The sequence below is a fragment of the Megalobrama amblycephala genome, linkage group LG4, assembly GCF_018812025.1.
Source record: "Megalobrama amblycephala isolate DHTTF-2021 linkage group LG4, ASM1881202v1, whole genome shotgun sequence".
Lineage (NCBI taxonomy): Eukaryota > Metazoa > Chordata > Actinopteri > Cypriniformes > Xenocyprididae > Megalobrama > Megalobrama amblycephala.
Window position 1 is genome coordinate 33714556 of NC_063047.1, and position 72089 is coordinate 33786644.

A 72089-nucleotide genomic window follows, 5' to 3' on the forward strand; every position below is an offset into this window, starting at 1 on the left:
TACAATTGTACACATTAAATGTTTCTTGAGCAGCAGATCAGCATATTACAATGATTTCTGAAGGATCATGTGACACTGAAGACTGGAGTAATGATGCTGAAAATTCAGCTTTGCCATCACAGGAATAAATTACTTTGTCAAATATATTCAAATAGAAAACAGTTATTTTAAATTGTAATAATATTTCACAATATTACTGTTTTTTACTGTATTTTTAATTAAATAAATGTAGCCTTGGTGAGCAGATGAAACTTCTTTTAAAAACATTCAAAATCTTAGTGGTTCCAAACTTTTGGACTGTACTGTATATCAATATATCACACTACTATAAAATTGAGAACTAATTACCATGAAAACAATGTGCAAAAGAAACTAGTTTTCCTTACGCAAAATTTTTTTTTTTCCTTTTGATTTTGGGTTAAAATACGATCCAGATATGCCCCTTACACAAATTAGCAGTCATCTTACGTATCATGGCTAAACTGGTGTTAACAAAGATCACACATGCACCATTCAGTATAAATTTAGAGTAACACTCATGCATCCTAAAACAGACAGGGCTTAGATTAAGCCTTAGTTCAATTAGGACATTTAAGTAGCTTTTATAAACATAGCCTAGAAAAAACATTACTGGTGTGCATCTTGAGACAATAGCACAATAGCAAAACAATAGCCCTGACATATTTTAAGATATGTTAGTACAAGTTGCTTTCAGTTAAAACAGCTCAAACATGCAGTCTGGGACTAATTGTATTTGATACCAGGGGACAGTGTTTCAGGAAACCTGGTCCTGACTACTAAAACATTTATAGACATAGCAAAGTTTGTATTCCTTACTCTCAAATCCAAAAAGAGGTTCAATATCTGCTTCTACATAGTATGCAACCAACAGATGATCATATCAGAAATAATTTAAACAAGTTAAAATACTCAAGAATAATGAAACACCATTTAGCATGTATACTATTATTATTATTGTTACAATAAATATGCACATAGCTGTTGTGTTGAGTATGTGACTGTAAAGTCATTGTAGTGCAAAGTAGTAATGTTTGAGACGCAACATGAATGTGAAAAGAAGGGAAAGAATGAGGTAGAAAGAAATAAGCGAGAGAGAGAAAACGAATGTATGTAATGTATGAATGTATGAACGTGTAAAGCGTGAGGTTTTCAGTCCAGAGGCACCTCTTTCAGATTTGCTGGGTCAGCTGTAACTGTGGCCTGTTTGGATTCTCTCATCTTATCTAGGCCAAACAGCAGGTCCAGTTGAGTCACGGGCCTCAGCTGCGTGCTGTCCACATGCCTGAGGACACACCAGAGGACACCAGGGACAAAATCAGTGACATGAGGGTTGCTAGATTTTAGTGAGTAATATGCTTTTAAATTCACTCCTACATACAGTATTTACACAGCATTTTAAAACTATCAAGAATATCTTGAATTGTTTTTCTTCAAACAAAACATCAAGATGAACCAGCTGAGCAACTACTTGAGATTAATGGGATATATTTCTCCAGATATTGTAGACCTCTTTAGTTAAGACATGTTATGAGAGCTGCATTTTGTGCACACAAATAAAATGCTAACATTGTGTGTGTGTGTGTGTGTGTGTGTGTGTGTGTGTGTGTGTGTTATACAAAGCATTTTAGACATACTCTTCCTCTTCATCCAGCTGGAACTGTTGTGCAATCTGTTTCATCTGCTGTTTGCGGACATAGTCTCTGACGCGGTACATGGCGGCGTCCCTGCACAGCTCTTTCAGATCACTGCCAGAGTAGCCCTCTGTTTGCCCCGCTATTTCCTTCAGGTTAATCGCGTTACTTAACTGATGAAAAATAAAGATTCAAATAAAATATTATGTATATATATATATATATATATATATATATATATATATATATATACCTTCAAAAGATTTGTGGCCAGTTTTTTTTTTATTAAGCAAGCATTAAATTGATCAAAATTGACAGTAAAGACATTTAACAACTTTTTTTTTCATAAACGAATCCTGAAAAAATGTGTCAGTTTTCACAAAAATGTTTAGCAGCACAACTGTTTTCAACATTGATAATGACAGTAAATCCGTCCTGAGCACCAAATCAGCATATTAGAATGATTTCTGAAGGATCATGTAACATTTTGATGAAATAATTGCAACATTGGTCAGCATAAGAGACTTTTGTAACACATTACAATAAGGTCTCATTTTTAACATTAGTTAATGCCTTAACTACTATGAACTAACAATGAAAAAACATGTTTACAGCATTTATTAAACTTTTTTAATGTTACTTACTAAAAATGCTCAAAATGTTCACAGTGCATTAAAGGGTTAGTTCACCCAAAAATTACAATTCTGTCATTTATTACTTACTTTCATGCCGTTCCACACCTGTAAGACCTTCGTTCATCTTCGGAACACAAATTAAGATATTTTAGTTGAAATCCGATAGCTCCGTGAGTGAGGCCTCCATAGGGAGCAATGACACTTCCTCTCTCAAGATCCATAAAGGTACGAAAAACATATTTAAATCAGTTCATGTGAGTACAGTGGTTCAATATTAATATTATAAAGCAACGAGAATATTTTTGGAGCGCCAAAAAAAACAAAATAACGACTCATTTAGTGATGGCCGATTTCAAAACACTGCTTCAGGAAGATTCGGAGCACAAATGAATCAGCGTATCGAATCATGATTCAGATCGCGTGTCAAACTGCCAACGGCTGAAATCACGTGACTTTGGCACTCCGAACAGCAGATTCGACACGCTGATTCATTTATGATCCGATGCTTCCTGAAGCAGTGTTTTGAAATCGCCATCACTAAATAAGTCGTTATTTTGGTTTTTTTTGGCGCTCCAAAAATATTCTCATCGCTTTATAATATTAATATTGAACCGCTGTACTCACATGAACCGATTTAAATATGTTTTTAGTACCTTTATGGATCTTGAGAGAGGAAGTGTCATTGCTCCCTATGGAGGCCTCACGGAGCCATCGGATTTCAACTAAAATATCTTAATTTGTGTTCTGAAGATTAACGAAGGTCTTATGGGTGTGGAACGGCATGAGGGTAAGCAATAAATGACATTATTTTCATTTTTGGGTGAACTAACCCTTTAACTTATGTTAACAGATATAATTTTTTATCAAAATGTATTAGTAAACATTAACATTAATAAAGAGTTATAAATGTTGTATAAGTATTGTTAATAGTTAATTCATGTAAACTAATGTACACTCCTGGGCGGCAACAACAACAACAAAAAGGACTAAGCCAAAAACAGCAAAATATTTAGTGGTCTTTGTAGTTGAAAAATGTCTCTCAGTTAGTTTGGATTTAGTGGGAGACCAAAACTAGGCCAAAACACGAGCCTGATGGAGTTGTTCTCAAGCCACTTCTTGGCCGTCTTTGGAATTTGGGCAGGAGACAGGAGTGGGAAGCAAGCCATTCTGCAATATTCTCCTGTACTCCAAAGCATTAAGTGACTTTTCACAGTAAAGTAGTTCATCAATACCAGAAGGCTCCCCACACAATGACACCTCTTCCTCTATGCTTCACTGTAGTAGAGATGCACTTATTATTATATTTCTCAGCAGATTTTTGAAGACACCACTCTGGAGCATCACCATGCAACTCGTGTTTCATTGTGATTCATCGCTTCACACTCCACAAACTTCCCATATTCTGCCAAAAACTTCATTCTGCCTGAAGTTTTTCTGAGACATCAATGGATTTTTAAGTAGTGCATTTGCTAAAATGTAGCCAAGTTCCTGACCAATAATTTGTGGTTAGGACAATCAAAACTTAGTGTTTAGTTATTTTGGGCTTGGCAGATTTTTTTTGCCCAGGAGTGTAGTTAACTAATGAAATCTTATTGTAAAGTGTTACCAAGATTTCTATCAAAAAAATCTTACAGACCACAAACATTTGAACGGTAGTGTAAATATAGGCCACTTTACCTTTAACATAAGCAATATATTTAAACAGACAAAATATTTTGATGAGATGAGAAGAGCTGTCTTACGTTTTCACCAGACAGAATTAGTCTAAGGATTTCTTCTCTTTGAGCTGCATTCTGAAAATGGACCAAAAATAATTCAGTTTTGTCCAGATTAGGATGGGCAATCAACAAAAACACAATGTAAAGGTGTGTGTGTGTTCATCAGACTCACGGGCAGGCCTACATGGAAGGCAGTAGGCATTCTGCGCAATATTGCTGCATCCACATCCTGTGGTCTGTTAGTAGCCCCCATCACCATTACCTGAACATTGACATACACTTTTACTTCCTATCATATTTTATATTCCTAAGACTTTTGAAGAAATACAATGACCTATGAAACTAATATGTGTGCATGTTACCTGACTGTCTGCTGCTGTGTCTAGTCCATCCCACAGACTCATGAACTGGGCCTTCATCATAGCGGTGGCCTCATGGTCCATACTGGAACGATTCCTCAGAAATGAATCTGAGACAAGAGACAGATTTTATGTAGATATACATTTCATAACTGCACACTATGAAATCAACCCAAAATAAAACCCAAAATTTAAATTATATTTAGTATGAGGATAATTAAATGTAGTACTACATTTACACGGTCATTCAAAAGTTTGGGGTCAATAAGACTTTTGAATGTTTTTTTAAAAAAAAAAGACCTTTAATGCTCACCAAGACTGCATTTTTTTTTTTAAATACAAAAAAAAAAAGTTATATTGTTATATTATTACAATTTTAAACAACAGCTTTCTATTTTAATACAGTATATTTTAAAATGCAATATATTCCTTTGATGGCAACACTGAATTTTCAGTGCCATTACTTTCAGTGTCACATGCTCCTTCAGAAATCCTTCTAATATCATAATTTGGTGCTCAAGAAAAATTTCTTGTTATTATACATGATATATTGAATTTCATCTTTTTTCAGGATGTATTGATGAACAGAAAATTCAAAAGCACTTTCAAAAGAACAGCATTTATTTGAAATAGTAATCTTATGTAACATTACATTCAGTTTAATGCAATTTAAAATCATTAATTTCTTTTTTTAAAAATCCAACCGGTAGTGTATATAAAATATTTAATTAATATATTATTTAAAAAATATTTATATTTTACAGTTATGTCAAATTATATACAGTGCAACTATATAGTATTTGTATAGTTTTTTTTTATATTTTAAATAAGAAATTAAAGCAACTACTTTTTTGCAGTCATATTTTTTCTACAATTTTGCATTTTCAGCATCTGTAATTTAACATGCGGTACCAGCTTTAAAAGAAGCATAACTAATTAATATAATTAACTTTTACAGCTAGTACACTATAATAAAACGCCTGAGAGACCCTGTGTGCAGCGTCCACATTCTTCAGTTTCACAGATGATGGGCCACAGTACAGTATTATTCAAATGTCATCAGCATTGAAAATACAGTGCTTAGACAGAGCATCGAAAACACTGCAGTCATTATGCAAATGTACATGTACCACGTTTTCCATAAAACCCATGAATATAAAACACCTGCATATCCATAGTGATTACAGAAGTTTATCACTCTAGTATTGCGGAGTGAATTTATTTGGCACGTTTAACAAGCTGGCATTGTAATCTGTCTGGAATCTGTCCAATTTTTTTAGAGCATATTCAGTGGTTACCTATTTCATCAATGAAAATGATGCAGGGCTGAATCTTGACCGCCAATGAGAATACAGCAGCAGTCAGCTTTTGCGATTCACCGTACCACTTGTCCGTCAAAGTGGAGGCCTGTAGATTAATAAAGCGGCATCCAGATGCTTTCGCTGTTGCTTTGGCAATTAAAGTCTTTCCACATCCCGGTGGCCCATATAACAGTACACCTGAGAATCAGAAAAATAAAAAAAAATATATGAATAATCTTCAGTTTGACATTTCACACATAAGACTTTTTAAAGCCCATACACTTTTTCCATGACTCACCTTTGGGAGGCTGCAAGAGTTTGGAACCATAGAAGAGATGACGTTTCTGGAAAGGCAAAATGACAGTGTCTTGCAGCTCGGAGATGACCTCATCTAGCCCAGCAACATCTCTCCAGGTCACCTTACAAAGAAAGGAAGAAGATATTTAAAGCAATGGTTAGCGATCTCTAGAAGACATGCTGTTAGTTCCTAGTTCCTTTTCTTCTTTATATGAATTTGTGGCCTAAAGGTGTACAGAGAGCGCCCTCCGGCTGCAAGTATGAATTGAAAATACCATTCCTGAAATGTCCTCTTCTTCTTTAGAATAATTTGTGGACTAAAGGTGTACAGAGCGCCCTCTGGGTGCAAATATGAATTGAAAAAACAGTATCCAGCACTCATAGTGATGACAATAAATATTACTTCTCAGTATAGAAAATTGACATAAATATATAAGAATCCATCAATATTTCTCCAAATGTGCATGCTTTTAAGCTAAAAGCCTATATGAAATGCCATAGAGGTAACATAATTGTTCAGACACTTTGCATTACAGAAATACATTTTATTTTAAAGAATATAATAGAATATCATTATTTTAAATTGTAATAATATTTCACAGTATTGCTGTTTATGATGAGCTGAGACATTATTACAGAGGGTTTTTTTTCACAGCCTACCTGACTGAAAGGCCCCATTAATATGCAAGTCATTTCAGGTCATTATTATGTGATTCTTTTGTCTTCTCATGTGTAAATGGCCCATTATTCATGCAGATTCACGCCTCCAAGCATACTGTGTTTCTTGACAAAAAGTGTCTTACAAAAACTAAATCAATATATTGTTTTATATGAAGGAGTAGGCAGCATAATTTTTTACATAATTCTGAAGCAAAAACTCTAGTGTACATCCTCCAATACCCAAAAGTCTTGTGAACACAGATTTAATATACTTTTTTTGGCCTTATTTCAGTGACTTCAGTTTTTTGTTTTTTCAATAACCACGCATAAACATTATTCCTTCAAAAATACAAACATGTACATACATGTTCCTCACATATTATTGTAGCCTAGTTTGTGCTGAATACAGTGTAATGACACTTTTGTCATTTATATGTTTATGAATAACTGAAAAAAGCACAAATGTCAGGGCATGTCAAAACTTCTCCAAGCCCCAAATCAGCCTCAGACTCCAGAGGGTTAATCATATAGGCTAATAATGACTTGAAGGGGTGTTGTGGGGCCAATAGACCCAGGTTAGATGTCATATTGAATTTAATGCTGATAAAAATGTGGCTGTGAGGGAAAGACTTATAGTCTTTACAATGGCACGTATAAAGGTTCCGGAAAGATGTTTTGTCAGCTGAACAATTGGTATGTTGTTAAACAACAGTACAATTTATTGAAAATTCCGGTCAAAAATTAAATATGGTACTACCCTGACTAAGGTCGATGGCATGGGTTCTCAACTCTGGCCTACAAGGTCCACTTTCCTGCAGAGTTTAGCTCCAACCTTGATCAAACTCACCTGCCTGAAACTTTCTAGAGGTGCTTTTCAAACGAAAGGCTGTGTCCTAGTAAGACTGCATATCTCCTGACTGCCACGTCATCAAGCGCCAACAAAGACAAATATAATGTCTTTAGAGATGATGGCATACATGTTAACTTTCGTTTTGGTTTAATTAATCACTTAAAGGGTTAGTTCATCCAAAAATAAAAATTCCATCATTTACTCAGTCTCATATCGTTCCAAACTCGTAAGAGTTTCGTTCATCTTCTAAACACAATTTAAGATATTTGAATGAAATACAAGATTTCTGTCCCTTCATTGACAGTGTACGCAACTACCAGTTTGATGCTTCAAAAAGTTAATAAAAACATATGGATTCATATGGATTAGTTGTAAAACTAATCCATATGAATCGAGCAGTTTAGTCCAAATTTTCTGAAAAGATACGATCACTTCATATGTTGAACAGGTATAATTTAGGCTTTTATTCACATATAAACATTCATCAACAGAAACATCAGATATGGTAAACGGAAGCTCATGCTTGCTTGACGTATGAGAACCAATTCCAGGTTAATTCTCGCGTGTCGCGCAGCACGTTTGAGCTTCTGGAAGAACCAGTGTTGTTTGTTCTCGTGCGTCAAGCAAGTTCAGCTGAGATTCTGTTAATGTTTATGTGAATAAAAGCCTACAATCTGTTCATCATATAAAGCAATCGATTCTCTTCAGAAAATTTGGACTAAACTGCTCGATTCATATGGATTAGTTTTACGATCTCCTTATGAGCATTTTAGTGCTGTCAAACAATTAATCGCATCCAAAATAAAAGTTTGTGTTTACATAATATGTGTGTGTACTGTGTATATTTATTATGTATATATATAAGTACACACACATGCATGTATATATTTAACAAAAATATACTTATATATAAAATATTTATATATAATATAAAATTATATATATACCCTATATACATGTAAATATTTCTTAAATATATACGTGTATGTTTGTATGTACATATACATAAATATACACTGTACACACACATTATGTAAACACAAACTTTTATTTTGGATGCAAATAATTGTGATTAATCGTTTGACAGCATTAGAATATTCTGAAACTACAAAGTGGTAGTTGTGTGGACTGTTAAAATACCTTCATTTGTGTTTCGAAGGTGAATGAAAGTCTTACGGGTTGGGAACATGAGGGTGAGTAACTGATGACCTTTTTTTTTCCTTTTCGTTTTCGGGTGAAAATAAACCTTTAACTCTAAACTGACAATAATGTAAGCCACTGGGAGACCACAGACGGTTGTCGTTCACTGTATTGCATTAATAGAGTTACAGTTAATATAATGATTTTTATTATAAATTGGTTAGTTCCTGTCCTTGATTCTGATTGGTCAATAGCTGTGTTTTCACGATAAAACACAGCTATGACCGCTTCACCCAATGGTTCTGTGTATCACTACACGCCCTTAGCAATCACTCTTAGCAATGTAAACTGTATGTTCTCAACTGATATTGTTCATTAAAGCTTACTGTATTATGTAGAGGAGTGTTGTGAGCAAAAGACAGAGTAAACGAGTTTATTACCTGCATTTAGATTTAGCATTTTCCTTCAGGTCAGTCCTATGTTCATAATAAAAAATAAGTTTAAATGTCCAATGTATTATCTTGTCCTTTTAACAGTTAAAGGGTTTTCCTGTGACTGACAGCGCTAGTCAAAGCATTTGTCAGTTGCGTCTTGTTCCGTGTTCACAACAATTCAGTCTTCAGTCTTAATAGACCATCTCATTGTAGTGTTCAATGCTGAGGAGGAGTCTAGCCTAGAAACCTCTGAAGAACTGGTATAGAAAGATCGCAGCCTCACTAGGATGAAGGCCTTCATTAGCTTGTTCAGGTGTGTTTGATCAGGGTTGGAGCTAAACTCTACAGTAAAGTGGATCTTGAGGGCCAGAATTGGGAACCCCTGGCCTATGGTAACGATAGCCGCTTTTCCACTGTCGGGCCAGTGTAAGCCAGGGCTAACAGCGTGCCAGGCTGGGCCTATGGCCACAGACCTTAAGCACCGAGGCCAAAATCAAGTTGCGTTTCCACTGTCGGTCCGCTAGCTCCGCAGCGCTGATCTAAAAACCGCCCTTAAACACACCTCCCTTGATCAAACGTCACACAACCCAACCCATTTCAGTGTGTAGACCATCACCTGACTACGATTAGCTCCGCCTTTCATCTCGACCGCGCCTCTCAAGCCCCAGCTGGCCCGCTTTGGACCAAGGTTTTCGGCGGGCTGAAAAACTCGTGCCTTTGGCACTGAGGAAGCACCGAAGAGGCACAAAGCCCCGGAAGTGACAGTGGAAACGCGACCGGCCCTGGCACGCACTAGCACGCCCGCCTTTGGCCCGGCAGTGGAAAAGCGGCTATTGATTACAGGTTTGCACATTCATGGGTGTGAACAGGGAAGCAATTTCCAATTCCAATCTGTCAACACAATTCACATGTATTGGTGTTTACTTTGATGCTGCGAGGATCAACAAGATGAGTGGCGACGTTCATCTCATACTCCGTCAGACTGACACCCTCTACGCCTATCTGCTTCATCAACTGCTCTGCCTGGGGAGAGTGTGGGAACATGATAAATGCATAAAATTAATGGACAAATATCAGAGTCAGTAAATACACAATATAATAATTCACAAAACATAACAATCAAGCCATTATCACTATTATGAGTAAAAGTGTCTTTTTGGTGAACAGAATTAAATGATTTGAATCACTGGGATGAATCAATATTCTGACTACTAGATGTTAAAGCCATTATGGAAAAAAATCCCTATGTTTTTATAAGTGCTTTGAGCTACAGCCTCGCATGAAATATGATCTGTAAATTAAGTTTAGTATTCACTGGAACGACATTTACCGTCACACTTATTATCACAATCAGTACACAAGCCCAGTAGCAGAGATATATTTACCCTTTTCTTGGCTTGGGATTTTTGTTTTTGTGTTGGGTCCAAAGCGTCCACCACCCATTTGATGCTGTAATATGTTGCAGCCCCAAAGATGGTCAGTCTCACCAACATCCCCACCACCTCATTCCGGGTGAGTGGGCGGAGGAGGGCGTCCCGAGGAATGTCACTCAACATCTTGGTCCGCCCCCGCTGTCAGCCCATTGGGCAAGAAGAACAAACTGGTTGTGCTGATCTAGAATACAGCAGGCAGAAATAATCACAGTGCACCTGGTACATGTCATTAAACCTCTGTCTTGTTTCTTATTATATAACGTTACTTATGGATCAATAAGAGATGGATTGACTATATTTCACAAATTGTAGACTTCAAATATATTTATGTGTGAAAGACATTTAGACTAGAATAGTATTAATATTACTATAGAATATTAATATTACTAACAGATTCAATTAATTAAATAACGACGCCAGAAAATAATAACGTCTTCTTTAAAAATAAACAATTTAATAGCATTGCATGAGTAAGCCATATCTTCCTGAGAGACAAAAGGTGCGGTTTAGCGATAATTTCAGGGACCGTAATCACAGAAACAACAGTCGAGTGCTAAGCACAGTCTCATAAGACATATAAACTTCATAACACAAGTATATTTCATAAAACTCACATTTCACTGCATCACTGAAATCCTTGACCGTCGACTTGTGCAGCCACACTAAACTCGCCGTCAGGAAAGGATTACTATTAACACAGGTTCCTACGTCTTCTCTGATTTTCTATTTATTTTTAATTTTTTTCACTTATTGAATACAAAATGGCACAAATAGTCCATTTACAACAAGAAACTGACATGGAAGGCTCACCACCAAATAAAATCCAAGACAAATAAACAAATAAATAAATAAATACACAGAACATTGGCATAGCCTATCAAAATATCTAAAAAGACATATAGTTATAGACATATATACACTTAAACAACATTTAAGCTTTCATGAATTCCATTGCATTACATTGGTTGGCCTCTTGGTTTAACTGGCCTGACCAGCTAAACTGGCCACACAGCTGTAGCCTAGACTATAAATTCCGCTTGATTTGATAGATATATTTTTGTCTGTCTGTCTGTCTGTCTATTTTCTAAACTTAACATGTATGTATTTATTACGTTAGGTAGGTTGGTAGATAGGTAGATAGGTAGAACTGGCTGATCTGTACACTCGGATGTGAATGTGTTCTATACAGATAGTGTCTGCTTATTATAATATAGGCAACTTAATCACTGTCACAAATGGTAGAACGGAATGGTTTGTTTTATTGGCGTCCAGTACCCTCCAGTTGGCTCAGATGAACAGCAATTAACAATCTTTTTTTTTTTTTTTTTAATCATCAGTTTACCAATCCAGCCATCAGTTCCTTGACAGGCCACATGAGGGCAGACTTGGCATATTCAAATGAACTTAGTGCCAGAAAAAAAAAGACTGAACACCTTTGATCGGATCAGCCTCCACAATAAGCCAGAAACATGGATGCATGTAATATATTGAAGGTTAATTAAACTGGAGAATGGATGTTTGCTGGCATCAAAGAGTCATTATCTTCAAGCACAGGGACTGGTTTTGGCTGCAAGCCAGTGACAAAGCTAAGAATTGCTGTTTGATTTAGTTGCCATGGAGCTCCATCTCCTTGTGATGGATGTAAACTGGGAGATACATTCATCTAATTTCTTCAATCTTTCAATTAGCGGAGGAAACAATGTGCACTTAGATAGCACAGCAAATGAGAATTATGTGACTCTCACACATAAGCAACATTTTTATTAATCTGTTCATCTTATCTTTTTAGACATTCCTGCAAGCACTCTGTTGGCTGCTATTCAGAAATATCATATTTGAAATTATTCTCTTTTAATTTTTTATTCCAGTGTGATTGAGCTAAAGAAGGGAGAGGATAGGCTATATTAACAGTTCAAAATTTATTTGTAAGAATGGAACAGTGTTTTTTAATGCATTTTTAATGTAAAGTCACCATAAAATCAGTTATAGAATATTGCAGAATTTATTAGAAATGATTTATCCACGCACATCATATTTTATTTATTTTTTTAAATCCAAGTGCCCTTGTAATCTTTTATTAAAATGTAATGATGTTTTGTTTTATACATTTTTGCAGTATTACTTGAAACTGTCTTTACTAACTGATAAAAGACTATTAGGTGCACTGAAAGGAATAATATTAATATACATCATCTGTGCACGAGGTAGGGCCTTAAAAACATCAGCCAATCGTTTACGCGATCATCACCTCTGGCTTGTCAATCACTGCCATGACGTTCCTTGTGAGAGATGTGCGCGGCTGCGCTCTCCAGTAACTTTCCACACTCCACAGGTGCCGCATGCAATGTTTTTGTCAGGAGACAGGAATAACAACTGCAGATTATGAGTTACCTGCGGTGAGTCCGACATAATGAATCCACTAACACGACACAGCGAATGCCGGTGGTAAACACTCGTGTTCCAATACTCGTGCACGAGTTTTGGGAGGCGTTCTCTTGAAATGAGCTGTGAAGGAGGGGGGTTGTTCTTACGCATGCGCTCATTTCAAAAACTCAGTAACAGTCTTTGGTTTCTCAGTCGACGAAAAGATCCTCTTTAGCACCTTTAAAGGCGTGACTCACATGACATCACAGCAATACCAAACGATCCAATCAATTCCTGATGGACAAAATCAAGTCCCGCCCAACATTTTTTCTTGTTTGAGAAGCCATTTCACTTGGATATTAGCTACTGTACATCACAAAAGAGAAAAAAAGACTATCGCAACTTTCGTTTCATGCCAGCTTCAAAGAAAAATTGTAATGTAATTGTAATTGTAATGTTTACAGTTGATTCAGAAACACAGCAACTTTCGTATCACATAATGATGTGTCTGGCGGTGAAGTGCAGTACCACTAAAAGTCCAACAAGAGACCTGCTCAGCAACCTCTATCATCTTAGCTCGACACCCCTCACTCCTCCGAGACTAAAAGTCTCTCTCCTTCCCCAACTTCAAGTCACCATTGTATTGTATGTGACTTAAAAGGATCGAGTAGTTCCTGTGGGAAATTGTTATGGTGATTGTTCCTGTCACCTCTTTCCCCTTTGTTGATAGCAAACACAAGCTTTGACGGCAGTGTACACTTTAGAGGGAACTGGATTCCCAGAGCACCCAATATCTAATCTTTTATTATGCTGCAGGAATGAGGCCAACTTTTTTTTTTTTTTGGCACTGTAATTAAAAAGCTAATCAAACTGCACGGTGGGAAAAGTGGTTTAGAGATGCAGATTATTGAATTTTCATCTAAAGTCAAGCAAATTAAAATCAGGTTTCCTCTGTACCAGATTCATCTTTATTTTTCTTGTATTAAATCCATTAAATCAACTGAAGTAAATGTGTAATATTACTCAGTTATGTAGTAAAAGGTCATTCAAATTATGTTTTTTTATGAAGAGAGAGGATGTTCTTTATTAACAGTTTGAAATTTTAATTTAAAGTTTTTTTTTATTGTAGTATTTATTATAAATGACTTTTCCATGCACACTTTTTTTTTTTTTTTTTTTTTTTTTAATTCACATGCCCTCGTAAACTTTAATCAAAATAACGTCCACTTCCTCCTGCAGTGACATCTCTCCTCTTCTCCGATGATGTGTTCACTGGCGTGAGGGACAACCTGTCACTCACATGACATCACAGCAATAGCAACCCACAACCAGAGCCATGGCTCTGCCCACAACCATCCAATTATTCAATCAATTCCAAATGGACAAAATTAGGTGCCGTCCTACATTTTTTTTCTTGGTTGAAAAACCGTTTCACTTGGATATACATCACAATACGAAAGAAAAGATGATCGCAACTTCTTTTTCATGCCGACTATGATATAGATACCAAGATATAGTTCACTTCAGATAAAAATGAAATTCATTTAAAAGACAGAATTTGTATTTCTTTAATTATAAGAACAAGCCTTTTTGAACCCAATCTCATGGCAATTCGTACGTATTCGCATTCGTCATACGAATGACCTACCCCTAACCCCATCCCTAAACCAACCCGTCACTGGGGTTTAGACAAATCGTATGAATTTGTAAGAGTGAGGTCTTACGAATTAGCCACCTCGTAAAATACGTACGAATTGGTCATGAGATAGCGTTGGACTTTTTATATCAACATCACAATAAACGGTATCGGATAAAATAAAAAAGCAGAATGCATATAATATAACATATAATGATTAACGATAATGATTTTTAATCAAAGTGATGTTTAGTCATTGTAACATGTACATTCTGTTATGTTATGTTCTGTTTTGGTTTCTTTTTCACTGTGTTTCCTATGTTTTGCCTGAGTTTCCCTGGTTGTTAATTAGTTCCTGTTTTATATTGATTATATTTGTTTTGAAGCATTGACAATAAGTTAATCAATATGGGTGAAAAAAATAGACAACAGTACAATAAAAGGTGGAGAAAGTGAGAACGAAAGAAAAAGACCTGTATGTGCAGACTCTATCCACTTGTTCTTTCTGCTTGCTATATCTCTATTGTTAGTGTAAATTCAATTCCTGGTAGTCAGTGACAACCCTGTCCACCAAACCCTTCACATGATGCAACTCTGCAGATCTCTTTCTCAGACTACACTCTTTATATTACTGTGGTGTGGATTACTATGCGTGAGCATGGGGAGCCTTGATACATGTGGCTCTGTTTTTGCTTACAGAGAAGGAAGCAAACCTCTTGATACTTTGCTATATGCTCCAGATCATGGCATAAACACACCACAATCTAATTACATTCTCAGTCAAACTGAAAAAAGCAAATATATTGTATCTGTCATAATGAAGGCAAAGGCCCAGTTGTGCAACTGATAGAACCTGAATAAAAAGGTATTAAAGGGATAGTTCACCCAAAAATGAAAATTTGATGTTTATCTGCTTACCCCCAGAGCATCCAAGATGTAGGTGTCTGCATTCCAACTGCATTCATCACTCGATTCGTGAGGTCTGATCGCGCTCTGACAACGGCAGTGATGTCTCGCGCATATACTTCAATGAGCGCCAGACATCACTGCCGTTGTCAGAGCGCGATCAGACCTCACGAATCGAGTGATGAATGCCGTTCGACATAGTGGTGTATTAGAGGTTAAAAATTATATAAATACTGTTCGGTTTCTCGCACAAACCGATCGTTTCGTGTCTTAAGACATCAATGTGTCGTCACGAGCCGCAGGGTTTAATTTGGATTTGTCTGTCGTGTTTTATTTACTCTTATAGTCCAAGTTCATTTGTGTTCTACTGAAGAAACAAAGACACCTACATCTTGGATGCTCTGGGGGTAAGCAGATAAACATCAAATTTTCATTTTTGGGTGAACTATCCCTTTAATAACAAATGGACATTGTTGTACATTGACATTGTGAAAGTTTAAAGAAAAAAAAAAAACAATGCTTAAATGTTTGTATGATTTTATTAAAATTTTTCTCTTTTCTCTTTTCTGCAGCCAGTTGTCCCATGGGACGTTTCAACACAATTTCATGGCAATTCGTAACTATTTTACATTACAAATTTGTCCACTCTCATTTGTAAGTTTTCATACCATCTGCTTACACCCCAGTGGTGGTTAGGTTTAGGGGAGGACCTTCGTGCTTACTTTTCTTTAAAAATCATATATTTTTTGTATGATTCACATTGATTTATAGCCACCTTGTAAAATAGTTAAAGGTCCAGTTTTTCGTGGTTTTTTGAAGCTTTGATTGTGTTTATAGTGTGCAGTATAACATGTGTTCATGTTTCGCGTGTAAAAAAACACAGTATTTTTCACATAATTTACTTATCTGTATACCGCTGTTTCCACTGTTATAAAAACGGGCTGATGACTTCCTTGTTCTATGAAGTCCCTCCTTCAGAAATACGTAACGAGTTCTGATTGTGCCAGCGGTTCCTGTGTTGTGATTCGACAGCAGCTTAGCAAACCTTGCCAGGAAAGGTCACGCCTCTTACCATAACGTGGAGATGCACGTGCTCAGTGTTACTGTAAACATGTCTTTAATTTTACCCTATAATTTGAGCCGGAATCAGACCCGGTGATTGGACTGCGGGATGAAAATAACAGCGTTTCGACGACATGGCGACAAACACACTCTACAAACGCAACTCTTGTGTATTCCTGTGGGCGGAGGTTAGTCAAAAAACTGTTTTAGTGACGTCATTAAAGAAGGAAGTAGAGGGATGTAACGTTAGTCCAAACTGGCTGTTCGATGTAGGCGACTTCTGTTAAATAAAATATCTCGCTTGGCATTGAACTTTGAGCTTTAAAATTTTACAGATTTTATTTATACTCTAACAACAACATTACACACTAACTAAAGTTTGAAACATGGGATCACGAAGAATGGGACCTTTAAGTTTTCTGTGAAATTGGGTTGGATGTTTTCACTATAGTCTATATCTCAGTAACTTTAAAGTTTTTATTTCAAAAGTCCAGTTACAAAATTGCTCGCTTTATGTAATAGGTATGTATATTTGCTTCTCAAAATACATATTAAAAAAATCTGTCAGACATGAGAATAAATTTTGTGATTTGGCATACATTGGGGGAATTAGCAAAGCTGGTTCTCCTTCACTCAATGTTGATGGCTCTGTCCTGGAGTTTCAAACAAAATTAAAGAATCTGGGGGTGATATTTGATTCTCCCCTTACATTTGATCCAGAATACCTTTAAAACATAATTTTTTATTATTATATAATAATAATATAATTATTATTATTATTAGCTATTTTGAAGGTGGATTCTGTTCTCCTGCATTCTCAGGATAATAATTACTATTTCATGTTTTGTGTCTCAGAATTGTTTTACGCTTTAAAATGTATTTTATAAAAAAAATAGTAGGCAAATTCACATTGTGACAGCTTATCTCCACGGCTTCATTTGTGCCAGATCCTGGGACCTCTCATTTTTTGAGTATCTGGGTTCTGGTACCTGTTTGATCCAGTATCTCTCATCAGAATATAGGCAATATGGGTGCTTCTGATGAGAGTTAATGCCGTTAAACAGAATATTGGTTGTGATGACAGAAAGGGAAAGATCAGAGATACAAATGGTCACAGTGAGGATACTATGTTCTTTTTTGTCCTCACGGCCATAAATATTATATTTAGGCCTACATTATGTAATATTAACAGACATTGTGAATGACACATCCCAAGCATTTGATATTCTTTATTTTGCTCTGCTGTTCTCCATTGAGCTGCACTCTGTATATTGTTAGTATGATAAAAAGTTTAAAAGTTAATTTTTTAGGCTGGTCTGCCTCAGTAGTCTAATAGCAGAGCTCGCCAATGTTAAAATATTTGAGATGGCCAATCAAATCAAAGACTGTGAGCTTGAATTCTAGTGTGATGCTTCAGTTTTAATGGTGAAAGAGAGCCACTATCCTAGCAGAGTTTAGCTCCAACTTGCCTCAACACACCTGCATGCCTGGAAGTTTCTAGTATGGGTGCTTCTCAATATCCCTCCTCGTCTCCTCGCTCCTCCGTCCTCCATCCTATGACCCGGAAAACGATCGAGCTCAGCCATCTTGAAGGACATCTCAATTCTCTAATTGCACCGCGAGGAGGTGAGGAACGAGGAGTGAGGAGGCTTCCTGAGGAGTCATGAGCGAGGATACACAGGTGCATCCTTTGCGGAAGTCTTTCTCGTTGAGAAACGTGACACACACATAAATTCTCCTCCCCCTTTATATCTCTCACAATAATTTAAATTTAAATTAACTTTATACCTCATATATTTCAACGGGGCATCTTGCTTTATTAATATTTATTATAATTTTTTTAAATAACCAAACTTTAATAACATATGGAGAGATCCCTGGAGTGCAGCTGATGACGCTTTGAAGTGACGCTAAAGGGAGCGAGGATATCATTACACTTGATTCAATTCCTACCTCCTCGCATATTTTCCTTGCGTCCTTCCCTCGCATCCTGAAGGGGTGGAGCTAAGACATGAGGAAAGGAAGCAAGGAAAGAAAACGAGGATGCACAAATAAGAATTGAGAAGCACCCTATGTCTAGCAAGGCCTTGATTAGATGGTTCAGGTGTGTTGAATTGGGTTTGGCCTGTAAGCCCCATGCAGTATGGTAAGTGGGGTTTTGAGTACATGGCATGTTATTTTAAGCATGTGTTTTGTGTGCGTTCCGGGACCTCCGGCCGCTATGCTCTTTGCAACTTGATGTGGCTAGCTATCCCTCTACTATCCCTGTTTTTTCTGTGGTACATCACTTAAATGCTGTTTACTTGTGGGGAAAGCAAAACTAGTACCAGTCCCCCTGTAGTCAATAATTTTATTCTTTAAAACTCATCTTTGATCACCAAAATGTAATTTTTTCCTGTGGAAAAAAACAACAAAAATATTCATGCCTTAAAACAGCTTGAATGTAACTCTACACCCTTGCTCCATTTAGTATACTTGGATCTATTAACATGCTAATTAGCTCCGCCTCCACTCACTCGCACAAGCTCAGAGAGCCACTTGATCAACTTACTGTGGTAAACGCTGCACAATGGTATCACTTTTTACAACGTCGGACACATAACGGTAATTAATATGATTAGCCTTTAGCTTGACTACGTTATTAAACAGCTAATAATGTGGTGCTGTCGATTACCTTGCTTCAGAGTCGTCATAGTTAATGTTATGCTAAAGCCCGCCAGCACGTTGACCTGATTGGTTACAAGGTAGTTTGTGACGTAAGAAACAACAGCAATTTCAAACCACGATTTTTAAACCTGTCTTTACATCACTGCAGTTTTAAAGGGATACTCCACCGTTTTTTCATATTAAACTATGTTATTCCCTTAACTAAGACGAGTTGATACATACCTCTCTCGTCTCAGTGCGTGCACTAAATCGCTCTGTCTTGCTGCGAAACTTTGTTAGCACTTAGCTTAGCCCAGTTCATTCAATAGGGGCCAAGCAGAGAAGCTACCAAACACCTCCACGTTTTCCCTATTTAAATACAGTTACTCGAGTAGTGTAACTCGACCTAGGACGGTGACACAAAACAAAACGTTGCGCTTTTCTAAGCGTGTAAAATGGATAACTATATTGTATGGCGGAATACCATAGCAATTGCTCGGGAGCACTTTGACTTGGCGCAGTAATATCTTCACTCGTGAAAAGTCCTCTCACCGGCCCCCGCTCCCTCTCCTCCTCCCTCTCATTTCCGTCAATAGAACCAACGTGACTTTTACCACCTGTGCTATTAGCAAACTGCAAGATATAATTTGCAATGGCGGACTTTGTAGATGATTATGACTTGTTTGTAGCGGACCCAGAGCCATATCTGTTTGAACCCGAGTACACGGAGGAGGAATTAGCTCTTATGGACCGTGAGAGGGAAAAAAGATACGAACCAGAACAGACCGGAGCCGGCGAAAGAACACGGGCAAACAGCAATTGGTGGTGCAAGTGTGACTGTTGCGAACAGCAACGGTGTTTTTGGATTCTTGTTCAAAGCAGCTAACCAAGCTCTCCGCTGTATGTGGTGAGTTGGAATTCTGTGAAACATGACGGCACTATATACCTTCTCCTTGTTATCACAACCCTTTACGATGCACGTTATAACCATGATTGTCCACAAACTATCTTCCTACAACCTGATACTTCGTCAACTCTGCTCAAACTATTACTACTGGTGCAGGTCACGTTGGTTCTATTGACGGAAATGAGAGGGAGCGGGGGCCGGTGAGAGGACTTTTCACGAGTGAAGATATTACTGCGCCAAGTCAAAGTGCTCCCGAGCACTTGCTATGGTATTCCGCCATACAATATAGTTATCCATTTTACACGCTTAGAAAAGCGCAACGTTTTGTTTTGTGTCACCGTCCTAGGTCGAGTTACACTACTCGAGTAACTGTATTTAAATAGGGAAAACGTGGAGGTGTTTGGTAGCTTCTCTGCTTGGCCCCTATTGAATGAACTGGGCTAAGCTAAGTGCTAACAAAGTTTCGCCGCAAGACAGAGCGATTTAGTGCACGCACTGAGACGAGAGAGGTATGTATCAACTCGTCTTAGTTAAGGGAATAACATAGTTTAATATGAAAAAACGGTGGAGTATCCCTTTAAAGACAAAATACTCAGCAATGGTGTTGACATGAATTTGCACATACAGTAGTTTGTCTTAAAGCATATTAAAACACCATAGACATATAAAAAACATTAAAAACTTGATTTTCACCAAAGGGGGACTTTAAATCATGGTTTCATTCTTGATTTTTAATTGTTACTTTTAATTGTCTATTGCTAAGCCAGAAAGAGTTTTCAGTCGATATTTGATATTCATAAGCAGGCCTCCTGCTTCAACCTTTTTTAATGCAGATAACTTATGAAAACTCATTTCTGTATGATGAAGAGATAGAATTGTTTATTAGTGCAACTGGAAACAAATTTGCAGAGTAATGTTCTTGCCAGACAGATGTGTACAAAGCAAACCAGTAAGCGAGCAGCCCAATCAAGAACATAATGGTGTAGCTGATTTGACTCCTCACACAAGAATCCGGTAATAAACATCTGATTTCCCAGATGAGTTTCTTTAGAGACTTATGGTAATGTCGGGAGAGGGTTATCACGTTCTTTGTGAGGGACATTTGGGTTTCAAGGGAATGAAGGCCCTTTACTGAACAAATACAATTGGCTCTTTCCAGCTCCCATTCGTCAGTGTGACAGTGCTTGTCTGGTGGAAATGAATGGATAAATAGAGAGAACACATTTAGGCTGCAGATTATTCCTGGCGCATGGAGACAACTCTGAGGCCAGGGTGACAGAACATGTTTAGCGGACTGTCTTTTGCAATGCATCAACAATGCTGAAAAAAATAAAATAAATAAATAAAAACTGCCTTTTATTTGTTATTTTATTAAAGTAAAGACAAATTCAAAATATACTTATTTACTATATCAGGGAAACATTTTTATTTCCATTTAGACATAATTTTTCAAAGTAATTATCTTTCCAATGAAGTTTTACAGATTAAAATGCCTGTAGGCATTTATTCCTTCCTCTTAAAATACATTTTTGCAAAAAAAAAAAAAAAAAAAAAAAAAAAAAAATTGCAGACAATAACTGTTTTGACACTGCAAACACTAAAAACAGTTTGCTAAGCACATCACAACTAAGTTGAAATAATAAAAATGACTTCTATTTGAGTTCAGTCTGACTTTCCAAAAATAACTTTTCATACTGTGCTGGATTGTCTCTTGAGCTCTGACCTCCATCCATAGTTTTATTGATTATTATATCCCCCGTGCCACCCAGAACTCAGTTACCATAGCAACTCATATTGTGTATTCATGGCAAATATGGGATTGGTCAACATAAACATTGTACATACTGATGAAAAATGTATCTGTTCATAATTATTATTCCATCCTGGCTGGTAGTCTGATTAAGTGAGACTACTGAGGGTGCGTCTGTGTTGAACTTCACATTCTGTTGTATAAGAAGCATTAAAAGTGCAGATGAGGACAGGCTTTCTAGGTGAAATGTATCTGCAAATTTGATTCCTGAAAATGCTCACCAGCTGGATTACATTTCATGTCATGCTATATTTATATCATTTCTTACTGTCCTCTTTTTGGTCCAACAAAAAGTTCTTTTCATTATCACATGGGATCCTTCATCCAAGCAGCATCACTCTTGAAGTGACACTTCCATCATAAATAACATGCCTGGCATTCCCTGTCGACCGCTTTCCTCCCAGAATCCACCAGGTGGCTGAACTAACAGCAATAAGTGTCTCTCTCCAGCGAACAAGCCGCCATATTGATCACTGCTCATGTTTCTTCTGAATCAATCTCCATCACCCAATGGCCATTTTCCACATCATATTTCTTTTCAATGGGAGACCGATGTTTCTGAGACTCTGAGAAGGGGGGGAGGGTTCCAAATAAGGAGATTCCATCAAAGTAAAGGTCCCTAGTGCCTCCTCAAGGCACCACTGCTAATGCAACCCAACACATCACTGTCACACCTCTAGGTCTCTCAGGTGCGGAAAGACAACACTATCTGTAATAGATTTAAAAGATGTCAAAATAACTCAGATGCCTTCGGCAATGGTCAGTTTCATTCCTTTGAAAACTTTCCCACTCTTAGAAACTCTCACTAGCCTACTTTCTATTAGTGTTAACCCGTGTGCATTAAAGTGATAGTTCACCCAAAAATGAAAATTCTGTCATCATTTACTTACCCTCAAGTAGTTCCAAACCTGTATGAATTTCTTTGTTCTGCTGAACACAAAGGAAGATATTTGGAAGAATGTCAGTAACCAAACAGATCTTCCTCCCATTGACTACCATAGTATTTATTTTTCCTCTGGTAGTCAGTGGGTGGCGAGATATGTTTGGTGACTGACATTCTTCCAAATACAGTGCCCCATTCACTACCATTATAAAGCTTGGAAGAGCTAGGATATGTTTTAATATAACTCTGATTGTGTTCGTCTGAAAGAAGATAGTCATATACTCCTATGGCTTGAGGGTGAGTAAATCATTTTTGGGTGAACTATCCCTTTAAATATGGGCCATTTTCACATGGATTTTGATCACATCAATGTCTACAATATTTAACAACAATACTTTTAAATAAAGTCACTAATTAGTTACTTTTTTAGGGAGTAATGCAATATTGCAACACATTACTTTTAAAAGCAACACAACTTTCCCCAACACTGCGTTTTTGATTCACTAAAGAATCGACTCGTAAGAGAGCTTCATTCGAGAATCAGACCACACTGGTCGCGCTGTATGTTTTTGATCCATGAAGAAGATCCGGCTCACATTCGGGAACGGGACTACACTGGTTGCGTTGTAACAGTCATTTGTTCAATTAACGGGCTACACTGGTTGCGCTGGAACTAAGAAGAAACAGCTAACTATCAGGAACCGAGCTACGATGGTTGAACTGTATGTTTCTGATTCACTAAAAAGAACCGTTTTATAAGAGTGATTCATTCAGTAATTGAACTACACGTCTTGCTATATTTTTGATTCACTAAATAGATTGCAAGTGTTTCATTCACTCAGAAGAACCACCTCAAAAAAGTCATTCATTCAGGAATTGAACTACGCTGGTCCTGCTGTCTGTTTGATTCACTAAAAAGAACCAATTTGTAGGAAAATCAGCCTAGACCGGTAGCGCTGTATGTTCCGCAAATAAATTCAATAGTGCAAAGAATGCACGGTCAAGAATTGTCAACAGAACCAAACTTCATTAAAGTAATTCAGTTGTTGTACTTAAAAACAGAACTGGAAATTTAGGAGGGTGATTTAGCCTAAGCACTACTAATTACTGAAACAAGAGTATAGTGCTTTAGATAGGCCCTGATTTACTCTAATAATGAGCTTTATATTTAGATACTTGATACGAGTGCTTGTTAGAGTCACCATAGTGGCTCTGAACTGTGAAACAGGGTTGAGTTTCTATTACTTTTCTTATCTCCAATGGCCGGTCTCTCTCCAAAGCTCTCAAATGGGTTTTTGGCCCAGAGAAAATTAATATTGACTTTCTATTGACACCAGACCATTGCTGTGGGTCTTTGGTATTACACCCAAATGCATTGTTCATTTCCCAGCTAGGCTGATTCAAATTTGCGGTCTAGCTCTTCAGAGTGTGCACTGAACCAGTAACTGAAGAGAACTGTCTGTACAGCTCACCTCTAGATTATCTTATTCATTTAGATGGATCCTTGACATTGGACTCTATACTGACCACATTTAATTAAATTTTCACAGTATTAGAATCTGGGCTAATTCAAACCATTTAAAGGTCATTCAAAAGATGTGAATCACAAAGATTGATTGCACATGAATTATATGTTGATATTCAACATGAAAACATTTTTCATTCTTGACATGTTATTAGAGTTGAACAGACATTTTAAATGCTTAATGATCGATTCCTGTTTTCCTCTGGTGTCATGCCTTAAATAATAATAATACTCATGTTGGTTTTTTGCTAGCTGTTATCATGAAGAAAGAAAAATCTGCCTGGACAATATCTTGTTAAGGCCCACTCAACAAGCACAGAGCAACTGGAAAACCTTTTTCCTTTTTTTTCTCTTTTTAAAAAAATCTGTCAGAAAGTTCCTCAATTTTTTGCAGCATGTACTTGTCTTGTCTATAAAAATATCAATTTTCTATCCATTATGAAACACTGTGCTTGTCAGCTTGAGTCAAATGGAGCTGTCAAGGAATGATTCTCTCATCAGGCCTGCTCTGTTGAACAGCTTTGCAGTGCACAATAGATGTTTGGATAAGAAGCCAGACTTTTCATTGAAAGGTGGCCTAAAGTGACACCTTTTAGCAAAGGTGTACGAAAGTTGGCATTTTGATAAAGCAATACATATGTCTCAGGTTCCACAAAACCACAAACCGGATCCCTAGTACATGGAGCACAATGAAAAGTAGAAACAATTGGCTTTATGAAGTGTGACTTTATATATTGCTGTGCGAAACGAGAGCTGGCGTTGTGGTTGTGAGTTATGTTGGACAGGATAACAGGGCCCTAAATCATGTATTCAGTGACACAATTCTGCCATAGTATGACAGATCTGAGGTCTGAATTCATTACATAGATTTGCTACTGACCTCACAAGAACTAAATGGATTAAATACTAAATACTATGATGCCTTGGCTTGTTATAATCATTACCCAGTTTGGATCAAATTTAAACTGTCACTCATTTCTTTTATACAGCATACAGATCTTGTGCTGGCTTCCTGTTTGTTGTGTACATATTCTGTGCATATTCTGCATCAAATGACAATAAAATACTTTTTTAAACATCTTTAAAACAAAGACACAGCCATAATTTTTAATTCTAATAGTTCAACACATTTAGGGAGAAATTTTGAAAGACTGAAATAGTATTTTCTTGTAAAACTTAGTCCAATAATCTTTATTTACAACTTTGAAAAATCATGTTCATGTTTTAGACTGTCCCAAACAAACACAACTGGTGAGACAAGGGTTAGTTGTCACACATTTTACTCCAGTGAATATTCTAATGGTTTTCTTTTTAAAGCCAATTTCTGTATGGGTTTTCAGCAAAATTTAAAATGCAAAAATAAATTGATTCATAAAATATAACATTTACAAGATAACATACAAATATTAAATTAAGCATTTGTGTATTTTGGAATTTTGGATTTCGAGAAACAGCCCTTGTGACAAGTGTCCCAGTGTGACAACTTGCCCCAGTCTCCCCTATGTACTTTCAAATCTATTCAAATGTTGTCTGCTAATATACTTTTTTGAATCGATTCCTGGCACCATCTCTGTATCACAATGAATGTGCTAAGGGACCTGTAGGCCTATGGCAACTTTTCTGCTCTGATGCAAGACTTGCGCGTACCACGGAAATGATTTCTGCATTGTAGCTCAAAGAGATGTTGTGAAGACATTTGCCAGTATGAATGAGAGACTGAATGCGCACCTTGCAGCAGCAGGTCTTCTCTCCACTTTTTCATCTCTCTCCCTCAGACTTTCACATTGCCCCATTTTTTCCTTTCTCTCTCTCATCATGCTCCCAGCTCTGACCCCTCTTCCTCTTTCTCAACCTCAGCCTCATTCTTTTTCCTGAATTCATTTCTGTCCTCGTTCCTCCAAGATCCTTCAGCAACAGATGGCCCACGAAATAGTCTTTGGCTGAATTCATAATGTAGCATTACTATTACTATTTCTGCCAAATAAAGTATAAGCTTAAAATCTAATATTAATACAATCTGATGGGAATCAAGTAACTCTTTCTGCAGGTTACATAGATATGCCAGTAGGTGGCGACAAGTGACTATTTTTATGCGTCATGGGCTGTGTCCGAAAACGTAGGCAGCTGACTTTTTGTCTTGCTACCTTATTAGGCAGTGACTTTGTAGGCAGCGAAGGTACCTCGCGAAACTGATTTTGGACAGACTTCTGAGGCGGCGTAATGTTTTAATGATCTACAGCTAAATAGAGCGAGCTTTGGTGATAACTAAACAAAAATGTAATTACTACAATAGTAATTTCTCACTAGAAATGACATCAGAGGTGGAAAACGTTGGTCAAAAACACACAAACAACTTAGATGTCATCTTCTTCTTTTTTTAGCTAAACTGTCACAGAATGGAAATGGCTGCAATGGATACATCTATGGTACCTTCAAAAATCAGATGAAGGTATCTCAGGAGACATTAAGTGAAGCCAACACTGGATTCGGATATTGTCGCCTTGGAATGCATCCTACGGAGGCAGCATTTTTAAGCTTTCGAATGCAGCTATATTGACTCGTTCATTCAACAATACTCTCAACAATACTGATCCATTCAGGAACTAAACAAGTGTCTGGCTGCATCCAAAATCGCATACTTTTTTCCTCAGTTTGGTAAGAACAAAAGTGGCAGACATGTTACTTGTTCAGATGATATTTTCCAGTGAAAATTCTTATATTGGTCATACTTTCAAGACGTAGAATCTGTGATTCTGAAGTACAATATCCACACTGGTGCGGTGACGGACAGCAAGCATTAGATTCATCCGCGCTGACGAGCTGTGCCGAGGCACAACGCACGTATAGATAACTGTTCCGCATATGACTGCAATTGCAGGTTTCAAACAAGAGATGGCGACAAAGAGGAAAAATCGCGGACTGCAGCTTTAATTTAGTGAATTAAGTTCTCCTTTACGTGATTTTTAAGGCAACATTCCATCATTTTACAAACATTATGGGAACATTACTTTTGAATGTTCTCTGCATGTTTAAAGGTGCCCTAGAACTTTTTTTAAAAAGATGTAATATAGGTCTAAGGTGTCCCCTGAATGTGTCTGTGAAGTTTCAGCTCAAGATTTTTTTTTTTATTCATTTTTTTAACTGCCTATTTTGGGGCATCATTATAAATGAGCCGATTCAGGGCTACTGTGGCCCTTTAATTCTCGTGCTCCACGCCCACGGAGCTCGCGCTTGCCTTGAACACTGCATAAACAAAGTTTACACAGCTAATATAACCCTCAAATGGATCTTTACAAAGTGTTCGTCATGCATGCGGCATGCATGCGTCGGATTATGCGAGTATTGTATACTGTCATATTGTTTACATTTGATTCTGAATGAATTTGAGGCTGTGCTCTGTGGCTAACGGCTAATGCTACACTGTTGGAGAGATTTATAAAGAATGAAGTTGTGTTTATGCATTATACAGACTGCAAGTGTTTAAAAATGAAAATAGTGACGGCTCTTGTCTCCGTGAATACAGTAAGAAACGATGGTAACTTTAACCACATTTAATAGTACATTAGCAACATGCTAACAAAACATTTAGAAAGACAATTTACAAATATCACTAAAATATCATGATATCATGGATCATGTCAGTTATTATTTCTCCATCTGCCATTTTTCGCTATTGTTCTTGCTTGCTTACCTAGTCTGTTGATTCACCTGTGCAGATCCAGACATTACTGGCTGCCCTTGTCTAATGCCTTTCATAATGTTGGGATCATGGGCTGGCATATGCAAATATTGGGGCGTACACCCCGACTGTTACATAACAGTCGGTGTTATGTTGAGATTCGCTTGTTCTTCGGACGTCTTTTAAACAAATGAGATTTATATAAGAAGGAGGAAACAATGCAGTTTGAGACTCACTGTATGTCATTTCCATGTACTGAACTCTTGTTTTTTGACTATGCCAAGATAAATTCAATTTTTCATTCGAGGGCACCTTTAAAACTCATGAACGAGGTATAAATATAATTTTTGTGCTAATGTTTTGAGAACATTATTAGTCAAGTGAAGTCACCTTTATATAGCGCTTTATGCAATACAGAATGTTTCAAAGCAGCTTTATAGTGATAACAGTAAAATGATTCAGTGATGCAAACATTTTGGCTCTACAGCAGCTCTAAAAGAAAATAGTGTCATTGTTCAGCTGAAGTCAGTTCAGTGTTGATTCAGGTCTGCTGTGAACATCATCAATTATTAAAGACCAGATAACGCTGAACAAATGCTCTATTAATGTTACTGGAAGAACACTTGTTCATAACTTTCTTCTGAGTTCTGAGAATATCTGTTTGCCGGGTTATAGACTGTGCAATTATTTTCACACAAATCTGTTATTGTAATTGAATCTATTTCAGATAAATCTGCCCACTGCATGTAAAAACAAAATGAACTGTGACTGACTGATTGCATAAAACTGCTTTGCCCATTTGTCATCTTTCATCCTCCTTCCTGCATGTACCCTCTGATATACTTTTTTTTTGTCAGAAAAGAATGAGGTTTAGTTACCCTAATATTGTTCCTTCGCACAAGGTTAAGCAACCACATGCTGGCTCATCCCCACTCAACGCTATGGTTCAGTGGGAGAATATCAGTATCAGACTGATGAATAATACATCCTGATTGCTGTCACATTTATGGGCTATGATGCTCTACAAACACAGGGTTCATGGTGAGGGTAAGCAAATATCAACACAATGAACATAAATTGTCCTTCTTTTTCGGCTATCACAGACTATGATGCTATAGAAGCTATTTGATTGAGAACATTGTTTCGTCGAAGGCTTAAAACATGACAGCAAGGTCTGATTTTATGGTACAAAGAAATAACTAAACCAACAAATAAGATGCAAGCATACAATATATTTTAATATCATACCATCAAAAGTTTTCAAAGACATGCAAACCAGAAGATATAATCAGAAGATGTACAGTTATTTAGAGCAGAGTTTTAAACCAATGAGACTAATTATGATACAAATTGGGATTCCTGTTTTTGACCATTATTTTTAAGCAGTACATAATATGTACAACAGTGAATCAGTAAACAAACAGTTTAGATTCTCTCCAGACTATCAAGGTCAGAAATTGCACAGAAATTGGTTGAAGGCATCCCGGATGGGAAGTCAAGGTTTTGTTTGTTTGTTTGATTTGACTGTGAAAAGAACTAGAGGTTCAGCTCACATCCTGTGAGGGTTTGGGATATGATATTGAAACAACAGGCCTACTTTAGCTCAAATGGAAGCTGGTGTTCTTAGCCTTAATTTTCACAAATTTTAGGATGAAAATTGTCAGTGAAGCAATACCAGTGCATCAAAATTTCCAGTTATGCTGACTTACATAAACAAATCACGGTGTTTTAGAACAGTAAAAAATGCAGTTAATGAGTTGAAGAAATGCAAAGTAGTACAGTTAGAATGATGCAGGAAAGATTAATGAGTATACGTTGGCGTATCACTTAAAAAGTTGTTGTAGTACAAAATCATTTGACAAGAGGTAATTGATTACAAGAGTCTGGCATCAGGTACAGAATATTGCTTTTATCTCTGAATGCAAATTGCGTGATTATGATTAATGGGCTCTGGCCTTGCGAGTTTTGACTTTTGCTTATTCTGCATCTGGGGAAAAGCGTGAAGTTGATGCTGCATTTTGAAAGAGAATGACTTGGAAAACACAACACTGCCCTTGTGTCATTCAGCCATTGGCGCATCTGTCACCGCACCGCTGTTAAAATCTGCTTTTCAGACAGTAGGGTACAACAAAAGGCAGATTTAATAAAAATGCCGTCAGCATGACTGGAAAGGTTTAAAAATCCACTTTTAGTATGAAGAAAAGCCATGATGAAAGGTTATTTCATGAGATTAGAACGGAGTTGAGATGGACTATCATTTCTAAACAAGCCAATTCCCCAATACATTACCCATGTTAGGCCAGAAGATGACCAGAACTTTTGTTTAGAATAAGGAGGTAGCAAATGTGAGGTGAAATCTTACAAACTGAAAGAATAGATTAAACTTTAGAGCCACGCTTTTAACTTCAGATAGAGGAAAAACAATAACTGTGAAACAAAAACCCTGAAGACAGTTCAGAGAGATTTTGATGTTCACTCAAAGCTGTTATTCTAACTGAGGAAATATGACCTTATAAAGCTGGAGGGAGGGACACTTTATCCATGTCATCAATCAAACTCAGAAAACAATTTAATGCCTGTCAATAGAGAATGTTGCATGGCGTTCAGCACAGACGCCTCCAGAAGACATGACTAGTCAAGCACACGACTGATGCTTTCTCCAAATTACCTTTTCAAGACAGAGGATCAAAACTAAAAACTCATCCAGTCATCCAGATACGTTTAATGTTTTGTTGAGATTGATTTTTGATTTATCTTTCTGCAGAGATCCCTATAACATGAATGAATGATTTTCATTTAAAATTACTATTTAAAAATAATTGTAATTAAAAAATAATAGTCATTTAAATTAAATTAAATTAACCAAACACTTTCCCTATAATATCATATCAAATTCCTCTCTGATGCACCATAAATTTCATTGTTAATCAGATGTTGTTCCCTTTGGGTTCATATTTAAAAATATGATAATCCAAAACTGATAGAGTAGACATACAGAAAAGCATTGAAAATGAGAAAATGCATTGCTTTTAATCATGCATATCTAAAGTCTCTGAGTCTCCAAAGAGTTCATTTACAATACTGTAACACAGTTCGTATGTACGGGAAGAAGGAGGCGGGAACCGGCGAACGTTAAAACAATAATCTTTAATAAAATAAACAAAGACAAAACGAAAGTAATGCCGGCAGACCCTCGCGGACATATGCCGGCCACACCAACATAATAAAACATAACGTAAAGTCCAGGCCTGGTCCTTTCTCGTCCTTCACTGTCGTCGCTCCTCCTTTAATGCTTCCGGAGCTCTTCCATGAGAGACTCAAGGCCGGTGCGCCTCCCAGGTGGAGCTCATTAACTCTCACGCCACCGGCCTCACGCCGTTCCCTCACGGCTCTCACCCGCCCTGGTCGCCACAAATATGTTTTCTTATAAGTTTCAACCTGATATTTTAGTGTTAACATGGCATAGGCATGGTGCAGTACAGCCACATAAATTATATTTTTATGCATAATTGCTTTTCCAATAACAAAAGACTGCAGAACACTAACTTGTGTGACAAATGGTTTTCAGAAGATATTCCAGGTTTTTGTGGAAAAGTCATTCTTGTGTGATAGAAAAGAGCCCAAAACTTTTCCCTATTGATGTATTCTAAGAACAAATGTGCCTTGATCTTTAGAGACAAGAGGGCTTCTTGAAATGAATCGAAAGAATGAATTTGCAGCGCTCTCCAATGCAAAAAAAAAAAAGCCTTACCATCAAAGGTTCTCTTATGAAGGCAAACTGGCTCTATTGAGGCCAGCAGGATTGCACTACCATTCTCTGCACTATTGGCCTTGTTAAAGAGAATATGGATAATTTCAGCTTGTTATTCCTGTAGTGAATGCAGTTTTCTTTTCTTTTTTTTTTTTTTTTGATTTCTTTCTTTCTATAATTTATCATCAACATTGCACTCTCCATTTTCAGTACTATTCCAGTTTTTTCCCAAAAATGTAACCCAATGTTCGGCTAACTCATTTGCTCATATTTTACTAATGCTATTTCTGGTAATCCAGTAGACCATGACTGATTTTATTGCATATTCTCTGTGAGTGCTTGACTCTTTCTTGCCATATTAGCAAAAAATGAATTTGCACACATTATAGCCTGAAGTCCTTCTTGTGTTGAACCACTTTTTATATTGATGATAATCTTCTTCTCCAAGAAGCCTGGAAATAGTGATTAAATGTTGATTTTCCATCAGTGGAGCGGCAGATGAGATTTTACATCCACGTATTCCTGAAATCAGTAGAGGACTGATAAAACGAGCCATCTGAAAGCAATATCCTCCATGTTTCAGGGGTGATAGGGTCTGCTTTCTGTGTAATAAATTATCTTATTGCTTTTTAACTAGATGACAAAATAGGAATTTGCAATTTTGCTTTAAGCCACATCTTTGTAATGAAGGTTTATGGGTAGTTTAGTTCTTCAGTTCCTGTTGGAGAATTACACTAGGCCTACTGTTGTGTCCTTCAAGTCTGAAATATGCATGTATGAGTGTTAGCACATGAATGACCAAGCAAAGTTGTATTTACAAGTGGGAATTCTGATACACGAGTAGCTGAGTAGTTATGTTGGAAAGGACATGTCTATTTGAAACATTCCGGTTTATTGTTTACGATATAATTATTTAGTTTGGTTTGTTAGACTATTACGAGTTTTGTTTGCAACTTAAATGTGCGTCATGTCCTAATAACGAGCGCTCGACTGGGAAGTATGATTTTCCTAGGTGCACTTGAAGGCAACAATAATCCTATAAAATGTCCTCCTTGCATCCACCAATCAGAATTCATAATTACCATGGAAATATAGGTGCATTCACGGCACTTCATAATTACTGTAATGATTCTGAACTGTAAAAAGCCTTCACATGCTTGTTGAACTTGTAATTACAATGTGATTTTCTGAGTAATGATTACCATGTGGCCACTGTACCACCTGACCACTAGAGATTTAAGGTGTGTTTGACTTGAAGCGCGCTGTGCAGACTGGTCGGTGTATGACGTCAAAGTACCACAAGAGCGATTCAAAAGCATACAGAGCTTTAATTATGGTAATTATGACAGCAATGAACACAGCATAAGAACCACACAAACAAGCTCAGTTGCAATATCACACTCCCATGAAGCATTTGCGAATTATACGTGCTTATTAAAACTTATTTTTGCATTGAAAAACAATTACCTTGAACAACCCTGAAAAACATTAACAAGACCTTTGTTTCAAAACATGGTCAATAATTTTAGCTACATAAATCTTCAAAATTGAAAAAACATTAAATAGATCCAATTAGCACAGAATCAACTTTGCATTGCTGTCCGTGATCATGTCAAGAATCAGCCAAATATCCATGTGTATAGTCAAACATGGTTAAGAAAAATGTTGAGGTGAATCTTTGTGCCATCTAGTGGTTTAAAGGAGAATAAAGTCAAATGCGCTTTTTACCCCGGTGCGCCTTTAGCCCCGTTGTACCCCAGGCACAGCAAGCTCACTGTTCGCGATGCTGGAAATATAGGAAGAAAAATATAAGCATTGAATTGGTGGTGGGGGTATGAATGTATCTCTGAAGGGAAATAACTGTCATCAGAAAAGGTTCAATGGTATTTTCTTTTTCTCTTACCTCTGAGTAGAGTTTATAAGCGCAGCGCTGCTTTAAGTACAAAGGTACCCAAGGAAACCGCTGCTGTTCCATAAGTGCCATCTACTGTCAGAGAGTGGATTTGCATTTTCATTTAGTTCGTCTGCTGTTTTTGTTTTGTGCAGGTGTCATATGTAGCATAATTTCACAAATCTAAAGACAGACCATTGTGTTTTTTCGTTTAAATCTTGAAATTATACAATTTAATTCAAATCAAAAACAACTGCTCAACTACATACGTGTAGCATCTTTGTTTGGATCATGCAGTGATTGCCTCTCATTTCAAATGACTAAATTTTTTGCTTGTTTGTTTGTTTAAGTCCAGTTTGCCTGTTATAGAGCAAATAAACAACAAATAAATTTGCTTAACCCTTAAATGCATACCTCGGGTCTTAAGTGACCCGGGACGTCATTCACTACCCTCCTCCTCGTTCATTTTTTAAAGTTAGACATCAAATTTCTTGGTATTCCTCAATAATTTTATAATTTATAATAAAGAAAATAACAAGAAAAAAAATCATAAAATTATAAAAGAATGCCTGTTTTTGTATTAATTTTTTGTAAAAATTTGTATAGGGTCGCTAATGACCCGAGGTGTGTATGAGTGTACTTATATTTTTTTCTGCACAACAATAATTGAATCTTAGATGACGGAATAAGTGCAATTCACCTTTATTCCACAAGGTGGCAATGTCTGATACACAATGCTGAAGTGAGACTCATTTAAACAGAAAACGAAATAATAAGAAAAACATGAAATGGCTCAGCGATTTACTGCAGAGCAAGTACTGAACGCAATCAAATATGACTGTAACTGTTACAGGATGAATCTGGTGAAGCTGTTAGCGATCGAAATATTGATTTTGAAGATGTTGAAAATTATATAGTTTTGATAATACGTTTGAGATTGCGAATGGGCTCATATTTGTGACCTCAAACATAAAAATAGCCTATTATTTGCTGAATTTACTGGGAAATAGGAGGACAGTGATGATGGCATAAAATATCTGCTCAAACCGAGCCCTTTCAAGCTCCAAAAGGTAACAAAATATGATTTATTTTATTCTTCTGTAATTGTTACTCTAATATCAGAGGAGTTTTATATTATCGCGACAGGTAGAGATTCTTCCATGTTAGATATTGATCCGGGTCGATAAAGACCCGAATATGTAAGAATGATTGGCGAAACAGTCATGCATTTAAGGGTTAAACAAAGAAAAAAATCAGCATCCCATTTCGGAATCAGCCGATTTGCTTGTTAAAATATCGGAATTGGTCATGAAAAATCATGATCGGTGCATCACTAATAACATCAAGCACTGCTATATTCCATAAAAAAATTAAAAAAATGTCAGTTTTATTTCATGGTGACTTCAAGCTGCACTGTTCTGAAATCAGTTGAGCTACTGAAAATGTATTTTAGCCGTTCACAAAGATGCTTGAAAACAATGCATTCCCCTTTACAGTACTCGCTCCATTTACATTCATTCATATTGTTTGGCTTCCTCTCTGTCAATAATACAGTACACTTATCCAGTCTTCATTAAAGCCAAATTGTCCTCAACAGTTTCATATGTTTGTTTATGAGTCTATCATTGAGTGAATGCAGGGTAATTTCAGACTCCGTCAGAAAACGCATTTCATTCCACCACTGATGTCAGGGAAGATGGAGTACTCTGCAGTGTATCATCGCAGGGCTGGACGCTGCCCAATGAAAGGACGCCAACTCTGACAATTCAATTAAATCATCCAGCAGATATACCGTGGCCAGCTGACCCGCTTGTCCGCACTGAAGCTGCAACAAAATGATGGTGTCATTTGCCTGAGTGTTAGAGAGTTAAAATCCATTTAGGCAGCTCGAGCAGCTATTCATCAGGCTAACTAGAATGGTACTAATAGAAGGCAGTGAGCTGAGAAGAAATCCATATGTACGATGAAATAAGATGCATTGTATGATGTACTCATTTAATTTTACTTGAAAGAACGGAGAGGTTTTTTTTTTTGGAACCTCATTTTTCCGTGGCACTCGAGCGTATGCAGTACATCTTAATTGTGAAATGAGGTGCTTTTCTGTTAATTGTCCTAGGCAGAGAGGGACTTGCCTGAAGTGCTAAATTACCAGTGTATTTCTGACTTCATTAGCAAATTGTGGTTGCTGGAGGCAGAATGACGATGCCTCTGTGCTTTTGTGCTTTTTTTGTCTGCAGCTGTGCCCAGGTGCGCTTTTCAAGTCGTGTGTTGTACTTCCACGCTTTGTTTTGCAACAACAAATAGATTCAGATCAATTATTAAATAGCTATTAATTTGTGTTTGTTATATGAGCTGTTCATCAAATTATAATTAGTGATTATTATTTTTTTAATATTGTAGTTGTGTTCTTGACTGTGAACAAAATGTTTTCGCACAAAATTTCCAGAATGTCAGTCTGTTGTGGCGATTTCTGAGTGACTCTTTCTGTAGGCTACATACAAAGACTTTAGGCTTGTTCGACTTGATGCAGCGCTGCACAGACCGATCGGCAGCTGACTTGAAGCAATGCATGCCGGCAGGGCTTGACATTAACATTTTTGCTCACCAGCCACTGTGGCTAGTAGTTTTCCAAAGTTACTACAGGGTTGCCAACTTTGGGACTTTGGCTGGAGTGAGACTTTGTAAAAATTTCAGTTTGTGCGTGTGCGCGGAGAAAATGTTTGGTAACCCTAATTTTAAAAATCAATGTCAGTCCATGTTTACTTAGTATCATTGGGGTGAAATAATTTATTTTATTTTTTGTCAGTTTTGTTACCTGACAGGGGCGGAGCCATTCATTGTAAACATTAGGGGCTTAGCCCAAATCTATATTTGTCCAAAGACATTTCAATTTTCTATTAATAGCTTTACTGACACGAAAGGAGCTTTTGTTGTCATATTCTTGTTCAGAAAATGTACATTATTTCACACTGTAATTTGTAAAACTTTGTTGGATGTACCTCCGCTAGGGGGGTCCGGGGGCATGCCCCCCCGGAAGAAAATTTTGTACAAAAATTTTTAAGGTTAAATGCATCAATCTGGTGCACTCTGGAAATTCAAAATTAAGAGCTTCAACCCATGTACAGTGTGCAAATTGAACAAAGAAACAGCATTGACTTGTACCTGGATATTAAAAAGGGTTCAAACATTTTTTTTTTTTTTACAATACTTTTGTACTCATTTCTTTTTAAAAGATATATCCTTGAGCTTTATTTTGATCACCAGATCACCAGCTGATCGCGTGCGCAAATGCGCTCACTTCTCTTTAAAACACGCAGCACAGACAGACTGTATATATACTTAATCACTGTCTTTTGCTGTTTTATAAAGGCACAAAGCCATATCGCAGTTTCGATTTTAGTTCGTTGGCAAACGTAGTATGTTTTAAATTTTCAGTTCATTATGAAACGGTGGCGGCAGCAGAGGGTCATTAATGGAAAACACTGAATGAATGTATAGCTGATAAATGTGCTAAAGTTGTCATATCGGTTGTTATATAACAAAACGTATAGACCTCTTTAGAGCAGACGTCACAATTACGTCACTTGCAGCTGCGCGCGCATAGTGGTTGCAGAAAAATAGCGGTAGCAATTGGAGGAAAATGTGCAAAATCCACAGAATAAGAGAAAAACGTTTTGTTGTTTTGTCTCTGGATGTTGGAATCGGAATGCAAAAAAATATAGTCTTCATTTTTAAAGAAAACCATCGTTGAAAACGTCCTTTGAAGCTAAATGGAGACGTTTCACAGACTGGACTGATGACACCTGCAAGGATTAGTCTACTATTAAAGCAGGAATTTGATGTAAACAGTAAGTCTACATATTATTACAATATTCACATATGCAGTTCAGAGGACATACATACATAGCAGTTACAGCATGAAATAATATTTAAACCTATAACATTTTACATAGATAACTTTTAAACATAGTCTATAAAATTTTTATTTCACAATTCTGACTTTTTTTCTTGCATTTGCGTGTTTATGACTCCCAGTTCGGCCATTATAACTCGCAATTGTGAGTTTATTTCACAATTCTGAGGGGAAAAAAGTCAGAATTGCGGGATAAATTGCAATTCAGAAAACGAGTATAACGAGTTACAGGATAACGAGCATATCTCACAATTCTGTTTTTCTTTGTAAGAAATGTGAGATATAAACTCAGGTTTGCGAGAAATAAAAGTCAGAATTGTGAGATATAAACTCGAAATTAACTTTTTTTTATTCTTTTATTTCGTGGCTTCCATAGACTGGTACTGCTCAACTGTCATTTTCTGCAACCAGGTAGGCTCCGCCCATAAAAAACGTCATCGCTGTTTGCAAACACCAAATTGGTCTATATATAACGTACTCGGTTACTTACGTAACCTCGGTTCCCTGATAGATAAGGGACGAGTATTGCGTTGCAAACGCTATGAGAAAACTCCTTTTCTCGAGAAAATTCTTCTGCGCGGCTTTGATGGGTGCGCGGCCACAAATGGGCGGCGACCGCTTCTTCCAGTGGCAGGAGCTTCACATATCCTTTTCCCTCAGCGCCCTCAACAAATAGAGCGTTAACTGTACGTACACATCGCCGCCGACTTGAGCTGCAAAGATACTCTGGCCGCTTTGTCAAAGACGCTTGTCAAAAAGTACGGGGAAGCTTGACGCTTTGGCCGCTCTGTATATTGAGTGCGCGTGCGCGCGCGCGCGGCCGGGTCTCTCTCTCTCTCTCTCTCTCTCTCTCTCTCTCTCTCTCTCTCTCTCTCTCTCTCTCTCTCTCTCTCTCTCTCTCTCTCTCTCTCTCTCTGCTCGTGCGCGCTGAAAATTTCATATTTTGGTATGAACATTAACTCGCCAGTGTGGTAATTTCGGACCCTACATGAGACTATTTTTATTGAGCAATTTAGCTAGCCCACATCATAATGCACGTCATACAACAATTGAAACTATAGTTGAAGTCTGTAACTTAGTCTCGGCACACAGACTGATTAGGCAAGGCTACGTCTGTAGTGACAAGGCTCACCATTTTATTATTTGCTTACCTTGATTGTCTTCCAAACTTTAACACGTGCCGACTCCGACTCCGAACCTATGCTCCGAACTCTCTCTGAACTTTTCACACGCAACTGACGTATCAGGTGCAAGGTTTTCAGCCAATCAACGATCAGAGAATACTGCAGCGAGAACGTTGTAGGGAGATGTAACAGCTGTGGGCCTTAAACTCCTCTCCTGTCATTAATACGCTGTGATCTAGTCATCAACAGAAAGTAACGGATTGAAAGGGGAGAAGAATGGATTTTGGCGTGACATTTCCTGCGTGTGCTAGTGATGTCCAAATGAAGCAATGAATCAGTATTGAACCACTTCATCAATTGTTTTGAAAATGGGTTCATTCATTCAAAGCTTCGTTTCAGTGACATCTAGTGGTGAAATTGTAGATAGCAATATAATGTCTGTATGAGTGTAACTAGGGTTTGTGTGAATGATGTAAATAAACCAGCCACAAATAAATAAGCCAGGTGCAGTAGGATAACCAAGGTATAATAAAGCACCTTATTAGGACTGATCAGATAAAAATGTTCCCACATTGGAGAACAGGTTCTCTTCCTAGCTGGCTCCATGATGATGATCAAACAATGCAGTGATAATAACAACTATGCAAACTCCTAATACAACAAACCCACATCTTGTGCATCATTTTGGGTGTCTATATAGTCCTATTACGCGCCTAAAAAGCTGCTGAAGCGTGCGTGCAACAAAAAATCGCGTCATGAAGCTTCTCGCGATGCGAAGCAGTATCGACTGGTCTGAACCAGTCACGTGATTCACTCAGAGAACCGAAGCAGTTGCTGCTTCGGACGTCATCGGTCACGTGTGTTTTTCCGCACCAAAGCAAGCTCCGAAGCAGTAGTTCAAGAAAAATGCTGCTTCGAGTTCGAAGCTTGTGTCGGAGCATCGGTGTCAGGCGGCCATCACTAGCGTGTGCGTGAGAGCGTGAGATTGATGCTGAAAGCGTGAGTGTCACGCCAGATGCGTGAGAGTTGGCAACCCTGTTACTAGCCACTCAACATTTTCACTGGCCACAATTTTGAGGGTAAATTATATTTTATATGATTAAAGTTGACTTTGTTATGCTTAAATTACTTTATTTGGAGTCATTTTACTTGATTTAGAAGATTTCAAACCCTTTCAAACTTTTAAATGCAGATTGACCACCCAAATCAAGACTACATTTTATATCAGCTGGTATGTACAGGTGGGCAAGAGGTGGACAATATGTGCATGGGCTAATATGAGAAATTTTATAAGTTATTTGTGTTATACAATATACAAAATATACAAAAACAATAGTAAATTTAAATTTTTTTTTTTTTCAGATACAGTAGGTTTATTTAACATATAGCCTACATTTGTTTAACATCTTTTGTTGTTTGATTAACATTAATGACAGACAGGTATTTATTTAATTGGGCTGCTGAATGCATGGACGTAACTGACGCATATCCAGTTATTACCATAGACTGTAAAAAAATATGGACGTAGTGTTCGTGACGTCACCCATAGAGTTCTGAATAGCAGTTTTGACGCGCAAATGAGGCCGCGTCTACCTTAGCTGCACGTGACCGCACGTCACTCACGGATAACTGAAAATGGGCAAAGAGGCGGGACGAAGTTGGAGCCCATGCGACTTGTTGCTGAAACCACGCCCGCCCTAGCTATCTATCTTAGATACTATCTAAAATATTAATAAAGATAGCAATATCATTAGAAAGTACTAAAGGATTACTGTCAATCTACGGTGATTTTTTACGATAACGTTATAGATGCTCCAACACCAGTAGGCTAATTAATTTGTGTGGGGTGTGCAAATAACACAAATCAAATGGGATTTCATACCTTTATAATGAAATAGAGATCGCGAGATGAATCCAATCCGTGGCACTTGGGTAATATATATATATATATATATATATATATATATATATATATATATATGTACCAAATGTATAACTCTCAAATGTTCTCTCAAACTAATGAGCACGTATCCAAAGTATAATTTTTCAAAATAGTGCAGCAGTTTTAGTTATATCCAAGCAGTGCTGTCGGAGTTGTATATCCTCCTGGTATTGTCATTGTAGTAAATCTCAGGAACAAAACTTTTAGCCAATGCCACGACGATCCAACAACTTGTGTACCGCATGCGAGCACATGTACACAGACTGACATCTGTCTCGAGTATGCAGCAAGCCATATATTGTATAAAATAATACAGAAAAAAGCACAAATACGAGTGAGATGCCAAATTCAGCGAAATGAAATGAGCTGCTGAGGTAACATGACGGCTCACAGACAGCAGCGGCATACCTGTCACTCAAGTGACCACGCCCTTAATTATGCAGAACTTTAAGGCTTAATATAATTTAAACGGTTGAGCTATAAAAAAATTCACCCCCCTCAGAGTTGTCATGAAGGGCAAATTCGCAGTATAGACCAAAACCACAATATGAACCAGACTGTAAACATGTTTTTTTCTGCTGTAAACTTGGCTAATTTAACATGATGGTCAATGAGATTCTGCTCACTTCTGCAGCCTGTCCCTAGCGGCCAGTCGATGAATTGCAGTTTAATTCACTTCCGTATTGGCTTCACGAGAAACGGGGAGGTTGCCGCTTGGTTATTACCCACCTGTTTACGTCCACTTAAGCCATAACCGACTGTATTCACGCGAGATACTCCACACGATGGACATTTAGACGTGTGCACGTGTATTTGACTATTCAGGCGCGAGGAGAACTGATATCGCGCGCGCGACAGAGAGGGCGCACGGGAGAGCGCTTCTGTTGTGTGTCATTCAGCGCAATTCCGCCTATCCTTCCTTCACTAACTGCACGTAAATAACGAATTGTGTGATTGGATTGTAATTTTGTGCTACGACGATCTTTGACGATCATTTGGCTGTAAACTGAAATTATATTCAACCCGCCAAAGTGGCTAGTGGGAGTGGCTGTCTTACCTGCCACAGCTGAAATCTACCCGCATTTGGCAGGTTGGCGGGTGTTAATGTCAAGCCCTGCATGCCGGTAAGAAATTTTGTCCAACTTGAGACAGCGCCGACGCCATGTGACTGTGACTTCAAAGTACCGCGAGAGCCATTCAAGAGCAGCCGCCTGAGTCAGCCAGTGCAGTTTCTCAAGAGCAGCTGCACGAGCTCTGATGACGACACAGCTGTTCGATTGGCTGGATTCACCGCATGACAACGAACTTTGTGTTTATTGTCATGCCTTCAGTTACATTAATGCTCTGTATTTTTATAACAGTTAAAGCTCTTTTCATGTAGTCGCGATGTTATTGTGTCATGTTTATCAAAATAAAACAATGTAGACACCAGTACATTGGTATTTAAATAATAAATGCTTATGTTAAACTTTATTCTTTTAAAAACAGACGCTGTAAGCAGTACATAAAGTATTGAATGAAAATGTCTCTGAAACATCTGTGTATTAGTTAAATATTGCTTTTATTTCACTTCAGCTGTGATAAAGTATGCAAACGCAGTGTGAGTGTCATACGGGAAGCAGAAAGTGTCTGACTCTAGTTCACTTTCAAATAAAAATTTCCTGATAATTTACTCACCCCCATCCAAGATGTTCATGTCTTTCTTTCTTCAGTCAAAAAGAAATATTCCAGGATTATTCTCCTCATAATGGACTTCAGTTGGCCCCAAACGATTGAAGGTCAAAATTACAGTTTCAGTGCAGCTTCAAAGGGCTTTAAATGATATCAGATGAGGAATATGGGTCTTATCTAGCGAAACCATCAGTCAATTTTCAATTAAAACGCGTTCGTTCCGTAAGTTGAATAGGGAAGGTGTAGGACATACAGCGTAAGCTTTTTGAAGAATATGGAAGGCAGTCTGGCGGAAGCACTTGCGAGGCAATCATTTGTGTTTATAAAGCATATACATTTTTAATTTTGTTTTTTATAAAATGAGAGATCGTTTCGCTAAAAAGGACCCTTATTCCTCGTCTGGTATCGTTTAAAGCCCTTTGAAGCTGCACTGAAACTGTAATTTGGACCTTCAACCGTTTGGGGCCAATTGAAGTCCACTATAAGGAGAATAATCCTGGAATGTTTTCATCAAAAACCTTAATTTCTTTTCGACAGAAGAAATAAGGACATGGACATCTTGGATGACATGGGGGTGAGTAAATTATCAGGAAATTTTTATTTGAAAGTGGACTAATCCTTTAAAGGGACTTACACCATGTCTACACCAGACGCGACTTTTGTCGTTTTGCACCGCACCGCAACAGCTAAAAGCTGTCTACACTGAACGCGACAAGCCGACCATTGCAAAGCATTTGGGCTACGTCAGAAATATAACGGGGAATCCGTTTACTGTTGGGAATTTGTCGCGCCCGGCCACGCCGTGCCACATCCAGTGTGGACATTATCACTCATTATAATGGGTTCTATTGCTTTTGACGCATTGCGTCACGCCGCTCGCGTCCGGTTTAGACATAGTGTTTGTTACACTCACCGTGTGTCACTGAATAATTCTTTCAAATGATTTATTCAAAAAAGCTGATTCATTCAGGAAATAAATAAGCAACTCTCTTCATGAATGAGTCATTTATTCAACAATATGTTGAAAAAACACAAACACAAATGATTAATTTTGCTGTAGGTTTTTATTTATTTTATTTTAATTTTTGTAGAATAAATTATATTCAAAAATTTGGGAGAGAAATAAAAAAAAAAAACAAAACATAAAATTAATAATAAAAACATTAGCAAATTTAAAGCAACATCGATTTCCAGTCAAGTATGCACCTACAGCTACTTGAATGAGGAAAAAACTAAATCTGTTTGTTTTGATTATATTTCACTAACATATTTCAAACAAGCAATAAGTCATATCAGACAACAAAGTTATCATATTTTGCTTCTTTAGCTTAAAACTGTATTTTAGTAAACAAACTCAAAGGCAATTGGTTCTTTTAACTGGAAACTTTTATTCATTCTACTGACATTTTGAACCGTATTATGAGCAATATTTTAATTTCATATATTGAACATATAGATTCAGATTAACTGTATACATTTTAAGAGTTTATTTCTTTTATGACTTTTAGACCAGGCTTTCTACCAGTATGTATATCAAACACCGTCCCCAAAAAATAAAAATAAAAAATCTTCTGGAGAGGGACCTCAAATGCACTTTGAAATAAAGTATGGGGATCACATCCTCCAGGCTCACATCAGAGAGCTTTTCTGTTTTTTCAGCCTTCTAAGAGGCAACCATTATAACTGTCACTTCTCATGATGCATAAAGGACTCTGAGCCGATTGGATGACCTTGGCTGAACTAATTTGCATAACCCTCAGCACCCCACCACCCCTACCAGTGTGCCATTCTCAGTTAAGGCATGAAAATGCAGCTTGCATTTTGAAAAAAAAAAGAAGCACACCCTTTTCCCCTCTCAGACACACAAACACTCCAAGATACAGACACAGTTAGTCATTTGCTGGAGAGCTTCAGATATTACGAGATCTGCTGCTTGATGTAAATAGAGTCTGTACTTATGACTTTGCAGAGTGCTCACTGATGCTGATCTTATGCAGTGAATTTATCCTTTATTGGTCTTTAAAAGTGGAAGAGACGTCGCAATGTAATTATTTGAGTATTGTGTATGTTGCCGCATAGCTTCATGCAAGCTAATTAATGTGTTTGTGACTGCAGACAAAGAAAGAGAGGAAGACAGACAGATGACTGCATCTTTGCAGTAAATTTTCGACATAATTAAATCAAAGGCTTTTTGAAAAAAAAAAAAATATATATATATATATATATAATTTACAAATAAATTTCAAGTAAAGATCCTGTGTGTGTCCTTTGTGATGTTCAAACAAAACCTACGTCATGCTCAGATCAATTTTAATTTTCTTCATAGAACTTATATGTTCTGATAGATTATTAGTTTTGGCTGATAAAAATCGATATTTCATATCTATCAGTTGTATACTTTCATAATTAATCTCTCATTTATAGACTTTTAGGTGTGACAGTACTTTCTTTAGAGTAATTGCAGTGGCTTTTAATTATGTTTTCAATCTTGGTCCAGTCACATCCTTACATTCCTACAATAGAGATTTACATTTAAATCGACATTTTATCATGAGAGCCTGGTAGAAGTGCTTTAGCAAAAAAGAAGATGTTTCATTTTCTCAGGCTTTAAGTGAAAACTTTTCTGATGCCTTTCTGTCTTTGTTGAATTGAATGCATTTGATATGTGGGTTTAATAAAGGTTTCAAAGATCTAATTAGCATTTTCTGTATCTTTAAATTCATTGTTTTAAGTGTTCATCCGTTCACTGTGGCATCTAAATGTGGATTTTCTGAAAGCTTATATCATTTACATGGGGGGATAGTTTGAATTATGCAAATCAGACCAGCAGACAGATGCCCAGATGAATTGTACACCATCATAAAAATGCTATTCCTTGTTAAAAAAACTATTTAAGTTGGTCTATTTGGTCTCCCAGCTGGTGTTCAGATGGCTTGTGATCTCAAAAGTCCACAAACCCTGTTAAAATTAGGCTGGTTTAAGCAATTAAAGCATACTTAACCCAGCTTTTAAATTACAACAAAACCATGACCAATTTTGTATGATTTTAAAATCGTTCCAATGACATACACTTAAGGCAGTGCTGTGGACTGATAGAAATTCAACAACGACCATTTAAAAGCCTGAAGATAAAATACAGGACATTGCAAAGATCACTTTAGAGAATGAGTGCTACATCTTTATTGGAAAAATGAGGAGTGCAGAGACTCAGAATCATGTACGAGAGCTCTTAAATGCAATTCAGCCAGAATCTCAGTCAGTGACCTTGACGTCTCAGCCAAAGACAGTCCCATATAAAAAAACAGAAAAGGAAAAAAAAAAAAAAACAGATGTGAGAACAGTCGCCTGCTGTGACTGGCAGGCAGCAGGAGGCAGCATCAACCAATCAGACAGATGCACTGATCTCGACACAGTGTTTGTGCTAATGAGTATTCTGCACATTTCGAAATCAAGGTCTGCAATAAGAGATGTCAGTTACAGTGGAATCCTGGGAATCATAGACATTCACTGAATTATCTCAGGTGTCAACAATCAAAGTAACATGACATTTATCCTCAATCCAGTGAACAAAAAATGATGCAACTGCAGCAACTTTATTCTGAAATTAAAAAGCTTTTCCTGCGAGAAAACACCAGCAACCCATCATCTTTTGAAGCAATCATTATGCAAATGTGTTTTTATCAACCTAAATATTGGACAACACTTTACATTAAGCTTGTATACATTAGTTTAGCATGAAAATATTTTCAGGATTTCATAATTTCAGTTAATTTATACATTTTCTACTGCTTTAAAAGTTGTATATCAGTAACATTAACTTAATAACCATTAGTATATTTATACAGTAAATATATACAAATGTGTTACTATTATTGAACATAATAATAGTTATTATTATTTTTATTAAATTCAATATGAACACGTCTATTAATATAAAACTGTTTCTTTAATTTTTTTATATAATAATAATAATAATAATAATAGTTATTATTATTATTTTATAAAAAATATATATTAATAAATGCTGTAAAATTTAAGTTAGTTCAGGATACCTAATGCATGTTAACATATACAACCTTATTGTAAAATGTAACAAAAATTACTTTTGTTTTAGTTAATTGGTTAATATTATTAACATAACATCAATTATAACATAAATATTCAATATTTCTTTGATTGACATTCATTTTTTGGAAGATGTTTTTGGTACATGCATTAGGTATCCTGAACTAACAATAATTTTACAGCATTTATTAATATAGATATTTTATAAAATTATATATATATATATATATATATATATGTGTGTGTGTGTGTGTGTGTGTGTGTGTGTGTGTGTGTGTGTGTGTGTAAGCAATGAGGTAAGAAAGGTTGTGCTGTCATGAATAAGTCACAGCTGAAGGGCATTGTTAGGCACGACGCAAAGCTTTCATAAAAAGGTTACCACACTATACAAATATTAAAGCCAAAAGTATGTATCAGTGCAACTTTCATGTAGTAAACTTTCACTAAAAGCCTTCCTTCCGCTGGAAAAAATAGTCCCTGACTGTGAACAGCATCAGAAGTTACATTATTACGCCATTAGATGGCGGCAAAGACTGTCTTTATGAGTGTGTCAGTCAGTAGCAAAGACTTTTACATTGAAAAGACTGAATTGTTGTGAACACGGAACAAGAAGCAAACTGACCATTGACAAATGCTTTGACTAGCACTGTCAGTCACAGGAAAACCCCTTAACTGTTAAAAGGACAAGATATTGCAGCGGACATTCAAACTGATTTTTTTTTTATGAACATAGGGCTGACCTGAAGGGAAATGCTAAATCTGAATGCAGGTAATAAACTCGTTTACTCGATCTCTTTCTCACAGTACTCTTCTACATAATGCAGTAAGCTTCAATGAACAATATCCATTGAAAACAAACAGTTTACATTGCTAAGAGTGATTGCTAAGGGTGTTGTGTAGTGATACACAGAACCATTGGGTGAAGCGGTCATAGCCGTGTTTTATCTTAACTTAGATAAAGCACAGCTATTGACCAATCAGAATCAAGGACAGGAACTAACCGTTTATATATATATATATATATATATATATATATATATATATATATATATATATATGGATGATTACTTCAGCCAGTGAGTCACATTTGGAGAGATGTCTACATATTGCACTATTGTGGAATATGAGCTGAGGGTGAATTTTCAAGGTTTCGACAGGGAAATAAGAAGGGAGTGCTGGGTGACCAGCCGCATCTGATCAAAGCAGTCCAGCTGACGTGTACGGTTTGTAAGAACAGGTCATTGACTGCATTGAAGACCACAAAGAGTCTTGAAATGACTTCTGGCAGCTGTAGGGAGCCAGTACAGAGACCTGAGCAAAGATGTGATGTGTAAAAATTCATGAATGTTCAATGCAAGTTGAGCAGCGGTATTCTCAAAGTTGATGCAGTCAGACCAGAAAAGAAAAAATGACAATAACCCCAGTTTGTGTGTATTGTGGGACACAGCAGCAGGAGCTGGAAGTAAAATTTGACAGGTGAAAGTCGCTTTGTACACACTAGGTAATGACTATGTGACCTTCCTGAGATAAAAGTTGAACTGTGGAGGTCTTTGGTTGGAAGGAAAAGAATCTTAGCATTATTCATGAATAAACTGTAACATTAATGGATAAAATAGTCAAAAGCAATCTAATATTTTTGTCACAGATTTTCATCTTTGCAGATTATTTTTTTTGTCTCTTACCATGACTTACAACAGATTAAACAGATTCGCCCCCATGAGTTCACAAAACACAACAGCAAAAATTATGACTTTTTTTAAACAACAGGTTTCCTAACCCCCCCATCCGCATTTGCCATCGGCCAAACAACTGATAGCCACGCCCCAAATGCACAACAGCCATTTATAAGAGAAACTGAACAAAAGTGTTTATCTCATGAATCTCTCATTTATGAGATTCTATATGCTTTTTAATATATCCATGTAAACAGCTTTAAAAATAAATGACTGCTGTTGTTTCAGTACTTTATTATACAAGTTGTTGCAGGTGTATTTGCATACAAATACAGTCATGCAGGGTCTGGTTTTAATTGTGTCTTAGAGCGGCATCATTCTCTCTCTCCTCTGGAGATCTCATTACGGTTTCTGCAAGCTGTTCAGCCTCAGCAGTTGTCGCACATGCTCATCATTATAACACGGCTTTGCTCACTGATCTGAGAACGGTTGTGGTGGACCACCTACAGTGTCTAAAATTATGTTGAAAGTGCTTATTCGAGATCAGTGTTTAGAGGCACATCCACACCTATATTGTCATCAAATGAGTGACAAATATGTATTTACAGCCAGTAACATTTATGAGAGACCCTTTGATTTACTTCCTATTTTGCCAACAACACCTTCTCACTTGTATTTTATTCCCACTGTTTCATCAGACTTTTAAAGCCAGCCCTTACAAAAGAATACTTGGCACTGTGATGGTTTCAGATGGTAATACCACAAAAAAAAAAAAAAAAAAAAATGGATAAAGACAGTAGTACTGAATGATTGCCTTATTCATACTGTTATTTATATTGACATTCAAGGTACTTTAAAGGTGTCATATAATGCCACTTTTACAAGATGTAAAATAAGTCTCTGATGTCCCCAGAGTGTGTATGTGAAGTTTTAGCTCAAAATACCCCACAGATCATTTTTGAGCAAAAACACTCCGATTTTGTGTGTCCCTTTAAATGCAAATGAGCTGCTGCTCCTAAGCAGAGGGCGGAGTTTCAAGAGCAGCGCCGATTACCTCAGTGTCACTGAAAATGTCCGAAACTGTTCAGCCTTTTATGTTCATATGTGTCGGACAATAATGAGGAGACTCAAGAAGAAGTGACAAAATGTAGAATGCAACAGGACGTTTCTGAATGGTTAGTTGATGAATTTATGTAGCTGATGTGGAGTTAATATTGATTAGCATATTCTGTCATGATAATCTATAAATAGCTTGTGTGGGAATTGTTGTAAAATGCCTACTGAGCCAGAGAATATATGCTGCATAGTTTAGTTTAATTACGGTTATCACTTTTGTTGTCATCTTGCTTTTATGACATGCTATTACATGTGTTATGTTCTCTATTGCAATAACATGGCCTCACCCCTTTGTTGCATGTTCTCGGGGGCGGGGTTTATGTAAATTTTAGGGTTAGTGATGTCACCAATCCAGAAAGAAGCTCGTTGTAGTCCCTACCAGCCGTTTGTTGTAGTCCTTAAACAGAAAATTCTTTAAAAGAAAATATCTTGTTTTGCATTGAACTTTGAGCGTCCTAACTTTGCAGATGTTGTTTATCCTCTAACAGCAACTTTACACACTAACTAAAGTTAAAAAAGTGAAATCGCAATGAACCACCCCTTTAAAGAATATAGGGTAATTCAACAAAAAGAGAGACAAACATAAATAGTGATCAAAGCCAAAATAAAGTGTCACGGATGAATATTTCCTGAGTAATCAACTATGAAAAAAAGCTAATCTCTACATTTGGTCTGAGACACTGGTTTATGACTAAAATTAAAATAAAATTTAATTTAAGCATTCTGTACTTGCTCAAAATTTCTGACGGTGATGTAATTTCCTCTTTTGTAAATAAAAGATCAAATAAAATAATGTCTGCCTTAGGCTCCAGCATCATGACCAAGAGGTTTGAAATTGGAAAATACAATAACGTAAAATAAAATAAAAGTTCTGAAAAAAAAACAAAAAAACATTCTATACTAGTATTGTGGTAAAGAAGGTAAGCACCACAGAAAAACACATCAAAAAATCTAAAAATGTTCCATTTTCTCTTTCCAGTCAGTACCTCAGTGAAAGTATTCTTGGGATGGTGTCCTCATGACCTGCTTCTCTACTTCTTCTCATTCCCATCCTGCCTTCCTCTTCAAAGCTCCCTATTACTCTGTCCCGCCATCCATCCTGGGTGTCAGAGGAAAGAATGGAAGGGATAATGTGAGCCATACATCAGTTTCCACTCTCCTGTGTTGTGAGGGGAGCTGCCCTTGTCAAAGGCGTGAACCTGTAACTGTCCTCTTTGGGTAAATTGAAAGGTGTCTCTCTCTTTTTGTGTCCTCTGGGTGTTTAACAACTCTGGGAGTGAAAACATTAACATTTTACAACTTCTGCTTTTATCCTGCAAGGCCAGACTACACAACACATTTGTTTTTTCTCTCCCTTTAACATGAAAGAGATACTGTTATAGAATCACTAGTTGTTTGAAGACATTTACAATCATAATATCTCTTCTGACAGAGCGAAGATAAAAGTAGAGGCATTTATTTTGGTTTTAGACACAACAAGATTTAAAGGGATAGTTCACCCAATAATGAAAATTCTGTGATCATTTACTCACCCTCAAGTTGTTCCAAGCCTGTATGAATTTCTTTCTTCTGCTGAACACAAAAGAAGATATTATGAAGAATATGGGTAAACAAACAGTTGATGGGCCCCACTGACTTTAAAAAAAAAAACTATGGGTCCATCAACTGTTAGGTTAACGACATTCTTCAAAATATCTTCTTTTGTGTTCAGTAGAAGAAAAAAATTCATACAGATTTGGAACAACAAATTTTTGGGTGTACTATCCCTTTAATGTGATTAGGACATGGCATTTGAGGACTAATTCTCACTTTATTTCCAGATTCAAGACTCATTCTTACGTACTAGAGCACGTACGCACAAACTTTGTGATGCTGTTTGCGAATGTTCGTTGGAAATATGGTTTCGGGAATCACCAAATGGTTGAACTATGCTGATAATGACAGAACTTGCGACTAATCTGGTTAGTCTTTTGGAGCAGCCAGAGTTTAAAGTTGACATGAAGTGACAATTCACCCTATTTTAGATGTTAATTAGATGTTATTGTGAACGATCATGTATATCACATTTAATGTTTTATATAAATAAATAAAGATTATTGGTAAAGCAGCTGTTATATTTACTATAATGTAATAAAATATTTGTGATTTATATCTAAAAAGTTTATCTAGCAGAATACACACACATTTCTGAATGTGCATCAATGTAGAAAAATGCTTTTTGGAACCAGATGATGTAGTTACTCCCACCAGCCAAATTCGTCCCCCTTTGAGTTTATGGAGCCAAACTCCTTTTACAAACTTGAAGGCGTAAGAGAGGGAGAGAGTATGTTCTGTTTGGCTGAATTTTTAATTGGCAAAAGAGAGAGAGAGAGAGAGAAAAGTGATGTGCTGGCCAACCAACACTTTGTTGTTTAGAGTCTGTGGCTGTCACAGAGACTAGTGTGAATTCTCAAGACACCTATTTTAGTGATATCTGTCAGGTAGCAGGAACATTTTATGCATGGTATTCAAAAACAGCACCTATTAAATAACTTCTCCTATCATAGTTTTAATGTGCAGAGACAAGTCTAAGTAAGCCTTTTGTAGGCTGATTTCCCCAAAGACTGTAAACACTATGACTCCGTAGAGCTTTCAAAACATGTTGTGCTTGTTTGAGCGCTCCCACGTGTCAACTTATGAATCAGCTAATGGCATAAGTTTAGGGCTCAACTACCAGCTTTTTTCACATCGCTACAAAAAGGGGGGCAATTGGAAAGGGCAGTAAGAGTGTTTTGGAAATCTACTTGAAAACTATCCATCTTTTCATGAGCAAACATTGAGTGCCGCCATTATGGATTCTAAGTTCCGTTTGGATGCTGTCCTGTTCCGGTCTGGGGTAAAAAGAGTAAATGAATTAATTAAAGAAATGAGTGCAGGGTTAAGCTGTGCTGTTGCTGACTGCCACAACAACAGCAATAAACTGAAGAAATTCCTGGAAGTACTTGTTTTGAGCACCAGCAAATCTGAAAAGAATGTCCATATACGACAACACGCCTTGCATTTTATGTCAAAGATTGACGAGAAAGTGAGCATGGCTCGAAGCACTTAAGTTAAAACGCTCTTCATAAAAGGTACATATGTGCTTTTTTAAACTATTTTATAGGTTTAACATTACATAGAAAATACACTAATTTGACTAGAAACACCAGAGACCGGAAATGTAAAGGATAATTCTGCTATGATAAGTCGGGCGAGACTTCTGCGTTCAGGAAAAAGGTGGATAGAATCAATTTCACTTCACGACATTATGGAATAAAACAAGTGTGTAAATGTAACTTAAACAGTTTTCTTATGCTTGCCTAGGCTGCATTTATTTGGTCAAGAATATGCACTCAAAAAAATTAACTTTCACTGTTGTTATTTTCACTCAAACCACCCTTGTTCACATTACTTAAAAAACTCATGTAACTACATGAACGTAATTTAACTGTTGTTTCTACTAAAATTGAGTATTGTCAGCTTTACTTAGTAAGTGTTTGTTCAGTCAACTTAACATTGCTTTGTGAAACGCACACATTATTGTTGACATAACTAACTGTGCAGTGGATCCGTAGTTCCCAGCATGCTTTGCAAGGGACTGCATTAGGAGAGTAAATTTAGGGATTAAAGTGTTATTTTATGTGTTTTTCAGTAAAGGGAAAGATGTTGTTAGTTTATGTTAGTGTTTAATGTTCAGTTATGTTGGACATTTAGAGTAGTTTCTGTAATGTTTTTGCATTTTGTGGTTACCATCATGCAGAAGAGTGTCGCCTGTGTTTAGGCTGTGTGCACTCATATACGCATGTTTATAGGATGAAATTCCTGTTCTCAATTCAATTGAGTTTGTTCAATTAGTTATTTTTTGAGTGCGTTTTGGGGTGAGGGGCTGCATTCTGATATGTTGTATCCTTTTTATTTAAATGATTATTCAAAAAAAAAAAAAAATGTGTTCACCTTACGTAATCAACATAACATTATTAAGTAAACTGCACATATAAATATTATGTAACAGTGACGTTCAAATGATTTGTATTTACTCAAAGAAATTTTGTCAGCGTTACTTGAATTTCTTTTGTTCATTCAACTATTAACTTTTTTGTACAAATCACTCAATATTGTTGCGTGGAACCACTTGACACTTATTTTTTAAGTAAATCCAACTAAGTAAATTTGAGTGTGGTAAAAACAGTAATTTTGTGAAATATTAGAAATAATTTTTTAAAAATTTTGAATATATTTTAAAATGTATTTATTCCTGTGATGGCTAAGCTGAATTTTCAGCAGCAATGATGATGATTTGACTCTCAAGCAACATTTCTTATTATTATCAGTGTTGAAATTGTTGTGTATATCTATAATTTATATATATATATATATATATATATATATATATATATATATATATATATATATATATATATATATGTGTCAACATCTTGATCAATACTTAATGACTTGGATAAATTCTTAATGGCTTGTAAATATATATATATATATAAAATATCCTATTTCCAAGTACCTTAAACTTGTAAATGTTTTATTCATTTTTTTTTTTACTTATTCAATATAAAAAGCACAAGTTTTATTTACTACAAAATTTTGTTTTTCAGTGTACAATACACACTACTGGCTCAGAGCGCAGGACTCAGCAGGTCTACTGCATTAGTTGGTCATCCTGGAGGAAGCAGATTGTGGAATGATTCATTGGTGCGTGCTCACTGTGCGTTTCCTCCTATGACTTCATCGCTGAACTGCATCATGTGTAAACACAGGCGCCCCAGCCTGGTTATATATTTCTCCTATTTGTTTCGTTGCACCACATGCCTGCTATGGGCACATTTGCAGCGACAGCGTTTGTTGGGTCTCCAGTGTGGTTTTAAATAAGATCTTCTCCTTGTAGATAAGTGGAGGGAGAAGACGCTTGTTTATGAAACCATTCAAGCTGAACAGCTGAAGCCTGGCTGAGCAGATTTCTGCAATCTCTCTTAGTAAACACTAGGATTGGGTAATAAACACGTATATAAACATATAAAAATAACAGTTACTTACACATGGTTTTCTTTCTCAACTGTTTACTTGAGACAAAACTGCCTGTGTTTACAAGGATATTTTGACATAATTTTGTGTGTATTTGTGTGTTCAAGCTCAAGCAGATGCGTACGAGAACTCAATTCAGTATCGCACACTATGAGAGGCGGCTTTCTGTGCGTGCGCTTTGGATGTGTGCGCAACGAAAACAGCGCGCAGCACGAGTGCTGAATTGAGTTCTCTTTCGTGTCTTCTTGGACTTGAAAATGGTTTGAAACCACATTAAAATGCACACACAGGAATCGATAATTGCAATCAAATTTTTAATTTATTACAAGTATCCGTTTCCTGACCTTAAGTATCGGATTCCAGATTTGCAATCGATTTTCGATTCCCAACCCTAGTAAACACTCTGGAAAGCAAATTAAAAAATGCCTTGAGAACACACAGGTGCCCATATAAGAAGTGCCTACAGCTGGATGGCTTCTTTGTGCTCTCTCTCTCAGGACTACATGAGCAATAAATACTTGACTTGAGAGGAAAGTAATGGAGTGGCTTTCACTGCAGATGAGAGAGGAAAAAAAGAGTGAATACATCAATGAAAAGCAGTAAAATGTATTTTTGAGAGTTGTGAGCTTTTGAGTTTGCTTCGGATAAAAAAAAAAAAAAGTTGAATGCTGAGATTGATTGTTTTGAGAATCGTTCAGCGCTCCAATTATGTGTTGTGTGGTTTGTAATGATTAGACTGTGCATCCTGTAGGAAAACTGTGTAAATGCAAAGTGTAAAGGGTTAGTTCACACCAAAATTAAAATTCTGTCATTAATTACTCACCCTCATGTCATTCCACACCCATAACACTTACGTTCATCTTCAGAACACAAATGAATTATGTCAGATTTCCTTCCATTGACTGCCATTGTAACTACCATTTTGACGCTTCAAAAACTTCATAAAGAGACTGGAAAACAAATCCATATGTATCGAGCAGTTTAGGCCAAATTTTCTGAAGAGAATTGATTGCTTTTTATGATGAACAGATTTATTTTAGGCTTTTACGCGCATGTAAACATTGATCAGAGATTGATTGATTTCAGAGAATAACCTGAGGAGAAAAACAAACAAACAAAAAAAACAAGAAATCAAAATAAATTTTTTTACACATTCATGGACTTTGAAACATTAACCAGTGCACTATTTCATATAAAATGTTCTAAAATTAAATTCTCCTATAGTTTTATAGGACTGTTCCCCCTAAACCTCACTCCAATCCGGGTCACGGCACCAAATGTAACCCCTCCGGTTCTACTCTCACCGTTCCGTGTGGGATTCAAACCCGCATGTCCGCCATGGGATGCGGGCACGCTAACAAGGACACTAAAGACAATGGTCTCTAGCGTCAGTTGCTAGTGCACCTATTGAGGCCAGGTTTACTCGCACAGCTCTTACTAGCTGGCCTTCACTACACATTAAACACAAAACTGATGGGAGTATTTCAGGTGGTTTAGATCCTTAAGATGACACACTGCTCATATCTCAGTCACTGTAAGTTACCAAAACCATACATGAAGACCCGCAACACACAGTAGACATGCATTTGTGCAGGTGCAGAGCGGCTCTCCAGCACAGTATGATGCGATAGACAACTAGTTCCGTTCACACAGTGCGGGTTTTCCGAGAATGCAGTTGTGAGTCCTGAAAATTTGTGTGAGTTTGGTTAAAGAATGTGGTTTTCACTCCAGTAAATAACCGCACTGTGTGTGAACATAACCATATAGGACTCAAATATTCTGCTGCGGTGTCAATGTGGTGTTATTGCTACCAAATGTGATGTCATTGATTCTACAATATGAAACAACAATGATAATTTTACTGCACTGATTTTCACAAAATGCATCATGCAACATTGTACAAAAGAAAAGAAAACTTGTTTTTATTGTTTTGATCTTCCTGGTTTATCATGTTTCGAGTATTTTACAACGTGTTTCTACAATAAGACCTCTTAACATTATATTCATATTTTAATTAATTTAAAAATCATTTTGTACATGCTTAGGGAGGAACATTCCCTGGTCTGATGGCATAAAGATGGAGAAAGGCACATGAGTTCTTGAGTGAACGCATGGTTGTTGTTGTTGTGCATTAGCAAATAAGTCTGTAAATAAAGGAAAGAAAATACTCAATAGATAAAATAGCTTAAAATATTGTGTCGGATTAAAGTCTATACTACTTTCTTTTTTTGTTTTGTAGCACTTGGGATTAAAGTTTCAACGTGGATATTCAATTATCCAAAGTAATTCATAGCCTGAAGAAATAAGTGTAGATATGGCAATTGATAAGAAGTAAAACTCAAGACTTTTGCTTTCTCTGTCTTTGTTTATCCCAACTCCTCTCGGAATTTCACTAAGACAGCCGATCAGAATTCCGCTTGGGAACACAAGTATGCTGCAGTAGGCTGGGAGTCTGTACAGTGGACTTGCAATAAGCAAGTCTTTCTTCTGTGATGGCGTTCTTCTAATTTAGCTGCTCATTCAACAGTAAATGCGTCCGAAGATAGTATTCCACCTTTAGACGTCTATATTGAAAGCATTTTACCCTGAAAGAGAGTATCTTGCACATGAGTTCATCTCCTCTGTCTAAACCCCAGACTCAGGGTTTGTGTCTATGGCTGCTCTTCAGCTCAGGGAGGTTATTTTTCAGGTCGGATGTTCCTCAGTGTCTGGGGTGTTTTATCCAGTTCCGAATCATCCATTTCTGCCCTGAGCATCGCTGGACGACCAGACGCAGGCCAAAGTTTGCATCTTTTGACATTTCAACCTCCAGACAACGTCCTGTGTCTCGACTTATGATGGGCCCATTCTAAGAAACAAATATTCATAAACACTGTAAATATATTTAAAATATAAATATATCTGGCATCGCACACTGCCTACAAATATTTGGGGACAGTAAGATTTTTCTTTTAAATACATTTTATTCAGGAGGAATGCATCATTAAATTGATGTATTAAGTTATTTCTGCTACAAAAGATTTCTATTTCAAACTTTGTATTCATCAAAGAACCCTGAAAAAATGTTATATTAGAATGGTTTCTGAAGCAGTTATTTTAGTCACGAATATACCATTAGTTTTATTAGTCTACCATTTTAATTTTAGTTAAAGTTTTAGTAGTTTTGTTGTGTTTTTGCCATTTGTATTAGCTTTTTATTTATTTTTTTAATAAGACAACATTTTTATATTAACATTTATATGAATATTTGGTAACACTTTACTTGAAGGGGTGTGCATAAGACTGACATGACACCTTATATAATCTTGACATGACACATGTCATGAATATGAAGGAGGTTTTTTGAATGTTTATGACAACTGTCATTAAGTGTCATTCGCTCAATTATGTCATTTTTAATGCAAAGATGACATTGTTTGAGATGTCTGAGTTATGACAACTTGACATAAACCAATACATCGTAACCTGTCAGTGTCTTTGTCATGACAACTTGACATCATTTAGCTTTATGGGTTAACATTGCATTAAACTGTCATGTGGTTGGTTTTGACATGAGGCCATTATAATAGTGTCATAAATATGTATCTTGAGCTCAAGTACAGTGGTACAAATTGAACTTGTCATTAAAATGTCATTAAGTGACAAAACTCTGACAAATAATTTTATAACAGCGTCATGACTATTTTTCATTTCATGTTTTTTTTTTTTTTTTTTAAAGTTTCCTCCAACAGAAGGTCAGATAATAGACAATTTCAAATTTCGTAAAAAAGATGACACTGTTATAAAATAATGGTAACACTTTATTTTAGGGTCTTTTAACTAGTTGCTTATTACTATTAGCATTCATATGGCTAAAATATTGGCTATTTATTAGTACTTAGTAATTAGCACATATTAATGCCTTATTCTGCATGATCTTAATCCTACCCAATACCTAAACTTAACAATTAACTATAATAAGCAGTAAATTAAGAGTTTATTGAGGGAAAAGTCATAGTTAATCGTTTATATATGTGTTCCCTATACTGAAGTGTTAGCAAAATAATGTAATGTAATGTTCACCCATAAAGCTAAGTAGCTTTTTTAAGTTTGATAATTAATCTGCTATGTCATGTTTGTGACAGGTTATGATGTTTTGCTAATGTCAAGTTGTCATGACAAAGACACTGACAGGTTATGATGTGTTGGTTTATGTCAAGTTGTCGTAACAAAGACATCTCAAACAATGTCATCTTTGCATTAAAAATGACATAATTGAGTGAATGACACTTAATGACAGTTGTCATAAAAATGCATAAAACCTCCTTCATATTCATGACACGTGTCATGTCAAGATTATGAAGGTGTCATGTCAGTCTTATGCACACCCCTTCAAGTAAAGTGTTACCGAATATTTATAGTATTTTATCACTTGGTGAGCATAAGTGACTTTTTTCAAAAACATTATTAAAAATCTCACAGACCCCAAACTTTTGAACGCTAGTGTACATTTATAAAATATATCTGAAGGGTGTTTTTTGAAAAGAAAACCGCACATTTTAAGCATCTAACTTCAAATACTTGACAAAACAACAATCTTCATTTAGGGAAATCGAATACTTAAGTCTCAAGTGGAAAATAAAATGTTAATATGAAGCGTTTAGCAAGCTAATGAATAAATTGTTTTGTACCAGTGCATTCTCTTACCTGAGTAAAATCCCAGAGCCTCTGGGAGGACCGGGTGACAGCATCACATTTTTTCAAGCTGGGAGTCCTTCCTCTTCCATCATCCACCAGGCATTTCGTGTCAGGCAGAAATGTAGTCGACCCCAGGGGTCCTAACTGCAATAAGCCTTCGGTGGTGTACCTTGCCAGCTGAAATGAAACATCAAGTTACAATGAAAAGAAAAAGATATGGCCAGAAAAAGAAAGTATGTGGTGTATAAATTTGTTCTTAAAGGGATAGTTCACCCACAAATGAAAATTCCATCATTATTTTCTCACATTCATGTTGTTTCAAACCAGTATGACTTTCTTTCTTCTGTGGAACACAAAAGAATGAAGAATGCCTCAGTGTCTTTTTTCTTCAAAATATCTTTTATTGTGTTCTGCAGAAGAAAGTCATTCAGGTTTGGAACAGCATGAGGGTGAGAAAATTATGTTGGAATTTTTTTATTTTTGAGCATAAATCTGAACTTAAATGGTTGTAATTCATGAATGCTTTAGAATACAGACATAAAAAAAGACACATTTAGCAGATTAGTGTAAAAGTCTTTAAATAAATGAAAGTGTGAAGTTTAAGTTTACTCTAAACCAAATGTCTTTTTATTTCATACAAAATATATATTATTACAAATAATTTGGACTCTAAAATTGCTAGAAAATCAAAACCATGTCTAACCAAGTTGTGATATCACAAAAAAATTTAAGTACCGTTTCCATGCTTTCGAATGATACCTAATTTATGATTAGCTTACTAAAATATGTGAAAGTGAAAAAAGGCAATAAAAAAAGCATGTCAAACGTCCCGTTACCTGGACACTGACTGTTAACAGGCTATTGAATAACTAACAACCAAATTCTTTCTACAGCTGTTATCGTATTTCATATAAAAGACTTATACCCTACACCTCAGCTTAATCTTTAGTTTCAAACACTCATGTTTTTTTTTTTTTCTGGACCGATTAGGCATAACATTATGACCACTGACAGGTGAAGTGAATAACACTGATATCTCTTCATCACGGCACCTGTTAGTAGCTAGGATATATTAGGCAGCAAGTGAACATTTTGTCCAGGAAAAATGGTCAAGAGTAAGGATTTGAGCAAGTTTGACAAGGGCCAAATTGTAATGGCTAGACGACTGGGTCAGAGCATCTTCAAAACTGCAGCTCTTGTGGGGTGTTCCCGGTCTGCAGTGGTCAGTATCTATCAAAAGTGGTCCATGGAAGGAACAGTGGTGAACCGGCGACAGGGTCATGGGCAGCCAAGGCTCATTGATGCACGTGGGGAGCGAAGGCTGGCCCGCGTGGTCCGATCCAACAGACGAGCTACTGTAGCTCAAATTGCTTAAGAAGTTAATGCTGGTTCTGATAGAAAGGTGTCAGAATACACAGTGCATCGCAGTTTGTTGCGTATGGCACTGCATAGCCACAGGCCAGTCAGGGTGCCCATGCTGACCCCTGTCCACCGCCGAAAGCACCAACAGTGAGCATGTGAGCATCAGAACTGGACCACGGAGCAATGGGAGAAGGTGAAATTGCTGCAAATCATGTACACCTTTTCATAGAAACGATATTCCCTGGTGGCTGTGGCCTCTTTCAGCAGGATAATGCGCCCTGCCACAAATCAAAAATGGTTCAGGAATAGTTTGAGGAGCACACAAGTTTGAGGTGTTGACTTGGGCTCCAAATTCCCCAGATCTCAATCCAATTGAGCATCTATGGGATGTGCTGAACAAACAAGTCCGATCCATGGAGGCCCCACCTCACAATTTACAGGACTTAAAGGATCTGCTGCTAACATCTTGGTGCCAGATACCACAGCAAACCTTCAGGGGTATAGTGAAGTCCATGCCTCCACGGGTCTGTTTTGGCAGCAAAAGGGGGACCAACACAATATTAAGAAGGTGGTCATAATGTTATGCCCGATCATGTGATTCATCAAAACCTCAGGCGATTCATCCAGACATCAAGCACGTCACAAGCTGAACTGTTCCTTTAAGAAAACTCCAGTAGATATGGGCAGTACTTAGCTGTATGATTAAAAGCACCATCATACTGTACACAAACTACCCAGAGAGATGGAAGTCTAGATAGCAGCTATCTATTACTTTAAGTACATGGCACTGAATAACACAGGTCAATAATTCAGCTGAAAGTCAATCTCTTAGATATCAGATCCCAAGGTCGGCACATCACAATGAAGTACAAGCTGACATTCAATGAAAATCAAGCTCGCTCTATTGAGTAAAGTTAATCTATAGAACCGAGGGTAATTGTCTAGTGACCAAGGTGAAAACAGCACTAGGACAATAGAGTGAGCTCATCTTCATGCGTACTGTAACCCGATTCCAGCTCTCATAGTGGACATGCATTCACTTAGATGATGTACTGTACCACACACAGATGCGCTCACAGAGGACAAAGTAACAAAGGATTTTTCGTTAAAAGGATGAGACGGCATGCTGTTTGAAAAGGCTTGACAATCAAAATGATAAAAGAAAAAAAAAATATCAACAGGAATCTTAGAGATCAAATACTATCATTTGAATTTTGTAATCATAAAAAATAATAAAAGACCTTGCACAACAATTATTCATACCAGACATCATAAAACACTTTGAATATGCTTGAGATTTCTGATTGAATTTGTAGTGCTACAACCAATATTACTTTTATTCATTTAAATAAATACATGAAAAATGCGATTTTACGTTCACGTGGGGCTTTAATGGCACATAATTTGTTCCTGTTTTTTTTAATTTGTCATTGGGCAAGGAGATGAAAAAAACCTGGGGAAAAAATGAAGCTCAGCTGTATCATGTAAAACCAGCTTTTATTGTAATTTGATGATACAATGGGAATATGCTTCAATTGCTCTATTTCCCTTAGGCCCGGATTATGGACTAAGACTGTCATTCCTTTACAAGATTTAGGAGGGAGGAAGAGAAACAGTGGGAGGTAGAGAGAGAAAGATTGTATTTTAAATTGTTCAAAGGATCATATCTCTATTGTGCATGGATGACAGCGAAAAAGGTCACATCACACTGTCAAAGGTCATAGCCCGGTAGGAGAACTGTTTGATTATTCCACATCCATTTAATCCGAAAGAATAAAAATGTCAGATGTCAAAGTCACATAAACTGATGACTTATAACCACTATTTTTCAAGGTAGGCAGTTATGAAAGGACAGGTCACAGAAATTGAGGTACAATCTACAGGTAATTTCAACCTAAGCTGCTCTCTATCTCCAGGCAATGTGAAATAAGTGTACACTGAGGTTGACAAGATGTTTCAATTACAAATCTAATTTAATTTTTGCAATTCGCATCAATATGCACTGGTGAAAATGGTGCATTTTTTCCCCCTCCAGACCACTGTCAATATTGATATTGTAATTTATCTTTGCAAATGTGGCATATTTTTGGCTCCCTGTCCTTGAATTTGCCAGTAACAAGATTTTTACTGTCTGTTCGGGATATAAATGTAATGTAAATGCAATGATGTAACCACATGAAGATTGAGGGGAACCAAATGTAATATTTGATATTATTATTATTATTTTTTTAATCATTGAAAAAACCCTTTCGGTTGACTACTAATCTTCTAAACATGCAGCTTCGGCGCCACGAGGGTCCCCCTTCCCGCTGCTCCATTAACAAACAACCCCTGAAAAACTAAAAATGATATAACCAATATATATGTTTCACATTTATGGGAAAAGAAAGAGCATCACTACAAATTCTGAAAGTGAACAGCAGTGTTTTAGCATTACAAAAAAATGTCATTTTAACATTAACATTAAATATAATGATTTATTCTTGTTATTTTAATTTATATTTGTCATTAAATATAAGAGCAAATAGGCAAATAAACAGTTTCTTTAAATTTTTCAAGTAGGCCTTCATTAGATCTATTTAACAGAAGCATTCAAGTAAGAAGCAATACAGAAACTGAATAATCAAATGTAAAAATAAAACATCTCAACTCAACTCAATATCACATGAATTAAATATCCATTGATTCATATTAAAGCTACAAAAGTTGTTCAGTCAAGAGCAGTGAGTGATTTTCTCTTTCATTTGTCTGACGCAGTTACAGTATTGTGTATTAGGCTGGTGTCAATTTAAGACCAAATGCACTGATCCTATTGACACACATCCAATTTCTTTCCAAACTGTTTACATTCACCGTGAAAGAGAACTGAATTCAGGATTGTGCGCTGTCCGAGAGGCGTCTTTCTGTGCGTGCGCTTCGGGTGTGTGTCAGACAGCGCGTCAGTTGTTTTTAACATCAAGCAAGTCAAACGCAAGTAACACTTGCGTGCCCAGTCTATTCTCTGCTACATGCGTCACCATAAAACTTTAAAGTTTTTTTTGCAACTTTTTGAAGTAGCCTATTAAAATCATTCAGATATTGTGATATGTACATTTGTAAAGTTTCATGCAGCCCTAACATATATATACACTGCCTGGCCCAAAAAAAAGTCGCTGTTTAGATTTTAATAGGCAAATACTTAAGAGTCTATGGATGGATCATTATTACAGTGATTATTATTTTTCTAGCATGTTATATGTTTGGCAACAGTTCTTTTAACCCTAAAAGATGGAGTGTGTAGCTTTTCATTTCTTCAACAACCATGTATTAAGCTGTATCATGGCCATATTCCAGGATGACAATGTCAAAATTCACCAGGCTCAAATTGTGAAAGAATTGTTGGGAAGGAGCATGAAGAATCATTTTCACACATGAATTGGCACTGACCTTGACTTCAGTGTAAGTTTATGCGATGTGCTGGAGGAGACTTTATAGAGTGCTCACCTCTTGCATTGTCAATACAAGATCTTAACCAAAAAATGATGCACCTCTCGATGGAAATAAATGTTGTGATGTTATTTTCATCAAGAGGTGCATCAAATTTTGGTCAAGATCTTGTATTGACAATGCAAGAGGTGAGCACTCTGTAAAGTCTCCTCCAGCACATCCTAAAGACTTTCAATGAAATTAAGGTCTGGACTCAGAGGTGACAATTCATGTGTGAAAATGATTTTTCATGCTCTCTGAACCATTCTTTCAAAATGTTAACCCTGGTGAATCTTGACATTGTCATCCTGGAATATGGCCATAATGTGTCTTCCTACATGGTTGTTTAAGAAATGAAAAGCTACACACTCCATCTTTAAGGGTTAAAAGAACCGTTGCCAAACATATAACATGCTAGAAACATAATAATCATTGTAATAATGATCCATTCATAGTTTCTTAACTATTTGCCTATTAAAATCCAAACAGCAACTTTTTTTTTTTTTTGGCCGGGCAGTGTATATACATACTGTATTTATACTGTATTTATATATATATATATGAAAAAAAAAAAAAAAAAAACACACTAACCTGCGATGACATGCCATGACATGGGTAGAGTATGGCCCTGTCATCCTCCTCTGACCCCTGGTCAAGGCAGTACCCGCTGGCTTTACTGTTTCGCACCTAAAAAATAAATAAATAATAATACACACAGACAGCTAAATCATGACGCATGAAACATGATCACACGTGTACTATTAAGTAGCCCAATTCAGCCTAAAGCATTTGTGCTGCTCTGAAGGTTGAACATAATTGCACATACACATGCTTTGTCAAATCCATTTGGGAGATGCCAACATTGAGCGTCCATAAAACCTAATACTGGCCAGAGGATGAGATATGTGGAATCTGTGGTCTAGCAGAGATATTTTCAGAGACAAACTATTCCAATACAGCTATAGATTTTCCGCCCCTGCAGTTCCAGAGATCAATGTAGAAATGCAGGTCTCATTTTTTCTCCAACAAATTGAAAATGCTGTAAGATTTCTCTTCTATTGAGATTTAGGCTTGTTGAATTCTAACACACGTTGGGTTTTCATCTTCAATGGGAACTTTCCATAGATATAATGATTTTTACACTGTACAAGCTCTAACCCTACCCCTAAACACAACACTCATAGAAAACATTTTTTACATTTTCAAAAAACATCAATCTGTATGATTTATAAGCTGTTTTCCTCATGGGAACCAAAAATGTCCCCACAAGATCACGCACACACACACACACACACACACACACACACACACACCCTCCCTCCCTCCCTCCCTCTACCCACACGCACTCTAAAGTTAATAAGGGGCTCATTAAATCTCATTATGAGGAAATTGGAGCTAATCCCAATGCTTGCTACACTGTTGCTATGGAAACCAATTATCTTTACATTTCTGTTGTATAACTGCAGTTTTTAACATTCAGTACAAAAATGCAACTTGCAGTGCTTAAATAATGTAATCATGTGGAAATGGCTATATACTCAAGGATAAAAAGTCACTTTAGAAAGATTTATTTAAAAAAATCATACTCAACTTGTATCCATCACTTCAATTACAATGGTTCTTTCTTCACAGCTACTTAGTATATACTTACAATCTTTTTCAAGCTGCTGAAGTGACAATATTACTTTAAAATCTGGCAAAAACAAAGTGTAACAGAATGATGGATTCTTCACAGGAGTATAGAGGCATTAAACTAACAGTGTATGAAAGCACATGCTTTTCTATGGAAGGTTTGATTGGTTTAAAAGGGTTGATAATAATGGGTTGGTTTTTTCTTTATTACCTCTCCATAAGTGATGGTGTTATTATAAATTCTCATCTCAGGATAGACATGCTCGAGGTACCAGCGAAAGCTCCTGCAGTTCATTTTCTTCCTCAGCGCTACACGCTCTGACACATCTCCAAAATCCACTCCTGGGTTCTGGAACAACAGAAAGTTAAGTTTTATATAAAATGCGGAAAAAAAGTTAAATCAACTACCCCAAGTGAATTATTTGTGACACTAATAATAAATGGTGTCACAAATTTAGCCTGCTAATTAAAGAACTGTTCATTTATTAATTTAGTGGGATTACATTTCCACAACCTGCTGTTCAAGCTTTTAATAGACTAGTTGTGTAGCTTAGGACAGTCTGTTCTTGAAGTTCGTATTCGTCATTTTGAATTTCATATTCACCGTGTTCCATCATCAGTCCATCGCACATAAACAAAAGAGCTCTAATCCATGTGAAAATTGTCAGGGAGAACAGGAGGAGTGTGTGTTTGCATTTATGTCAGTCATAGGAGACTGCAATTGTTCATTCATTAGGAGCCGCTAACATGCTAATCATCTGTTTAATTACCAGCGTTAGCGAGTGGGCTCAAGTAAGCATGGAGAAGTGTTCAGTGGACTGAAACAAAGAACTTCTAATGGTATTCAAAAACTCTCTGCTAACACTCTCAGAATCTAAAACTCAATCTCTGATTCTCAGTGGTAGTACTAATAGGAGTAGGTTTGCCAACCATCCTGTATAATACAAAAATTGTCCTGTTTTTCAGGGAACAGAACTATGTTCAATGCATACTGAATGCAGTTTGTCCAATTTTTGAGAGCTTGCACCCAACTGTTGAGAACCCTTCAGTATTCATCCATATTTTTCACTAGTTTTGATGCTCTGTTAAAGTGTCAAAAATAATTGTCTATGTAGAAGCTAAATTGACATGCATGTAATGATGTGTAACAATTTATTATGACATTAAAATTAATTTATGTGTACTACAGAAGCAATGAAGTCATACGTCAGCAAGCAAAAATCAAAGTGACTGTTTTAAAAGCGTTTTAGCAATTAATTCAGTCAAGCAATTACATTTTTAAACACACTCATAGCTGCAATCATACTATGACTACAGCAGTTGTGATGCAGCAACACAGATGATAAATTAAAAATCCTGATAATTTACTCACCCCCATCCAAGATGTTTATGTCTTTCTTTCTCCAGTTGAAAAGAATTAAGGTTTTTGAGGAAAACATTCCAGGAGTTTTCTCCATATAGTAGACTTCAATGGGAACCAACAGGTTGAAGGGTGACCTTTTCAACGTGATTACGTAATGAATGGCGCATCGCAGAGCTAGTGCAAGATGAGCATTTGTGGTTAAATTATTTATTTATTTATTTTTAGAAAATGACAGATCGCAGGCTCGCGGCCCAAATTTCGAGACCGCGCGGACCGTGCGTGTGCAACAACGCATGCGCAAACAGGAAAGAAGAGTCCACTAGGTGGCAATATGCACAGTACTGAGCACAATGTGCAATCGTCGAAGAAGAGTGTGTAAAGAACGATTCAAAAATAAGACGAGTAAACTCAAAAAACATGCCTTCTCCATTGTTTTTGATTCCTGTTCTCTTGGTGTATCTTCTGAACTATGTTGCAATGGTGACTGCACTATTTTTCTTCTCCGATCCTGCCTAGCGAATGTCCGGTTGTCTGGTAATAGTATAGAAAAAATTGCACTGTGCATGTGTCGAACTTTGCACTTTTTTTAGTATACTTTGAAAGACACGTGGACGCGACTGCGTGCGTGACGCGTCTGGGCGCGGAAAGTGAAGTGTCCGGGGCTTTATTCCTTGGCTGTTATCATGTAGAGCCCTATGAAGCTACATTGAAACTGCAATTTGGACCTTCAACCCCATTGAAGTCCACTATATGGAGAAAAATCCTGGAATGTGTTCCTTAAAAACCTTAATTTCTTTTCAACGGAAGAAATAAAGATATAAACATCTTGGATGACATGGGGGTGAGTAAATTATCAGGAAATTTTAATTCTGAAGTGAACTAATTAACCTAAAAGTTTAACCTTACTTTATCAGTACAATCTTGTTCAATAAAGGCTTTTATGAAGCAGCATACAATAATGGAGCAACCTTCACACCCATTGTTTTTGGGGGGAACCTCTTACTAATAACCATTTTATAAATGACAACCATTATTTAAAGGAAATATTCATTTTGAATAAATTCGTGGGACAGAAGAAATCATTTTATTTTCTGTATAAATCTGCAGTTTGGATGTCAGTGTGAAAACCTACTGTTGCATTTACTGTACTTTGCTTCTATACTGAAACAGATCTAAATGCTGTATTGACTATGATGAGTGTTTTATAAATAAACATTGCTATCATAAATATGTACTGAAGACCAGTTACAAGCTTAGTGAGGGCACTTTTATAATAGATAGGAATGCACCATGTGGAATTGAACACTACTGCATTATGAATTAATGTCGTCCTCAAAACATCTATTAATAATGTATACTTGGCTGTTATGAACTTGTTTTTCATTTTAAAATTATCTGATATAATTGTTAAGGGGTGAAGTATCTCATTGCATTTATTGACCAAGACCATTCCTGAAACACTTCAAAGCAATTAAACCTTTTAATAACTTAAGTGCTGGCTCTGGTTGAATTATCCTTTCAATACAGTTTTTCATTTCAGGAAGAATAATGGCCTGTGTTTGCAAATCATGATTCATCCAATTAAATGCATATTTTATTAATTTAATGCTGGAAACTGCAAGGTACAAGAGTGCCCTTAATAAAAAAACTTGAAATACTTATGCATTTACAGCATACCTGTGTGAAACTCAGCTTCATCTACTGCAAAGATAATGTTTGCAGTAATTGTGTTTTGAGGACGACATTAAAACTGACTCTGACAAGTTGCCAAACTTAATCTACAGTCTCGTTCTGTGTATTGTGCCTTGCGCAGAAGACACACAAGTAAATTAATCAGGACAAAATTAATCACAGCAATCATTTTCCATTAACCATTGGCTGTCTAGACTCAAACAAATGAGGTTGGGTGAGCGTGATTGCGTGATTACCAAAACGTTCACTCACGTTCATGGGGATATTCCAGGCCATGTAGACGTGGGACTTGAACTCATCCATCCAGACCTCTGCTGCCCGCAATGCATTTCGCTTGGCATAGTAGTCGATGTCATTGTTGTACGGTTTCTTTGTACGTTCAATATGCGCTACTCTGGCACATGGAAGAACCTCCATACTGCCGCCACACTGCCACACCTGAGACAGAGAATGTAAATAAAAAGTTAAAACTATTTTTCTTTTTCTTTTTTTTTCTTTTTTTTTAAATATTGTGTAAACAAAAGTTTTTAGCATGTGCAAAACTGATGCTAAGATGCCCATCATTGAATAATGAAGATGGAATAATTAAGAATGATGAAATGTTTTTGAAAGAATACTTTTCTGCTCAGCAAGGCTGTATTTATTTGACATAAAATACAGTAAAAATAATAATATTGTGAAATATTATTACAATTTTAAATAACTGATTTATATTTGAATATACATATGTATATATATATATATATATATATATTTGTTTTGTTTTTTCCTTCGATGGTAAAGCTGAATTTTCAGCATCGTTACTCCAGTCTTCAGTGTCACATGACTTTTCAGAAATCATTCTAATATGCAGATTTGCTGCTCAAGAAACATTTCTTATTATTATTAATGTTGAAAAAACTTGTGCTGATTATTATTTGAGTGGAAACTGTGATACAACAACAGTAAAGACATTTGCAATGTTACAAAAGATTTCTATTTCATATAAATGCTTTTGTTTTGAACTTTCTATTCATCATATAATCCTGTAAATAATGTATCACAGTTTCAACAAAAATATAAAGCACTGTTTTCAATATTGTTAATATACCATTATTTATAATTGAGCACCAATATCAGCATATTAGAATGATTTCTGAAAGATCATGTGACACTGAAGACTCGAGTAATGATGCTGAAAATTCATCTTTACTATCACAGAAATAAATTACAATTTAAAATATATTAACATAGGAAAGAAAAGTTATTTATTTAGTTATTTATTAATTATAAATATAATTTAAACTCCATATTTATGCTTATTTTTGCTTTTTAAATGCTATACTGACAGTCCAGATTGTGACAGTAAGCATATATGACCATAACAAATGATGTGTAATTTACAGAATAAGAAAAAATCTAAACATTCTTATCCAAACATCAGATTGTGCTCAAAAAGATCTGCTTTTTATTTGGGATGCCTACTTGCTCGTTGAGGTTTGCCCTCTTCATAATAGAAAGTGTGTGAGCTTGCTTGATACAGCAATTAAGTGTTAAGGGCCATTAGCTTGTGCTGAGATGAGAGAAACAGGGGATGATAAATGAATGTGTGGAAGAACGAGTGCAAATATGTTCTTCCCCTGAGACCCACCAGTCACACTAATATGCTGACTCTATCTGCCTCCACATCATATAAATAGATGAAAAAATGTACACTGTAAACGTACACTCTAAAAAGTAATACAGTAAACCTGTTACCACAACTTAAATAAATGTATAGTTGCAAGTTAAAAATTCTGATTTACTAGTCTAATTAAACCTTTTAAGTTGTAAACATTTTTTTTTAAGTTTGTTGACAATGTTACATTAACTTAATATTGTGTGTAATTTAAACACAAATTTCAGCGTTAATTCAGCTTGATAACTTTAGAAATTGGGCCATTTTAAACCAGAGCCAGCCTGCTGCTGCAGTGATGACAAGGGCACGGGAAAGTTCAAGGAAACGTTGCTGAAACTGCTTCACTGTTGGAGCATATATACAGAAGGTCTGATGACCTGAAAGGCCGACTCCTTACAAATGAACATATGTAGATTAATAATTGGCCATTAACATTACATTACTGGGTATGGAAAAAAAACAGAAATATGTTAAACAGAACAACAACAGCAGCTATACTAGACTTGAAAAGACCACACATTCACACATTTTTTAGCACATGTTCACAGGTTTTTGCACCAAAAACAGTGAAAGTTTAGTTTGAAAAATTTTTTTTGGCCGTTAGAATCGTTCATGCTATTTTTGCTGCAATCAAAAAAGTTTAGGGTCAGTAAGAAGAAATGAGTACTTTTTTTCAGGATAAGGATACATTAAATGTAACAAAAGAGACAGTAAAGACTGTTACAAAACTTTTCTATTTGAACGTATTAATCATCAAAAGAATCCTGAGCACCCACGGAAAATTACGAGATATTCTCCATGGATTTTAACAAGAAAAAAAATCGATTGCTATTGCTATCAGAAACGATCCTTATACTATATATATATATATATATATATATAGTTTATTTAAGGCCGTTTCAATGACGTTATTTTAATGGCAAAAGTCGAGAGCGCGTCCAGTGTTGAGCGAGCACAAATCTCAACTCGGATTTCCATCACTCTCGCGCTCGCTCAGATTCAGAATCAGAACTTAAAACTGTCCTTGCCCTGTCCCTAAAATGGTCTTCTTTCCTGGATTTAAAGTTGACAGAAGCTTTTAACCACCTGACTTTCATGACTGACTGACGAAATAACAGTGTAGGCTACCTTTAGGTAACGTTACTGTCTGATCATCAGATTTCAACGAGAGCACGACAACACTCATGAAAAGAATGTGCTTGTTTTGGGTCGAATTCAAATGAAACATCCAGTTGACATTCATTTGAGTTCCCTGGTATTGATATACAATCATAAATAAACTTCTTTGATCTTAATGAGAGAAAAAAAACTATGCGAGGGCGGATTCGAACCGCTGATAATTAGAGCACGGGCGAATTTCTGACTGTATTAACGATAACGCTACCACGAGACCAATGGGGAATACTAAGACAAAATGCAAATTTGTCTAAAATATAGTAGTAGTTCGATACTTATATTGTAATGTAGCTGTAAGAATGAAACTATAATATCTTTAAAAAAAAAAAAAGGGGGGGGGGGGGTTTACTGGGCACCCACCGGCAGAAACATAAATCGGCGCCTATGCTGAGAAGAATGCTTTTTGCAGCCAGATGGTGTAGTTACAACATGTGCCAGCAGGGGCGAACAGAAACCAGGGACACTAGAACGTCTCGGTTACAAAGGTAACCCTCGTTCCCTGAAGGAGGGAACGGAGACGTACGTCGGACAGACCGACGAATAGGAATCTCGCTAGAGAGGCCAATCTACTTCGAGTGTAACTAAAACGAGCCAGTGCACATTGGCATGCAATCATATGCATCAGCTGCTCGCCTCGCAGCGCGGGTATATAATGAGCAGCAGGTGCGTTGCATCTTCAGGTTTTCGCTGAGGAGCCGAACCAGATAGGCAGCAGCATCAGCGGGGTACAGCGACTGTGGCGACGGGACGTACGTCTCCGTTCCCTCCTTCAGGGAACGAGGGTTACCTTTGTAACCGAGACGTTCCCATTCAGTCGGTCACGTTCGACGTACGTCGGACAGACCGACGAATAGGAATCCCTACCAAAGCGCCACAGGAGCTGCCCCCTTCCAGCGCTCTGTAGTAAGCCACCTGAACCCCCTTGCCTGAGGATGGTGGGACAGGGCTAACACAGAGAGAGTCGACC

At 36.7% G+C, this 72089-nt stretch overlaps 1 protein-coding gene and 1 long non-coding RNA gene across 5 annotated transcripts; both read right to left on the reverse strand.

Moving 5' to 3' along the window:
- Window positions 1–589: 589 nt before the first annotated feature.
- atad1a (ATPase family AAA domain containing 1a) lies at window positions 590–11250 on the reverse strand. Of its 4 annotated transcripts, none has more exons than XM_048188962.1 (10): window positions 11094–11250; window positions 10534–10660; window positions 9971–10069; window positions 5964–6084; window positions 5663–5863; window positions 4368–4474; window positions 4178–4267; window positions 4030–4080; window positions 1656–1825; window positions 590–1303 (listed from the first exon to the last, which is right to left on the reverse strand). In XM_048188962.1, the coding sequence occupies exons 2-10, from the start codon at window positions 10600–10602 to the stop codon at window positions 1171–1173; spliced, it is 1041 nt and encodes a 346-aa protein (XP_048044919.1). In that variant the 5' UTR covers window positions 10603–10660; window positions 11094–11250; the 3' UTR covers window positions 590–1170. The 4 variants fall into 4 exon arrangements, with proteins under 4 accessions (XP_048044919.1, XP_048044917.1, XP_048044920.1 ...); XM_048188960.1 differs by having other exon boundaries at window positions 10432–10660; window positions 11094–11249; XM_048188963.1 differs by having other exon boundaries at window positions 10534–10617; window positions 11094–11198.
- A 21192-nt stretch (window positions 11251–32442) lies between these two features.
- On the reverse strand, window positions 32443–39637 carry LOC125267387. The gene is made up of 3 exons (XR_007184664.1): window positions 38604–39637; window positions 33552–33635; window positions 32443–33434 (listed from the first exon to the last, which is right to left on the reverse strand). It is a non-coding gene; the product is annotated as an uncharacterized LOC125267387 (long non-coding RNA).
- Window positions 39638–72089: the final 32452 nt, after the last annotated feature.

Coding starts and splice junctions, on each gene's coding strand:
- atad1a (XM_048188960.1), bottom strand. CDS start 10,602: ATGTTGAGTGACATTCCTCGGGACGCCCTCCTCCGCCCACTCACCCGG. Junction 4,475..5,662: donor CATTTTCATTGATGAAATAG/GTAACCACTGAA, acceptor CTCTTGTCTCAG/ATTCATTTCTGAGGAATCGT. Junction 4,268..4,367: donor ACACAGCAGCAGACAGTCAG/GTAACATGCACA, acceptor GTCAATGTTCAG/GTAATGGTGATGGGGGCTAC.